Raw genomic sequence first — 60,948 nt, 5'->3', positions numbered from 1 at the left:
CACATCACAACTGATTGGCTCACATGCATTAAGGAAAGAAACACCACAAAGTAACTTTTAAGAAGGCACACCTGTTAATTGAAATGTATTCCAGCTGACTACCTCATGAAGCTGATTGAGAGAATGCAAAGCTGTCATCAAGGCAAAGGGTGGCTATTTGAAGAATCTCAAATATAAAATTTATTTTGATTTGTTAACACTTTTGATTACTACATTATTCTATATGTGTTATTTCACAATTTTGATGTCTTCACTATTATTTTTGTAGATGTAGAAAAGTAGAAAATAGTTAAAATAAAGAAAAACTTTTGACCGGTAGTGTATGTCTACTTCATCATCCGCCCATTTTAAGGGTAAACTACAAGGTAGTGTAAACATTGCTTTAACGATCCAATACGTAATATGGTACACTTGTCATAATTAGGTTTTAATCCAGAGACACTAGAAAAGGGATCAAGATCTTCAATGAGACTGTGCAGGGATCCAGATTGCGGACTTAAGAAAAAACTAGAATCATTGGCATACATTGACACTTTTGTTTTTATCCCCTGGATTTCTAACCCCTTAATGTTCTTGTTGGATCTAATTCTAATAGCTCCATTTCAATGGCCATAATACATAGATATGGAGACAACAGATAGCCTTGTTTCACTCCTCTTAAAAGCTCAATACTTTCTGAGAAGTAACCATTATTTACATCTGTGGTTTCCGTACATACCTTTAACCCATTGTATAAGCAATTCACAAAAATTAAAGTAATCCAGGCATTTATATATAAATTCTAGTCGTACGTCATCAAACGCCTTTTCAAAATCTGCTAAGAAGACCAGGCCTGGTGTCTTCAATGTTTAAGAATGTTACATTTTTTCAAGTAATTGTCGTACATTATCTCCAATATATCGTCCATGTAAAAAACTGAAATCAGACCTTCTTGTTGCGTACCTGAAAGTCTACCATTTGTATAAGAGTAATTAAAACATGCTAATGATGGATCCTTGAGTGCATCAAAAAAGGTCTGATATACCTCTACTGGTGTTTTTCCAGACTGAATAGATTTTATTGCCTCAAAAAAGTTCCTCTTCTGTATGTTGGCCTTCACACAGGTCTTTCTGTAAATAATATTATTATTACTAGGAAAGAAATCTTAACAGTTAACATCATTCAGTTGAAATGGAGGAGACTGAAAACATATGCTTAAAATATTTTGCTTCCTCTTTCAAAATATAATTTGGTGAATCATGGATAACTCCATTTGTAACAAGTTCTGTAAATTATTTTTGGTAGAATTTCTATGTTGAAGAATCAAGAAACATTTTGTGCATTTTTCACAATTTTCCATCCAATTCGCTTTATTTTTGTAATACACTTGATCATTCTTGAATAAGTACTTCCAATTCTTTTTGTTTTTCCTCTAACCTATGTTGTGGCTCTATAGTACAGTTTCCAATACCATCTACCTGCGCTGTTACTTCCTCTCTTTCCTTTATTAGTCTAATCTCTTGACCTAAACTGCTTTAGTTTTAATGATCAGTATTGTATTTAATGGCATCTAGAAGTACATTTGAAAGTGTCCCATACAATAAGGGGATCTATGTTGTACAAAAAAAGTCAATTATGAATTATTTTGTATTAGTTAAGAACAAATTGTCATCCAATAGGCTTTGATAAAATTTCCAATATTCCCATCCACGTGGGAATTCTGTAAGCGTTATATGAAGGCCAATTAGTTTGTGGTCTGATCACATTCTGTTTCCTACTAATACTTTGACTTTTGATGCAAGCAAGAACGAGACTAGGAAGTAATCAAGACTGCAAGCTTGATGAAGCCTCCATCTATATCTCACTAGGTCAGGGTTTTTCAACCTCCATTTATCCACTTGTTTTAATGTATCCATGATCTTTGTGATCTCCTTAAGTGCTTGAGGGTGATAGTTTGTAGAGTGATTTCCTTTAGGATCTATTGAGGTACTTAAAACCGTATTATCATCTCCCACCATAATAATAGATTCATATGTTGCTTGTGAGCTCAATAGATTATTATATACATTTCCAAAAAGTGTGGATCATCATTATTTGGCCCATTTCGATTAATTAGCCAGATCTGTTTTCGGTTCAATAGCCTAAAATAATCCATCTTCCTTGCTATTCTGTTTCCACAGTTTGCACAATCCGATCAACATTTTTTAATTAGTATAATCACAACTTTTGAGTTTCTTTGCACATGACAAAAATATATTTCTCCCTCTGAGTCCTTTTTCCACCCAACCTCATCTATATTTGTAGAAGGAGTTTCCTCTAAATAGATGTTATATTTTTACATGGCTAAAAGAGAAAGAATATATCTTCTTTTTTATAATCTGCAAAGCCATTACAATTATAACTTGCTATACTTATTTCCCCACTTACCATAATGGTACCCACGTTTCAATTATACTTACCACAATCAATGTTTGTAAATTTACCATTAAAAAGCACCATGATGATTAAGTGTCCATATAGCTGTACCATAATAATTTTCGCTTTTAAGCATACTGTATCTTCAACTGTGTAAGCCTCCAATTCTCCTAATATTCCACCCACTAAAACCTCCCCCCATTACTAGGTCTGTTGTCACTAAGACCATCTCCCTGACTATTGACGCACATTTGTGTCCTAAGTCAAACCCTTGGCCGACAATTGGCGTTGGCCAGAGGGAAATATGAGCAGTCCCATGATAACATAAATATCTGAGGCTGCTTAAGACAACTAACCAAATAACATGGAAAACAAAACAAAAATTGTTCCAATAATAGATCATATGAATAGAAATAATAACAGTACAATCTTATAAATGCATGCTCATATTAGAAAGTCCTAGCAAGGCTATAAGCATGTCAGCCCAGTCTGCTCAGTTCATTGGATTCAATTGTTTGAAAATTTTTGGATAAAATGAAGACAAAACAACCTAAATATATCGCAAGACCAGTCCTTTTTTTAATGTCGATTACATGCAAGACATATGTCATGTAGTCCTCATTATATCCTGTTGTATTCCGACCAAAAGAAGGAAAAAATGTTCTAACGGCCGCTAATGGCTGCAAGTAAAAATTCGTTTTAGGCATCACATTATATCCTATTGTATTCCTGTTGTATCGTGCCATGGCTGTGCCAAAGCTGACCTGGGCACCTGGGCACCCCTTCATGGAAAGGCATACCCAAGTTCAACTCACAATCGACTCCAACACAGCCATGGCACGACAGCCAAGAACACCTGCAGTACTGACTATCCAGAGCGAGTAAACCTGTAAAACCAAGCCTCTCTCCATCCATACACATTTAGTTTTTTTATTCCAGGGTCGTTGCTCTATCAGCTCGGTTGTTTTACACCTAGGCCTATATTATTAGGATAAAGAATATAAAAAAGGTAGCATAAATAGCTTATATAGAAATATATAATATACCTTTCTCTCGCTTAGAGAAGTGCTTCCATAATCCAGTTATTGTATTAGTTCTACCGTTAACTTTAATCACTTGATCACAGTGTTAACCAGCCCGCCACACACTATAGACAACAACCCTGTCGACAATACCTAATCCATCTATTTGCCTGTGTGTATCCGAAGAATAATCATTTACATTTTTAAATAGAGAATTATTTTTTAAATGTAAAATGGTAATAACACCAATTATTTTAGGATCATATAGGCCTATTCCAATAGAGAACCTATGCAGGTTTTTAATTATATAATCATTTAACCTAACCCTATAATACATCTATTCATATTTATTACGTTTTATCTTTAAAAGCGAATCGTTCCGATTCACATCGGCGAACAAGGGCCGCACTATATAACAGCTTTTAAGTCATAATATACCCGACCTCTACAATTAGGCCATATCATATTCAACTAAAAAAACAACCTTGGTATTTCTAATGTACAATCTTCAAATTAAATAAAAAAATCATAAAGAAAAAAAGGTCAGCCTTACCCATCTTCGCCTTCCTCTAAATCAAAACCTGATATTACGTCCATATAGTCCAAAGTTCCATATTGCCTAAATAGAAAAAGGTCAAATTCATCATACCCATTCTACATTACCATAAATCAAACCATATTTTAAGTCCACGGCTCCATACTGCATGAATGTACAACATTTATATAAAAATAATAATAATAACCTAGTTCATGCTAAAAAAATATGGGTAAAAAAACAAATGAATCCATAATTGTACTGTGTAATGCGGTGCAAATATGTATCGGGGACTACTTCAACAGGAGGTAGCTACTCAGCAACGTTGTAATCTTCGTGTCCTTGAACATTTGCTCGTTTACATATAATTTATCGAGGACTAGACGAACTAAGGCCTCAACCTCCCCCAGTAGCCCAGGCAATAGATGATCTAGTTTTTTTTAACTGCTCGCCTCATGCTTGTAAGCAATGCTCCATCTTCTGGAGACATGGTTATAAAAACAGTCCCCCTCCAATGTTAAGTTTGACATTTTAGACCACCGCTTCCCTCCGGTTTCGCTCGCAGAACTCGAGGAAAGGTCACGCTGCCACCTATGACGTCTTCACCTTGTCTTAGCAAACCAACTGACTAGCCAGTCTGTGATATGTTATGATAACCACTGTTTGCCTGGATTTAATTAGTTATCGTTTTTCTAGAGCTCCGACCTGAAAATCACTGACGTCATGAATCGACCTTGTTTTTTTCGAGTTCCCAGTTGTCTTGACCTCACTGAAGTCGTGCTGGATTGACCAATGTATTCCAATTCCAATGTATGCCAATGTATTCCAATTTCTTTGACCCATGGTGTTGCATGTTTATCCAGAGAATGCCAGACTTTGCTAACAAAATTTGCCCACAAGGACCACTGCCCCAAATTTCCTGTTCAAGTGAGCACAGCACAACAAGTCCAAAATGTCTTGTATTTTACTGCATAAATTATGTAATATGCCAGGGAGATATGTATAATGTAGCTAAGAAAGTAATACTAAGTGTATGTTGTGTAGTAAGCTGTTAGTAGCCCATGTGCCTCACCCAAATAATTTGGTCGCTATCCCCCTCATAATTCCGCCTACTGTTCTGACATGGTGGTGCACGTGTAGCCTATAGCCTGTTTTAGAGAAATGTCATCATCAAATATTGTAAGAGCTTTCATTGTCTGCTTATATGACCCCTTTATTTAAGTGCAGCTTTACTAACAATGGTTTTAGGAAACAGCTCGAAGATTTAACTATGCTCCGACGAAGGTTCTAACAATGAATTTAAGGCTAAGATGCTTTTGGGTAACTGGGCCCAAGTGCCATACAGATGCCAACACAAGGCCTATAGGATAAAACCCATCAGTGCGCCCTCTTGTGGACTAATAGGCCTACATAACCTGAGTTGACACGTTTTCCTTTTCCCTCACAATATCAACGCAGTTTGTTTTAAAAAGCACCAGTCTAGAGGCAAACGTCAATGTTGAGTCTCGATGCTTTTTTATTACTTGTAAAACATTGGAGACAAACCTGCTAGTCTATCCCCTCTGTGTTGTACAGTAACAATATTGTACATTAAATTAAGGCATCGGAGGATAGCTGAAGACTGCCAGTGCAGTCACTGTTTAACAATGTAATCTCATGTTATCATCAAAAACACAAACATTCTGCCCCTCACATTTCTATGCTTTTGTGAACGGTACAGCCCGTTCACAATTCATAAATAATAATGTTGGGAGGAAACGTTAAAACAAAATCATTGTTAACATTTCAGCCCAGCTATTCATTAATACGTCATTGACATACACACACACACCCCACCCCTCTCTTTAGTCAATCACAGAATCAAAATTATCTGTAGCTTTGGAAATGGCAATCAGGCCTGAACGAGAGAAGTCCAGAAGGCAGACACTGTCACTGTTGACAAGGGTCGCGTTCAGGAGGGTGCCACGTTCTTTATAGCCGACAACGATTCCCTATTCTTCAGGGCAAAGAAGCATGTCTGTTCAATAAATTCCTATCTGAAGGTCCTGTAAAGTTGCACGCCACCTGGGTAGGTGGATGCACGTTACAGGACTGAACGTGACCCAGATGAATAGCAGAGCTCCAGTTTGAAGGCACATGTGGCCTTACCCTCTCCCTTCTCACAACATCCCTACGGGAGAGGGTTTTGCACTGTGGGGGCTGCGTCTCAATAGTGTAAAGTAGTAGGCCTACCAACCTTCCCTACTTAAGAGAGTTGATAAGTAAAAGCAAAGTTGTCAAAGAAGCCCAATCCATCATTGATCCGACTGGACTTTCATTTCAGTAAATGTTCAATTCTTTCAGATAAGTGCAGATGAGGGCAAGGAGACGAGGTGAGGAAGGCTGTTTAGACTACTGAGACACAGCCCAGGTGTAAAGGGAAGAGAGTGAGCGGGGAATTCCACTTCTATTCCTGGATAAGCCTTCCTGTTGGATATTCCAAATGTGGAAATAATCAATTGTAATTATTAAAAGGCAGGGTTAAAGTGTGTAGTGTTGAACGGAGCAAACAGAGGCTTGCGTCCCAAATGCTATGGGCTCTGGGTTCCATAGTGCCATTCCTATGTAGTGTACTACTTTTGACCATAGCCCCATCTATGGTAGCGGTTTTCAAACCTATCCGCAGGGACCCCCAGCCATTCTATGCATTTGATATTTTCCACACCTAGCACACCTGACTCAACTTGTCAACTAACCATCAAGCCCTTGACTATGTCAATCAGGTGAGCTAGTTCAGGGCTACAACAAATTTGTGAGATGTCTGGGGGTCCCCGAAAAGAGGTTTGAGAACCACTGCCCTACGCAGTCTGATCAAAAGGAGTGCAATATGTAGGGAATAGAGTGCCATTTGGGGCCAGCAGGGCTCTCCTCTCTCAGACTACAGACTGGGCAGAGGGACATTTTGTGGCTCACTCTCCCTGTAAATTAGTCTAGGGCACAAGTTGCAGGCTCATGAAGCCATAATCACCGCGCTAAGCAGGACACACAACATGTGTGCAAACAGTCAATAGATGGTTACCTCCATTCATGAAGTGCATGCGCGCACACACACACACACACACACACCATTGTCCTTCCCAGAGAGGCTTCAAAGTTTAGCTTACAAAAATCAGAATCAATATATAAATACGCATATACAGTGCATTCAGAAAGTATTCAGACCCCTTGACTATTCCACATTTTGTTACGTTACAGCCTTAAATCTAAAATGTATTAAGTAAAATGTTTTCCTCATCAATCTACACACAATAACCCATAATGACAAAGCGAAAAAAGATTTTGGGGATTTTTTTGCAAATAAAAAAAAATTAACAGAAATACCTCATTCGGACCCTTTGCTATAAGACTCGAAATTGAGCTCAGGTGCATCCTGTTTCCATTGATCATCCTTGAGATGTTTCTACAACTTGGGAGTCCACCTGTGGTAAGTTAAATTGATTGGAAAGGCACACACCTGTCTATGTAAGGTCCCACAGGTGACAGTGCATGTCAGAGCAAAAACTAAGCCATGAAGTCGAAGGAATTGTCCGTAAAGCTCAGAGACAGGATTATGTCGGTGCACAGATCTGGGGAAGGGTACCAACAAATGTCTGCAGTATTGAAGGTCCCCAAGAACACAGTGGACTCCATCATTCTTAAATGGAAGAATTTGGGAAGCACTAATAGTCTTCCTAGAGCTGGCTGCCCGGCCAAACTGAGCAATCGGGAGAGAAAGGCCTTGGTCAGGGAGGTGACCAAGAACCAGACAAAAGCCACTCATTAAAAGGCACATGACAGCACGCTTGGATTCTCTGGTCTGATGAAAACAAAATTGAACTATTTTGCCTGAATGCCAAGCGACACATCTGGAGGAAACCTGGCATCATCCCTACGCTGAAGCACAGTGGTGGCAGCATCATGCTGTGGTGATGTTTTTCAGCGGCAGGGACTGGGAGACTAGTCAGGATCAAGGGAAAGATGAACGGAGCAAAGTACAGAGATCCCCTTAATGAAAACCTGCTCCAGATCTCTCAGGACCTCAGACTGGGGCAACGGTTCACCTTCCAACAGGACAACGACTCTAAGAACACAGCCAAAACAACACAGGAGTGGCGTCATGACAAGTATCTGAATGTCCTTGAGTGGCCCATCCAGAGCCCGGATTTGATCCCGATCTAACATCTCTGGAGAGACCTGAAAATAACTGTTCAGCAACGCTCCCCATCCAACATGACAGAGCTTGAGAGGATCTCCAGAGAAGAACGGGAGAAACTCCCCAAATACAGGTGTCAATCTTGTAGCGCCATACCCAAGAAGACTCAATGCTGTAAACACTGCCAACGGTGCTTCAACAAAGTACTGAGTAAAGGGTCTGAATAGCTATGTTTTTAATACATTTGCAAAAATGTCAAAAAAAAACTTTTTGCTTTGTCATTATGGGGTATTGTGTGTAGATAGATGAGAGAAAAAAAACAATTGAAACAATTTTAGAATAAGGCTGTAACGTAACAAAAGGTGGAAAAAGTCAAGGTGTCTGAATACTTTCTGAATGCATTATACACACACAGTGTGCATATGTGTCTAACTGTGTGTGCATGTGTATGAACCCGGTGGTCCTTTGCCACTCATTGTTAGTCTCAGTCAAGCACAGATGATGTTTCTTCACCTTTTTCAACATGCCACCCCCCTCTCTCTCTGTCTCTCTCACAGTGTATGTATGTCTCTCTTCTCTTCTACCGGCCGCTCAGGCGGACACGTTGACGTCACGTAGCGCGATAGTACCAGTCGTGGGGGGGTCGGCGGGCCCCAGTTGGTCCCTGGGGGTGGGGCTGGGTGACGAGGCGGTGGGGTGTTGTAGGGAGGGGACAGAGCCTGTGGGAGTGGGTAAGGCGCTGGTCTGGAACAGGATCTGCTGGAGTGTCCGTCGGAGGTTGGGGTGGAGGCGGGCCTGTGTCTGGTAGAACACCTCAGCTGCAAAGCACTTCATCACCCCGGAACAAAGGTCCTCGTACAACGGGACCGTGTACATCCTCGACGTCTGATGAGATAAAAAATACCAGCTAAAGTTTAAATTGTATTGCTGTGCGTTACATTTTTTTTTTAAATTGTCATTTATCTTTGGCACTTACAGGTAGGTAAAAGGTAAAAAGTGACATAAAAACTCTGCCGCCTGGAGGTCGACACGTAAGCTTGAATACATATTTTTATAAAATATTGGCAAGATATTACCAAATGACTCCCATGCACCTGCTAAAAGCTGACACAGATGTGCAAGTGCATAAAAAAATTATAATATTAGACATACAACATACATACAAGCATTACACACAGTGTCATTATATACAGATTAGTCCAGCAAACCCTTATAGAGAATGTTAACAGCTGAGGGGAGACGTCATTTGGCCATGACACGAGTGTCTGGCCTGCTCCACTATACTCCTAACTTTTGCAGAGTGGGAGACGTCCCTATTGATTTAAATAATTCCTGCCCTGCCTTTCTAAAAAGTCTTCGAAAGCCAAGTGAACAAACAGAACACTGACCATTTCGAATCCCACCGTACCTTCTCCGCTATGCGCTAATCTGGTTTCTGAGCTGGTCACGGGTGCACCTCAGCCACGCTCAAGGTACTAAACGATATCATAACCGCCATCGATAAAAGACAGTACTGTGCAGCCGTCTTCATCGACCTGGCCAAGGCTTTCGACTCTGTCAATCACCGTATTCTTATCAACAGCCTTGGTTTCTCTAATGACTGCCTCGCCTGGTTTACTAACTACTCAGATAGAGTTCAGTGTGTGAAATCAGAGGGCCTGTTGTCCGGACCTCTGGCAGTCTATGGGTGTGCCACAGGGTTCAATTCTCGGGCCGACTCTTTTCTCTGTATATATCAATGATGTTGCTCTTGCTGCTGGTGATTCTTTGAGCCACCTCTACGCAGATGACACCATTCTGTATACATCTGGCCCTTCTTTGGACACTGTGTTAACAAACCTCCAAACGAGCTTCAACGCCATTCAACACTCCTTCCGTGGCTCCAACTGCTCTTAAATGCAAATAAAACTAAATACATGCTTTTCAACCGTTCGCTGCCCGCACCCACCCGCCCGAAAAGCATCACTACTTTGGACGGTTCTGACTAAGAATATGTGGGCAACTATAAATACCTAGGTGTCTGGTTAGACTATACTCTCCTTCCAGACTCCAATCTCCAATCCAAAGTTAAATCTAGAATCAGCTTCCTATTTCAAAACAAAGCCTCCTTCACTCATGCTGCCAAACATACCCTCATAAAACTGACTATCCTACCGATCCTTGACTTCGGCGATGTTATTTACAAAACAGCCTCCAACACTCTACTTAGCAAATCGGATGCAGTCTATCACAGTGCCATCCGTTTTGACACCAAAGCCCATATACTACCCACCACTGTGACCTGTATGCTCTCGTTGGCTGGTCCTCGCCACATATTCATTGCCAAACCCACTGGCTCCAGGTAATCTAAGTCTTTGCTCGGTAAAGCTCCGCCTTATCTCATCTCACTGGTCACCATAGCAACACCCACCCGTAGCACGCGCTCCAGCAGGTATACTTCACTGGTCATCCCCAAATTCAACGCCGCCTTTCCTTCCAGTTCTCTGCTGCAAAATGACTGGAACGAATTGCAAAAATCCCTGAAGTTGGAGACTTATACCTCCCTCACTAACTTTAAGTGTCAGCTGTCAGAGCAGCTTACTGATCACTGCAGCTGTACACAGCCCATCTGTAAATTGCCCATCCAACCATCTACCTACAGTTGAAGTCGGAAGTTTACATACACTCAGGTTGGAGTAATTAAAAACTTGTTTTTCAACCACTCCACAAATTTCTTGTTAACAAACTATAGTTTTGGCAAGTCGGTTAGGACAGATTATTTCACTTATAATTTACTGTATCACAATTCCAGTGGGTCAGAAGTTCACATACACTAAGTTGACTGTGCCTTTAAACAGCTTGGAGAATTCCAGAAAAGGATGTCATGGCTTTAGAAGCTTCTGAAACACCTGAAGGTATCACATTCATCTGTACAAACAATAGTATGCAAGTATTAACACCATGGGACCACGCAGCCGTCATACCGCTCAGGAAAGAGACGCGTCCTGTCTCCTAGAGATGAACGTACTTTGGTGCAAAAACTACAAATCAATCCCAGAACAACAGCAAAGGACCTTGTGAAGATGCTGGAGGACACAGGTACAAAATAATCTATATCCACAGTAAAGCAAGTCCTATATCGACATAACCTGAAAGGCCGCTCAGCAAGGAAGAAGCCACTGCTCCAAAACCTCCATAAAAAAGCCAGACTACGGTTTGCAACTGCCCATGGGGAAAAAGATTGTACTTTTTGGAGAAATGTCCTCTGGTCTGATGAAACAAAAATATAACTGTTTGGCCATAATGACCATCATTATGTTTGGAGGAAAAAGGGGGAGGCTTGCAAGCAGAAAAACATCATCCCAACCGTGAAGCACAAGTGTGGCAGTATCATGTTGTGGGGGTGCTTTGCTGCAGGAGGGACTTGTGCACTTCACAAAATAGATGGCATCATGAGGAGGAAAATTATGTGGATATATTAAAGCAACATCTCAAGACATCAGTCAGGAAGTTAAACCTTGGTCGCAAATGGGTCTTCCAAATGGACAATGACTCCAAACATACTTCCAAGGCTATGGCAAAATGGCTTAAGGACAACAAAGTCAAGGTATTGGAGTGGCCATCACAAAGCCCTGACCTTAATTCCATAGAAGATTTGTGGGCAGAAATGAAAAAGCGTGTGCGAGCAAGACGGCCTACAAACCTGACTCAGTTACACCATCTCTGTCAGGAAGAATTGGCCAAAATTCACCCAACTTATTGTGGGATGTTGTGGAAGGGTACCCGAAACGTTTGACCCAAGTTAAACAATTTAAAAGGCAATGCTACCAAATACTAATTGAGTGTATGTAAACTTCTGACCCACTGGGCATGTGATGAAAGAAATAATAGCTGAAATAAAGCACTCTCTCTACTATTATTCTGACATTTCACATTCATAAAATAAAGTGGTGATCCTAACTGACCTAAAACAGGGAATTTTTACTGGAATTAAATGTCAGAAATTGTAAATGTATTTGGCTAAGGTGTATATAAACCTCCGACTTCAACTGTACCTCATCCCCATATGTTTTTCTGCTCTGCTTTGTACACCAGTATTTCTACTTGCACATCCTCATCTGCACATATATCACTCCAGTGTAAATTGCTAAATTGTAATTCCTTCGCCACTATTGGCCTATTTATTGCTTTACCTCCTTACTTAATTTGCACACACTGTATACAGATTTGTTCTATTGTGTTATTGACTGTACGTTTGTTTATCCCATGTCTAACTCTGTGTTGTTGTTTTTGTCGCACTGCTTTGCTTTATCTTGGCCAGGTCGCAGTTGTAAATTTACACTCATACAAAGAAATACTTAAGTGTCCACAGCCTGCATGATAGTGGTAATTTCACTGCTTCTGCTTTGAGTTCCTAAAACTGGAGTGAATGGCCTGGGTCACTCGGCTTGCATTTTTTAAGAAAAGGCTCAACTGAAAATGAAGGGATGTGTGTTGTTGTAATACATTTAAAGTTACATTTTAATAAATAAACGCTACATTTAATCCAAAATTTGTTTCTGAATGGAGAATAGTGTAATCTAAGTCAATCTTCTAGAAAGCATTAGTTTACATCTTCCCTCCATCCCCATCCCTCCCCTTTAATACTCTCATTACATTTATTTCATTTGGCGCGGCAGGTAGCCTAGAGGTTAAGAGGGTTGGACAAGGACCAGTAACCGAAAGGTCGTTGGTTCGAATCCCCGAGATGATTAGGTGAAAAGTCTGTGTAGTCACTATTGTATTAACATGTTGTTACATAGTAAATCAGTAATTGCACAGTAATAGAGTGAGTGGAAAAATAAATACAAACTCGGTCCTGGGGCCTCCCAGGGGTGCATGTTTTGGTTTTTGCCTTAGAACTACACAGCTGATTCAAATAATCAACGTATCATCAAGCTATGATTATTTGAATCAGCTGTGTTGTGCTAGTGCAAAAACTAAAATGTGCACACCTGGTAGGACCCATGATTGAGTTTGGTCCTGCCTTACATGTATTTATTTTTCCACTCACTCTATAAAACCCTGATGTTTATCATTTGTCTTTTTTTAACCTTTATGTAACTAGGCAAGTCAGTTAAGAACAAATTCTTATTTTACAGTTGACGGCCTACCCCGGCCAAACCCTCCCCTAACCCAGACGACGTTGGGCCAATTGTGCGCTGCCCTATGGGACGCCCGATCCCAGCCGGTTGTGATACAGCCCGGGATCAAACCAGGGTCTGTAGTGACATCTCTAGCACTGAGATGCAGTGCCTTAGACTGCTGCACCACTCGGGAGCCCGATTAGATGACTTACAAAAAATCTAGCTGCAGATTCTACCTTATTGAATTAATTACAGATCTTGAATGGATAATGGTCATTGTAGTTAATTACCTTTACTGCGCTAAACTGTGGACACCCCTTCAAATGAGTGGATTTGGCTACTTCAGCCACACCCGTTGCTGACGGGCAAGGGCACAACTGTCACTGGCGCTGCTTAAACATTCTGAAATTGCATTTTTGTCCACCCCACTTTTATCATTGGAATGTGATACAAAACTAAGCAATGGTGTGCTTTAGGACCATGCGGACGGCTCCAATTGGTCGGGAAGGATGTTTGGAGTGTTGAGCCGACTGGACACACCTACTCATTCAAGGGTTTTCCTTATTTTTACTATTTTCTACATTGTAGAATACTAGTGAAGACATCAAAACTATGACATGACACATATGGAATCATGTATTAACCAAAAAAGTGTTAAACAAATCTAAATATATTTTATATTTGAGATTTTTAAAAGTAGCCACCCTTTGCCTTGATGACCGCTTTGCACACTCTTGGCATTCTCTCAACCAGCTTCATGAGGAATGCTTTTCCAACAGTCATGAAGGAGTTGTTGGCTGCTTTTCCTTCACTCTGCGGTCCAACTCATCCCAAACCATCTGAATTGGGTTGGTCATCTGGAGTGATGCAACTCTCCTTCTTGGTCAAATAGCCCTTACACAGCCTGGAGGTGTGACTTGGGTCATTGTCCTGTTGAAAAACAAATAATAGCGGCACTAAGCGCAAACCAGATGGGATGGCGTATCGCTGCAGAATGCTGTGGTAGCCATGCTGGTTAAGTGTGCCTTGAATTCTAAATAAATCACTGAGTGTCACCAGCAAAGCACCCCACACAATCACACCTCCATGCTTCACGGTAGGGACCGCAAATGTGGAGATCATCCATTCACCTACTCTGGGTCTCACAAAGACACGGCAGTTGGAACCAAAAATATCAAATTTGGATATATCAAAAAGGACAGATTTCCACCATTCTAATGTCCATTGCTCGTGTTTCTTGGCCCAATCAAGTCTCTTCTTATTGGTGTCCTTTAGTAGTGGTTTCTTTGCAGCAAAATCAACCATGAAGGCCTGATTCACGCAGTCTCCTCTGCACAGTTGATGTTGAGATGTGTCTGTTACTTGAGCATTTATTTGGGCTGCAGTCTGAAGTGCAGTTAACTCTAATGAACTTATCCTCTGCAGCAGAGTTAACTCTGGGTCTTCCTTTCCAGAGGCGGTCCTCATGAGAGCCAGTTTTTTCATAGCGCTTGATGGTTTTTGCAACTGTTCTTGAAATTTTCCGCATTGACTGACCTTCATGTCTTAAAGTAATGATGGTTTCTCTTTGCTTATTTGAACTGTTCTTGCCAAATATGGACTTGGTCTTTTACCAAATAGGGCTGTCTTCTGTATACCATCCCTACCTTATCACAACACAACTGATTGGCTCAAACACATTAAGGAAATAAATTCCACTATTTAACTTATAACAAGGCACACCTGTTAATTGAAATTCATTCCAGGTGACTACCTCATGAAGCTGGTTGAGAGAATGCCAAGTGTGTACAAAGCCGTCATCAAGGCAAAGGGTGGCTACTTTGAATAATCTAAAATATATTTAGATTTGTTTAACAGTTTTTTGGTTACTACATGATTTCATAGTTTTGATGTCTTATTATTCTACAATGTAGAAAATAGTACAAATAAAGAAAAACCCTTGAATGAGTAGGTGTGTTCAAACTTTCGAATGGTACTGTATATTATTATTATTATTATGTCCCCCCCACTTCTGAAACCAAAGTTGCACCTCTGGTGACAGGTGTATAAAATTGAGGACACAGTCATCACATCTCCATAGATAAATATTGGCAGTAGAGTGGCCTTACTAAAGAGCTAAGTGACTTCAACGTGGCAACGTCATAGGATGCCACCTTTCCAACAAGTCAGTTCATCAAATGTCTGCCCTGCTAGAGCTGCCCCGGTCAACTGTAAGTGTTGTTATTGTGAAGTGGAAACGTCTAGTAGCAAGAACGGCTCAGCCGCGAAGTGGTAGGCCACACAAGCTCACAGAACAGGACCGCCGAGTGAGTAAAAATCGTCTGTCCTCAGTTGCAACACTCACTACCGAGTTCCAAACTGCCTCTGGAAGCAACGTCAACATAACAACTGTTCGACGGGAGCATCATGAAATGGGTTTCCATGGCGGGGCAGCCGCACACAAGCCTAAGATCACCATGTGCAATGCCAAGCGTTGGCTGGAGTGGTGTAAAGCTCGCCGCCAATAGACTCTGGTAACGCGTTCTGGAGTGATAAATCATGCTTCAAAATCTGACAATCCGACAGACGAATCTGGGTTTGGCGGATGAACGCTACCTGCCCGAATGCATAGTGCCAAATCTAAAGATTGGTGGAGGAAAAATAATGTTTTTTATGGGTCTAGCTAAGCCCCTTAGTCCCAGTGAAGGGAAATCTTAACACTACAGCATACAATGCCATTCTAGAAGATTATTTGCGTCCAACTTTTTTTAATTTATTTTTTATTTCACCTTTATTTAACCAGGTAGGCTAGTTGAGAACAAGTTCTCATTTGCAACTGCGACCTGGCCAAGATAAAGCATAGTAATTTGACACATACAACAACAACACAGTTACACATGGAATAAACAAAACATAGTCAATAATACAGTAGAACAAAAGAAAAGAAAAAGTATATATACAGTGAGTGCAAATGAGGTATGTTAAGGCAATAAATAGGCCATTGTGGCGAAGTAATTACAATATAGCAATTAAACACTGCAATGGTAGATGTGCAGAAGATGCAAGTAGAGATACTGGGGTGCAAAGGAGCAAGATAAATAAATAAATACAGTATAGGGATGAGGTAGGTAGATAGATGGGCTGATTACAGATGGGCTATGTACAGGTGCAGTGATCTGTGAGCTGCTCTGACAGCTGGTGCTTAAAGATAGTGAGGGAGATATGAGTCTCCAGCTTCAGAGATTTTTGCAGTTCTTTCCAGTCATTGGCAGCAGAGAACTGGAAGGAAAGACGACCAAAGGAGGAATTGGTTTTGGGGGTGATCAGTGAAATATACCTGCTGGAGCGCGTGCTACGAGTGGGTGCTGCTATGGTGACCAGTGAGCTGAGATAAGGCTGAGCTTTACCTAGCAGAGACTTGTAGATAACCTGTAGCCAGTGGGTTTGGCGACGAGTATGAAGCGAGGGCCAACCAACGAGAGCGTATAGGTCGCAATGGTGGGTAGTGTATGGGGCTTTGGTGACAAAACGGATGGCACTGTGATAGACTGCATCCAGTTTGTTGAGTAGAGTGTTGGAGGCTATTTTATAGATGACATCACCGAAGTCGAGGATCGGTAGGATGGTCAGTTTTACGAGGGTATGTTTGGCAGCATGAGTGAAGGATGCTTTGTTGCAATATAGGAGGCCGATTCTAGATTTAATTTTGGATTGGAGGTGCTTAATGTGAGTCTGGAAGGAGAGTTTACAGTCTAACCAGACACCCGGATATTTGTAGTTGTCCACATATTCTAAGTCAGAGCCATCCAGAGTAGTGATGCTGGACGGCCGAGCAGGTGCGGGCAGTGATCGATTGAAGAGCATGCATTTAGTTTTACTTGCGTTTAAGAGCAGTTGGAGGCCACGGAAGGAGAGTTGTATGGCATTGAAGCTCGTCTGGAGGTTAGGTAACACAGTGTCAAAGAGGGGCCAGAAGTATACAGAATGGTGTCGTCTGCATAGAGGTGGATCAGAAAATCAGCAGCAGCAAGAGCAACATCATTGATGGATACAGAGAAGAGAGTCGGCCCGAGAATTGAACCCTGTGGCACACCGATAGAGACTGCCAGAGGTCCGGACAACAGGCCCTCCGATTTGACACACTGAACTCTATCAGAGAAGTAGTTGGTAAACCAGGCGAGGCAATCATTTGAGAAACCAAGGCTGTCGAGTCTGCCAATAAGAATGTGGTGATTGACAGAGTCGAAAGCCTTGGCCAGGTCGATGAATACGGCTGCACAGTAATGTCTCTTATCGATGGCGGTTATGATGTGGTTTAGGACCTTGAGCGTGGCTGAGGTACACCCATGACCAGCTCTGAAACCAGATTGCATAGCGGAGAGGGTACAGTGGGATTCGAAATGGTCGGTAATCTGTTTGTTAACTTGGCTTTCGAAAGACCTTTAAAAGACAGGGTAGGATAGATATAGGTCTGTAGCAGTTTGGGTCTAGAGTGTCACCCCCTTTGAAGAGGGGGATGACCGCAGCAGCTTTCCAATCTTTGGGAATCTCAGACGATACGAAAGAGAGGTTGAACAGGCTAGTAATAGGGGTTGCAACAATTTCTGCAGATAATTTTAGAAAGAGAGGGTCCAGATTGTTTAGCCCGGCTGATTTGTATGGGTCCAGATTTTGCAGCTCTTTCAGAACATCAGCTATCTGGATTTGGGTGAAGGAGAAATGGTGGGGGCTTTGGCGGGTTGCTGTGGAGGGTGCCGGGCAGTTGATCGGGGTAGGGGTAGCAAGGTGGAAAGCATGTTCAGCCGTAGAGAAATGCTTATTGAAATTCTCAATTATAGTGGATTTATCAGTGGTAACAGTGTTTCCTAGCCTCAGAGCAGTGGGCAGCTGAGAGGAGGTGCTCTTATTCTCCATGGACTTTACAGTGTCCCAGAACTTTTTGAGTTAGTACTACAGGATGCAAATTTCTGTTTGAAAAAGCTAGCCTTAGCTTTTCTAACTGCCTGTGTATATTTGTTCCTAACTTCCCTGAAAAGTTGCATATCACGGGGGCTATTCGATGCTAATGCAGAACACCACAGATGTTTTTGTGCTGGTCAAGGGCAGACAGGTATGAAGTGAACCAAGGACTATATCTATTCCTAGTTCAAATTTTTGGGGCATGCTTATTTAAGATGGTGAGGAAGGCACTTTTAAAGAATAGCCAGGCATCATCTACTGACGGGATGAGGTCAATGTCATTCCAGGATACCCCGGCCAGGTCGATTAGAAAGGCCTGCACGCAGAAGTGTTTTAGGGAGTGTTTGACAGTGATAAGGGGTCGTCGTTTGGTCGCAGACCCATTACGGATGCAGGCAATGAGGCAGCGATCGCTGAGATCTTGATTGAAAACAGCAGAGGTGTATTTGGAGGGCGAGTTAGTTAGGACGACATCTATGAGGGTGCCAGTGTTTACGTATTTGGGGTTGTACCTGGTAGGTTCATTGATAATTTGTGTGAGATTGAGGGCATCAAGTTTAGATTGTAGGATGGCGGGGTGTTAAAACCTGTTGGGGCTAGGGGGCAGTATTTGCACGTCCGGAAAAAAAAACGTACCCGATTTAAACTGGTTACTACTCTTGCCCAGAAACGAGAATATGCATATAATTAGTAGATTTGGATAGAAAACACTCTAACGTTTCTAAAACTGTTTGAATGGTGTCTGTGAGTATAACAGAACTCATATGGCAGGCCTAAACCTGAGAAGGTTCCATACAGGAAGTGCCCTGTCTGACAATTTGTTGTCCTTCTGTTGCATCTCTATCGAAAATACAGCATCTGTGCTGTAACGTGGCACTTTCTAAGGCTCCCATTGGCTCTCTAAAGCCGCCAGAAAGTGGAATGGGGTGTCTGCTGTCTCTGGGCAAAGTACAACAGCTCTGTTTGTGAGTGGTCAGCCTGGGGACAGTGAGACTGAGATGCGCGTTCACGAGAATTCTCCATTTTTTCTCTTTCAGCCTTTGAATGAATACAACGTTGCCCGGTTGGAATATTATCACTATTTTACGAGAAAAATAGCATAAAAATGTATTTTAAACAGCGTTTGACATGCTTCTAAGTACGGTAATGGAATATTTTGACATTTTTTGTCACGAAATGCGCTCGCGCGTCACCCTTCGGAGTGTGACCTCAACGCACGAACAAAACGGAGCTATTTGAAAATAACTATGGATTATTTGGAACCAAAACAACATTTGTTGTTGAAGTAGAAGTCCTGGGAGTGCATTCTGACGAAGAACAGCAAAGGTAATCCAATTTTTCTAATAGTAATTCTGAGTTTAGTGAGTCCCAAACTTGGTGGGTATCAAAATAGCTAGCCGTGATGGCCGAGCTATGTACTCAGAATATTGCAAAATGTGCTTTCGCCGAAAAGCTATTTTAGAATCTGACACCGCGATTGCATAAAGGAGTTCTGTATCTATAATTCTTAAAATATTTGTTGTGTATTTTGTGAACGTTTATCATGAGTAATTTAGTAAAGTCACCGGAAGTTTTCAGTGGGTATGCTAGTTCTGAACATCACATGCTAATGTAAAAAGCTGTTTTTTGCTATAAATATGAACTTGATTGAACAAAACATGCATGTATTGTATAACATAATGTCCTAGGAGTGTCATCTGATGAAGATCAAAGGTTAGTGCTGCATTTAGCTGTGGTTTTGGTTTTTGTGACATATATGCTTGCTTTGAAAATGGCTGTGTGATTATTTTTGGCAGGGTACTCTCCTGACATAATCTAATGTTTTGCTTTTGCTGTAAAGCGTTTTTGAAATCGGACAATGTGGTTAGATTAACGAGTCTTGTCTTTAAAATGGTGTAAAATAGTCATATGTTTGAGAAATTGAAGTTATAGCATTTGAGGTATTTGTATTTCGCGCCACATGATTCCACTGGCTGTTGACTAGGGTGGGACGCTTGAAGTTAAGCATGTCCCAGTTTAGGTCACCTAGTAGCACGAGCTCAGAAGATAGATGGGGGCAATCAATTCACATATGGTATCGAGGGCACAGCTGGGGGCAGAGGGAGGTCTATAGCAAGCGGCATCAGTGAGAGACTTATTTCTGGAAAGGTGCATTTTTAGAAGTAGAAGCTCCAATTGTTTGTGTACAGACTTGGATAGTAATACAGAACTCTGCAGGCTATCTTTGCAGTAGATTGCAACACCGCCCCCTTTGGCAGTTCTATCTTGGCGGAAAATGTTATAGTTAGCGATGGAGATTTCAGGGTTTTTGATGGTTTTCCTGAGCCAGGATTCAGACACGGCTAAGACATCCGGGTTGGGAGAGTGTGCTAAAGCAGAGAGTAAAACAAACTTAGGGAGTAGGCTTCTAATGTTAACATGCATGAAACCAAGGCTTTTACGGTTACAGAAGTCAACAAATGAGAGCACCTGGGGAGTAGGAGTGGAGCTAGGCACTGCAGGACCTGGATTAACCTCCACATCACCAGAGGAACAGAGGAGAAGTAGGATAAGGGTACGGCTAAAGGCTATACGAACTGGCCGTCTAGCAGGTTTCTGGCCACGATAGCATAGATTCAACTCATAGTGTACAGACTAAGGTAAGGTAGGATGTGAGTACATTGGAGGTAAACCTAGGCATTGAGTAATGATGAGAGAGATATAGTCTCTAGAGACGTTTAAACCAGGTGATGTCATCGCATATGTAGGAGGTGGAACAACACGGTTGGTTAAGGCATATTGAGCAGGGCTAGAGGCTCTACAGTGAAATAAGACAGTAATCACTAACCAGGACAGTAATGGACGAGGCATATTGATATTAGAGAGAGGCATGCGTAGCCAAGTGAACATATGGGTCCAGTGAGTGCTTGGGCTGACTGGGAACACGGCGATTCAGACAGTTAGCAGGCCGATGCTAACAAGCTAACAGTTAGTAGGCCGGGGCTAAGCAAGCTTAGCAGTTAGCAGACCGGGGCTGGCAAGCTAGCAGTTAGCAGACCGGGTAAGCAAGCAAGCAGTTGGCAGACCGGGGCTAGCAATTAGCAGACCGGGGCAGGCAAGCTAGCAGTTAGCAGACCGGGGCAAGCAAGCTAGCAGTTAGCAGACCGGGGCAAGCAAGCTAGCAGTTAGCAGACCGGTGCTAGCAAGTTAGCCTTTGGAGGACGTCGCGATGGAGGCAAGTCTGTTTTTTCGTCTTCGTGCAGTGACGTCGATAGACCAGTTGTGGAATTAGTAGGGTTCCAAGTAGCTCTAGGTAGCTAGTAGGCCACGGTTAGCAGAATGGGCCTTCAGCGGACGTCGCGCCTGAGGGGCCTGTTGGAATCTTCAGGCAGATTGTCAGTATTCCAGTCGTAGAGGATCGGCGGGGTTCCGTGCCCCGTACCGGCAGTAGAAGGGATCCGGATCTTGTAGCCCAGGAGTGGGCTTCGGTGGTAGCACAGGAACCCTGGCCGGGCTAGCTTCAGTCTAATTGGTGCTTGCTCCGGGATGGAAACGCTAACCAGGAGTAGTCACCCGGGATTGAGGTTAGCTAGTTGCGAAGATCCAGATGAAAACGTGGTAACAGTTTGGGGAAGTCCTTCACCTGTTTCAGCATGACAATGCCCCCGTGCACAAACCGAGGTCTATACAGAAATGGTTTGTCGAGATTGGTGTAGAAGAACTTGACTGGCCTACAGACAGCCCTGACCTCAACTCCATTCAACACCTTTGGGGTGAATTGGAACGCCGACTGCGAACCAGGCACTATTCGCACAATATCAGTGCCCGACCTCACTAAATGCTCGTGGCTGAATGGAAGCAAGTCCCTGCAGCCATGTTCTAACGTCTAGTTGAAAACCTTCCCAGAAGAGTGGAGGCTGTTATAGCAGCAAAGGAGGACCAACTCCATATTAATGCCCATGATTTTGGAAGGAGATGTTGGATGAGCAGGTGTCCATATACTTTTGGTCATGTAGTGTATGTAGAATATTGGCCTGTTGGAAACTACAACTCCTTACTACTTTACTGACTTTATTGTCCCTATGGGGAAATTTTGCCGCAGTGTCATGTACACATTTAAAGTGGCGTTTAAATACAAAACAAAATTGACAATACAACTTTCATAAGTTACATACCAATAAAAAATTTAATAATTTTAATAAATAAAGAAATACAACTTTAAAAAAAAAAGACTACCCTGCTGGCCTTACGGAGTCGATGGGAACATTAGCCCGAGCTATTTAGAAGGGATATCACACCTGGCACAAATTATTGTCTAGTTCTGTTTTTCCTGCTGAGGGGTGCCCTATACCTGCGCCCAGAGGGTAGTAGTTTAAAGTCCAGGTACAGGGGGTGGCTTGGGTCTAAAATGATTTTATGAGCCTTACGGAGGGCCCTGACCTTAAAGATTTCATCCAGGCTTGTCTGTTTGACTCCAAGTACTTTGCTTGCTGTGGTAATAATCCTTCTCAACATATTTCTCTGGCTGACAGTGGCATTGCCAAACCAACAAGCAATACAAAAAGTTAAAATACTCTCAATAAAAGATTTGTAAAACAGAGTCAATATAGTACAGTCTACATTAAAAGACCCCAGCTTGGCTTTTTGTAGATCAGGTCTGTACATTTACTCCACTGAAGCTTATTGTCCAAAAGGACACCCAGATATTTGTATTCCTCTACAATTTCTATATTCTGACCTCTGATGTTGCAGAGGTCGGTGTTGTACGCTTCCTGAAGTCTATGCACATCTCTTTGCTGTTGTTGGTATTGAGGACCAAGTGTGATTCCTCACACCACTCTACAAAGTCATCTAGGACCGGGCCGTGATGTTCCTCGTCATCATGCAGCAGGCTGATCAAGGCAGTGTCATCAGCGAACTTAACGAGGCGTCTGTCAGTATGGGAACTAGTACAACTATTAGTGTACAAGATGTACAGGAGTGGGGACAAAACACATCCCTGAGGAGAGCCTGTGTTGGTATTGCGTATATCCGACACGTGGGGACCTATTTTGACTCGCTGTGAGCGTTGGCTCAGGAAGTCCAACAGCCACAAAACCAGCCCCCCATCTAAGGAGAGGTCCCAAATGAGTCTTAGTGCCAGAATGTAAGGCTGGATTGTGTTGAAGGCAGAAGAAAAGTCAACAAACAGTACCCTGACATGGGATTTGGCACCGTCTAGATGTCTATAGACCATGTTAAGAAGGGTAAGAATGGCATCATCAACTCCTCTGCTAGGCTGATAGGCAAACTGAAATGGGTCGAGAAGCTTCTGGGTGACACTGAGAATATGACTTTTCACAAGTTTCTCAAGGCATTTCATTACTAAGGATGTCAAGGCAACAGGGCAGTAGTCATTCAGCACAGAGGGATTAGATGCTTTAGGAATTGGTATAACTATTGAGTTTTTCCACAATACTGGCATGTGCTGCTGGTCGAGGGAGGATTGGAAAATGTCTGTAAAAACACCAGCCAATTGTTCAGCACAGTGCTTTAACACATGTCCACTTATTTTGTCTGGGCCTGGGCTTTTGTATGCATTACATCCCCTGAACAACTTTAAAACATCAGACTGTTTAACAACTCTCTCAAACATTTGTAATGATGCTTCCATTTGTTTTACCTCCGACACAAAGTTGTCTATTTCAAATCTTGAGAAGAAAACATTCAGTTCATTAGCCATGTTCTGGCCCTCATATCCCCCAAGGTCAACACCGGTTTTTCCCCTGCCTACGTGGGGGGGCACTAGCCATGGATTTAATCCCTTGCCAGGCCACCCTTGCGTTTCCTGAGGAGAGGGTCCTCTCCACCCTTTGCTTGTATGCCTCCTTGTATGCCTCCACCAGTATCTGCCTTTTGATCTCACATTGTACATCTCTTAAAGCCTGTCTATCAACCTCAGCATAAACTGCCTTCTTCCTATCAAGTAGTGATTTTAGATGTTTTGATACCCAAGGCTTATTGTTAGGGAAGATTTTACAGGTTTTAGTAGGCACAACTGACTCAACACAGAAGTTTACATAGTCTGAAATAACATCTGTGAGTTCATCAAGATCAGAGCTGCTGTCCTCAAATACCTCCCATATAGTACAGTCAAAACACCCCTGGAGACAAGTGATACTGTTGTCATTCCAGATCTGGACAGTTTTAACTGTGGGTTTCTCCCTCTCCAGGAGCCGACAGTAGATTGGCCTGAGGTAGACCACATTGTGGTCTGATGTCCCCAGGGGAGGTCTGTTGGTAGCAGAGAACGCCTTTGGTATTGTCCCATAGCACAAATCAAGAGTCCTATTTTTCCTAGTGTGACATTTCACATACTGGTGGTATGTGCGCTGGACTTTGTGCAAGGTACAGTTGTTAAAATCCCCTAAAATAAATTTGAGTGCGTCGGGGGAGATGGATTCCAGTTTCTGTGATGCCTTTGTTATATTAGCTTTCGGTTGAATGTACACAACGGTAACAAACAATTGGGGGAACTCACGGGGCAGATAGTAGGGTTGCAGTGACACAGAAAGCAGTTCAACGTCGGGGGTACAGAGTCTCTCTCTTACCAGGATCCATTTACATCACTGGTCCCTGACAAGCAGGCAGACGCCCCCCGCCGTGAAGATCCATTTACACCACTGGTCCCTGACAAGCAGGCAGACGCCCCCCGCCGTGAAGATCCATTTACACCACTGGTCCCTGACAAGCAGGCAGACGCCCCCCGCCGTGAAGATCCATTTACACCACTGGTCCCTGACAAGCAGGCAGACGCCCCCGCCGTGAAGATCCATTTACACCACTGGTCCCTGACAAGCAGGCAGACGCCCCTCGCCGTGAAGATCCATTTACACCACTGGTCCCTGACAAGCAGGGAGACGCCCCTCGCCGTGAAAATCCATTTACACCACTGGTCCCTGACAAGCAGGCAGACGCCCCCGCCGTGAAGATCCATTTACACCACTGATCCCTGACAAGCAGGCAGACGCCCCCGCCGTGAAGATCCATTTACACCACTGGTCCCTGACAAGCAGGCAGACGCCCCCGCCGTGAAGATCCATTTACACCACTGGTCCCTGACAAGCAGGCAGACGCCCCCGACATGAAGATCCATTTACACCACTGGTCCCTGACAAGCAGGCAGACGCCCCCACCGTGAAGTTACCCTGAGACTGTCAGATCACGGTCCGCTCTGACCAGAGTGAAGCCGGCCGGCTCCACTTCTCTGTTCGGGACTCTGTCATCCAGCCAAGTCTCAGTAAATGCCAGCAAACAGGCCTCCCGATATTCATGTTGGAAGCGCAGATTCGCTTTCCCCCTCAGTGACTGGGCATTAAATCAGCAAGGTGGTAAGTAAGGGAAGTTTGTTCTTACATTTTTTAAGTCTGTCCGATTCCACCGCGTTTTCCACGTTTGCATTTGGGTTTGTAATCCACTCGCAGACAATCAGGGATTAGATGGGCCATTGGGATATCCATCGCGTTTGTATTTGAGTTGCATTGTAGTAAGAACTCCCTGCTGTATTGGATTCCGCTGCCAGCAGCATCGCTCAGTTTGGAATTTGTTCAGATTTCTCTCTAGAGAAACTGCACATTGAGCTCACAGAAAAAAACTGAATGAAATGGAATTCAAATAATTGAACCGACGTCGGTCAATTTGTAAAAATTGAAATAGGGTGCCATTTGGGACGTTCCCTCTCCGTCTGGTTCAGTCACCACTCACGTGTTTGTGCAGGAAGCCGCGGATGCGGGGCAGGTCCGGGTAGAAGCTGTTCCGCACCACGATCTGCAGCCAGCGGATCCGCACCTCAGCGTTCATCTCATCCAGCTGGGCCGAGTAGCAGCGTGACAACTGACCCATAACATCTGACACACACACACAAACATCCCATCACTCTCTGGGGTAGCTTGATTTACGCAACATTTTACTTGGTACAACGGAACCAATGGAATAGTCCCACAAAAAATGCAGAAATTCACAGCGCTCATGTATTTGAAGCCAGGGCCCATATAAATAAAGCATCTCAGAGTAGGAGTGCTGATCAAGGATCAGGTCCCCCTCTCCAAGTCTTATTATTATCTGAAAGGAAAAGCATATCCTAAATCAGCACTCCTACAGTAACACGCTTGATACATATGGCTCATGGTCTGGTACCTACCGTGTGAGAGGGGCGAGCGATCCAACAGTCTGTCCAGGAAGAGAACGGTCTGGAAGGTGTTCCAAGAGGAGAGGTTAAAGTTTGCGATGGCCTCAGGGTCCGGGGGTTCGCTGGCCCACAGGTCACACAGACTCTGGACGGGACCGGTCAGAACCCCCCCGGCCGAGAGGTCCGGTTCGCACAGAGGGGGGCCACAACCGTTCAGCCACCGCTCAAACTCCAACCCTGAGAGGGAGAAGAAGAGAGAGGAACAGGTATGTACCTTTTCAGTTCTGTGGGTTCACACAAAAACAGAGAATAATTTGACAATGCTATCCAGCACTTGAACAAGTTGGGTGGATGTAAATGTCCTTTTCCCATGAACTGGTAATGTGAGTGACAGACTCACCCTCTCTCTGTGCCACACAGCTCTCCTTCAGCTCCGGGAAGAAGCCCAAGAAGAAATCGAGCAGGTCCTGGGCCACAACACTGCTGAACTTAAACTGCTCTATGTAGGCCTGAGAGAACATGACACACTTTCAAGTGATGTGGTGTGTCTGTGTCTGTGTGTGTGTGTGTGTGTGTGTGTGTGTGTGTGTGTGTGTGTGTGTGTGTGTGTGTGTGTGTGTATCTGTGTGTTCATGCTCTTACCCTCAGGAAGCTGTCGAAGCGCTTGACATTGCCACAGAGTTGAGAGAGGTACGAGACGAAGCAAAAGCCTTTCTCATAAGTGAACAAGTTCATCAGACTACTGGGATTAATACCTAAGGGAAGAAAAGAAACAGATGAGGGAGAGAGAATGAAAGACAAGAAAACAGAGTAGTCCTCATTTTAAAAAATAACATTTTATTTGTGAAGCACAATTACAGACTATTTGTGTGTGTGCGTGCGTTTATCCATCTTTCACCCGTACCTGGCTCAAATTTGACCTGCAGCTTGCTGACAGGGTTGTTGTCTCCTAGGAGACGCATCTGTCTGTGCAGGGCGTCTAGACGGAACACCGTCTCCAGACAGGTGAAGGCCTCACCTTGGGAAACACAGGGACGAGGGATTAGCTGTTGGCATGTGTGTGTGTGTGTGTGTGTGTGTGTGTAGTGATACACCTCTGTACTTAGGTGTGTATGCTATATATACACACCATATGCACCACGTGGTGCGGCAGGTAGCCTAGTGGTTAGAGCATTGGGCCAGTAACCGAAAGGTTGCTGGATCAAATCCCCGAGATGACAAGGTAAACATTGATTGTTCTGCGCCTGAACAAGGCAGTTTACCCACTGTTCCCCGGTAGGCCATCATTGTAAATAAGAATTTGTTCTTAAGTTATATATATATATTTTTATATTAATATAACATATATATATATAAAACTTATATATATGTATATATATATATATATATATATATATAACTTATATATATATATATATATGCCTTTGTGCCTAGGTGTGTGTGTGAGCGTGCGTATGTATACACACCGTAGGCCTCGGTAGTGATGCGTCTCTGTGCGTAGGTGGCCAGTCCCTCGCTCAGCCACATCTCTTCCCAGGTGGCGTTGGTGACCGCGTTGCCGAACCAGCCATGGGCAATCTCGTGGATGACGTCGATCAGCAGGAACTCCCGGCTCTCCAGGATGGAGGAGATGATGAAGGTGAGGCAGGGGTTCTCCATGGCCACGATGGGGAACGACGGAGGCAGGAACACTATGTCGTACCTGTGTGTGACCAGGGTGGCGGAATGATACGAGGGTTGTCATGTGGTCAATTCAGGGCTGCTTACCAAATTACACACTCTTCCTTATAGGGTGCAATACTTTTGATGTCAAACGAAGTGCACTATACAAGGAATAGGGTGAAAGTAGTGCACTATATAGGGAATACGGTGCCATTTGGGACGCAGACAGGGAAGTGCATTAAAATTCAATTTATGAATTGTACAACTCTCATTAGGACAAAACAGAACTTTTTGACATGAAATGTACCTCCTCAATTGACTGAGTGGGACAGTTTTCTGGTTTGTTCTCTTTTATAGCATGTTTTGTATGGTTTCAGTTCCATCTTCCCTCTCCCTAGCATGACTTAAAAGCCCTGTAAAGTTAACAATTCATGTAAACTTGTAGATATGGAGAATTTGTATCGGTAACTGCGAACACTGTACAATTTCAATCTGAAGACTGTCTACCCATGTGAATTTGGCACTTAAGTGTATTTTGGGGATTGTGTGTGTTCTGTCTGTACTCTATATTATTAATTGGTATGGCTAGCTAACCAAATCAACTCGACCAAATACTACAGAGGCCGTGGATAAACATAAACACTCCAACTCACCCAGGCCTTGAGACAGAGTATCTGAAGTGTGTGTATGCATAAGTATGTCACAAAAACTTGACCTGTACCCTCATGCATTGTTCTATATTTGATGTTGAGATTCTTGTGTGAGGCAAAAATAAATATATTGCTCTAACCTTCCCCACACATAGGGTCCGAAGAGGTCCTCGGCCACATTCAGCCAACGCTCCACGCTACCCCCTAGCTTGCTCACAGCACAGGTCAGTATACACGGCTCTGCCCAAACCCGGCTCCTGCCAGAGGAAGATAACAGGGATGTATTCATTAGTGCAAACCATAGCAAAAACCTTTGCAACAAAAACGTTTCTTATTGTACAAGTTCAGGTAGGTCCTTCCCAGTTTCGGACCATTTGCTTCCATTTGGTTCCTAGTGAGGTGAAACATTTCCCCTATAGATAGATAATAAAAATTACATGCTAGTTGGGTGATTCCACACCAGCCCACTCTGGAAATGTGATGTACTTGTAGAGTTTATCTTTTTAAACAATATGTCTAAAAATTAACAAAATCAAAACGGGTAGTTGAGATGTTCCTATTTTTAAAAAGTTGAATACATTTATGTGAAACATTTCAGGATCTAGACATACTCCATATTTTAGAGCACACTATAAGGAGTATATTGACTCCAAGATGTTGTCTGTATCATGTATGGTTCACAGATCATAGGGTCTTACAGGAGGCATGTATCGGTCTAAAATGCCACTTACATCATGATTTAAAAAAAAAAAATGGTTTGTGATACAGATGTAAAAAGCATATTGAACATCCTTCCTCCCAATTAAGTTTTTATGTGAGAATTGCCAGAACAATCTGAGATACCAAAAATATTTCCCGCCCACGCTGGCGTGGAATCGGCCCCTTGCATGTGAAAATCTCATGTGATGCTGCTGATTAGGTCACTATGGCAACTATGTGAAGGTCTGGACATTGACACATGATAATATGTAGAAGCATAGCACCAGTACAGGGGCGTCAAACTCAAGTCCTGGAGTGCCACAGTGTCAGCTGGATGTTGTTCTTTCCTTTATATTGGTGTCCGATTTAGACCTCAGGAACAATGGTGTGTGGACTTCCTCGCTAATCAATGACTTAGTTTATCAATTAAAGGTAAGGGAGGAACGACAACCAACAGTAACTGCAGGCCTCAAGGTCTGGAGTTAGACACATTCATGACAAAGGTTGCATCGCAATAATATCTCTAATACATTATCTTTCTCCTGAAGTCTACACTCCTCATTCACTACTTCTCACAAATCTTAAAGCTTTGGATTGGTGGAGGCATTGGCTAGTTGGAGTGTCCACTATATATGCCAGTCATTTCTTTTCAAATCAGTGAAGGGATGGGAAATACTGTTGCTTTAATATTCATGTACTGGATCTAGGTCAGGTCACTCCCACTGACCTGGGGCCGATGTCGACGTGCTGCAGGTCTCCTGCCACCAGTGCCACCAGGTAGGCTGGGACGGGGTACTCCATGGAGAACTGGAACACCCTGTCCTGCTTGGAGTAGGCACTACGGGAGGCACTCATCAACACCGTCACACCTTCCGGCACCTGCACACACACACACACACAAACAGGCTCACAGACATGTACGTACACACACAGACATGTATGTACACACACAGACATGTATGTACACACGCTCGCACAGAAACATATTATGAAACTCATTTTGACAAAGGGAGATTATGTTAAAGCAGGAGTTTCACAGGAAAAGGGGTGCTAACGAGACTACAGAAGGGAAAGTGAGATGTAGATTGTGAAAAGCAGAGTGAGATTAAAGAAACAGTGGTGTAATTCTATAAAAGCCATTTTATTTAGACAAAACAGATTAAAATGGAGAGAAACCAAGACAGAGGGTGAGAGCAAATAAACCAGATTAAGATTACAACAAAGTGAGATTAACGGGGTGGAAGGGAGATTATAACAAGAGATTAGCATTGAGAATTATATTAAAACGCCAAGTGAGATTTACAGTATTTTTTTTCTTTATTGAACTTTTACTTATTTAGGGAAACCCATTGAGACCAGTGTCTCATTTACAATGGCGCCCTGAGGACAACAATACAACAAATACAAAAATTAAATCAGCAAAAATGTAATGAACTACAAATTACAGAATCAACACTACAGTTTGAAACACCACAAATACAATTATTTACATTCAATCAAAAACAGTGAGGTGAATGAGAATGAAAAACGTAGAGAGAGACAGGCAGACAGAGACAGATCAATGCAAAGCTGATATCACAGAGCCAGGGTTTTCTTCCCAGTGATATAGTGGTAAAAAAAAGGCGATTGACCACCCCAGTGGCCCACCAACAAATTCTTAGATTTGATAGGTCGTCTCTGAATATATTGATCATTTTGACCAAGGTGCACACCGACAGCAAGACTCAATCTCACCGGAGAAAGCATCAGAGCGAGTGAAACAGTGCCCCTCCGTCTTAGTATGTGTAGCCCATGTATCTGATGTCGTCAGATGCATTGGCTACAGATACTAAGACAGAAGGGTGCCGTTTGCCTCGCTCGAGGCTTTCTCTGGTGAAATAGATTCAGCCTCTTGCGAATTCAAGGAAAATTATGAAACGCAGAGAGACACAAATAAGAAATTATTTTATACTTATATTTTTATTCTTAAGTTTTGGAGAAACCTGGTTTCCCTTGGCATTCATTAATGCACACCACTTTGTTGGCTGAATTTCATTACACTTATGGTATTTGTAATACAGTTGAAGTCGGAAGTTTACATACACTTAGGTTGGAGTCATTAAAACTCGTTTTTCAACCACTCCACAAATTTCTTTTTAACAAACTGTAGTTTTGGCAAGTCGGTTAGGACATCTACTTTGTGCATGACAAGTAATTTTCCAACAATTGTTTACAGACAGATTATTTGACTTATAATTCACTGTATGGCAATTCCAGTGGGTAAGAAGTTTACATACACTAAGTTGACTGTGCCTTTAAACAGCTTGGAAAATTCCAGAAAATTATGTCATGGCTTTAGAAGCTTCTGTTAGGCTAATTGACATAATTTGAGTCAATTGGAGGTGTACCTGTTGATGTGTTTCAAGGCCTACCTTCAAACTCAGTGCCTCTTTGTTTGACATCATGGGAAAATCAAAAGAAATCAGCCAAGACCTCAGAAAAAAAAAAAAACTTGTAGACCTCCACAAATCTGGTTCATCCAATTTCCAAATGCCAGGTACCACGTTCATCTGTACAAACAATAGTACGCAAGTATAAACACCATGGGACCACGCAGCCATCATACCGCTCAGGAAGGAGACGCGTTCTGTCTCCTAGAGATGAACATACTTTGGTGCGAACAGTGCAAATCAATCCCAGAACAACAGCATAGGACCTTGTGAAGATGCTGGAGGAAACAGGTACAAAGTATCTATATCCACAGTAAAACGAGTCCTATATCGACATAACCTGAAAGGCCACTCAGCAAGGAAGAAGCCACTGCTCCAAAACCGCCACAAAAAAGCCAGACTATGGTTTGCAACTGCACATGGGGACAAAGATCGTACTTTTTGGAGAAACGTCCTCTGGTGTGATGAAACAAAAATATAACTGTTTGGCCATAATGACCATCGTTATGTTTGGAGGAAAAAGGGGGAGGCTTGCAAGCCGAAGAACACCATCCCAACCGTGAAGCACGGGGGTGGCAGTATCATGTTGTGGGGGTGCTTTGCTGCATAGATGGCATCATGAGGAGGGAAATTATGTGGATATATTGAAGCAACATCTCAAGACATAAAGTTTGGTCGCAAATGGGTCTTCGAAATGGACAATGACCCCAAGCATACTTCCAAAGTTGTGGCAAAATGGCTTTAGGACAACAAAGTCAAGGTATTGGAGTGGCCATCCCAAAGCCCTGACCTCAATCCTATAGAACATTTGTGGGCAGAATTGAAAAAGCGTGTGCGAGCAAGGAGGCCTATAAACCTGACTCAGTTACACCAGCTCTGTCAGGAGGAATGGGCCAAAATTTACCCAACTAATTGTGGGAAGCTTGTGGAAGGATACCCGAAACATTTGACCCAAGTTAAACAATTTAAAGGCAATGCTACCAAATACTAATTCAGTGTATGTAAACTTCTGACCCACTGGGAATGTGATGAAAGAAATTATAGCTGAAATAAATATTTCTCTACTATTATTCAGACATTTCACATTCTTAAAATAAAAGTAGTGATCCTATCTGACCTAAGAAAGGGAATTTTTTACTAGGATTAAATGTCAGGAATTGTGAAAAACTGAGTTTAAATGTATTTGGCTAAGATGTATGTAAACTTCCGACTTCAACTGTAGATGTCCCTTTCCATTCAAATGGCAGGTGCACAGTGCACTGTTCGAATGCTGGACTTATTTTGGAGTAGATGAACATGAGCAGGTAATCTACTTAACCTACTTTTTGAACTGATTTGTTTGACAATCTGATGAAAGCATCATGACTGGTTGTCTTCATAACTAATTAAAAGGAAATACATTTTTACAGTTAAATTACAGGTTTTTAGTATAAAGCCCATAAAAATTGTGCGCACACATAAGAGGTCCCATTAAAAGAATAATTTGCACTTTGGATAGTTCTTTCAAGTGAATTTACTGCTGTGTGCTAATACCCTTATATTGAATCCTGACCTTGAATGCAAACACTATAAGAAGACTTGATTTAGAATTGATTTATGATTTATTTGAACAGGGGAATGTACCAAACCTAAACTGAAGCATTTAATGTGTTGAACCATTATAATTATATTGAAAAAAAATCCGCCATGCATCGATTAAGGTTCAACATTTTATGGCCCCTCTAAACTGAGTCAGTGCCCCACTTTGGCCACCCCATTCAAAATGTTCTGGACACGCCACTGCACTACACCACTGTTTCTTCCATAGGCACAAAACAAGAGAACACATTTAAATGACACAAGGTATTACTTGAACAAACAAAATACTTTTTTGTTTTCTTTTTTCCCACTTTTATGCCTATTGTACGTAACGCCTTGGTTAATTCCCGGTATGACCAACCCTTTCTAGTAGTTCAGGTCTCAGGGACAGGGAGGGTGAATGACGTCATGACACCGTGGGCAAGCAAACACACCCTAGCTTTCTCACATCTATTAGAGAAACGGACATCAGTGTGCTGCTAACAGCATAGCTTCCTCGATTGTCCCTGTCCCCATTCCGGGCTCAAACCAGTGGTCCTACGCTTGCAAACACACATTACCGTGACAACTTTGAGCTATCGAATTCGATAGCTCCATCGGGGACATTTGAAGCTAGCTGTGGAGTGAGCTTATGGTATGTTCTTAACTATGTTACGTTACCCAATAAATTTGAGCTTCTGGTTGTAGACGTGTCCATAAACTTGAATACACATGTATTTGTTGCTGGGATTTACCACCGCCACTGCTGCCATGGAGGATGCTATTGGTGCTATATCTGAGTGTTTAACCCCTTTTCTGTCCCCCAAGTTTTTTAGCGGATTTGAATCGGGATTTGCTATCCCCGGGCCAGATCAATTTAAGGGTATATGCATAGAATTTTATCTGACTCAATTGATCTCGAAACCCACATGGTTAAATGTGAGAAAAAAAACTTAACTCTTCATTGATTGATTTAATTCCTACTAATAACCCCCATAAATATTTGTCTAGTGGAGTATTCTCATATAATCTCAGTGATCATTGTCCCATAGTATGGTATTAGATACGAAACAGCAACATACTAATCCTCATTTAATTAAGAAGAGACATTTTAAAAAGATTCTACATGTTCTACTCTGATTTAGCCACTGTCTACTGTATTCCTGACCTTGAGTTGGGTCTAGAAAATGTATCCTCCATATTTATTCCTCTGGAAGATAAACATGCCCCTTTTAAACAATTCAGAGTCAAAGATAGATTGAACCTTTGGTTTTCTTTGGAATTTTCTGTGCTCATTCAGAAGAGAAATCAGGCCTGGGCCAAAGCAAAGAAAACTGACTAGTGAACTGGCAATCTTTCAGACAATTCAGAAAAAGATGTACCATCTCAATTAACAAAGCTAAATCAAGCTTATTTTTAAGCTCACTCTCTGACTCTGCTGGTGATCCTACATTTTGGAAAACAGTAAATGCACTGAAGAGTACAAATTCCTCTTCTTACCTGCCTAAGCAAGTTCTGTCTGACTCTGGCATCATAACTGAGAAGAAAGAGATAAAATTATGATTTTAAAAGCATAACTTATCTCGGCAGGCTTTCTATTTGAGAGAAACGGTGGTGTAGTTGACTCTAGGTCAGTCAATCGACTGCTCTACCCTCTGCCAGCCTCTACTAGATGGTTCAATGGTTAACCTGTCAACTTCTAGTAAATCTTTGTTTTCATTTCAACAATTTACTATCTATGATGTGCTAGATGCCTTGCTTAAGATTGATGTAAAAAAATAGTAATAAATCAGCTGAAGCTGATAAGCTTGATGCAGTTTTGCTGCAACTCTCTGCCCCCAATTGATGAATCATTAACCAATGTTTTTACCTGACGATTATATCTGGTACTATCCCCAAGGTTTGGAAGGTGGCCTATGTACTCCCCCTTCACAAAAAGGTGCTGACATCTGTGACCTAATAATTATCGGCCTATTTCTAAACTTTCTTACCCAGCTAAAATATTAGAATCTTTGATTAATTCTCAGCTAAGATCTTTCTTATCTTTGAAATGTATTGTAAATGTACATCAGTTGGGTTTTAGACCAGATCTCTGTTGCATCCCTAGTTTTAAATGTGGTTTTAGTTTTAACTGTATGGATAAAAGAAACATTGTGCTGCCCTCGATACTGTTGATCCCTCACCGCTAATTCAGAGGCTTTCCTTAAATGGCCTAGAACAGACTGCATGTAACTGGTTTAAAAATGACTTGACAGATAGAACTCAATGTATATCTACTTACGGCGTTAAATCAGGTTTCCTGGATATTACGAAAGGTGTCCCACAGGGGTCAATTCTGGGTCCTGTACTTTTTACATTAACAATATCAACGTGTCTGTAAAAAACAATGTACCTGCACTTGTATGCCGATTCCATTCCTTTACTTTAGCTTTGTGCATTGTTGTGAAATAGTTAGATATTACTTGTTAGATATTACTGCACTGTTGGAGCTAGAAACGTAAGTACTTTGCTTCACCCGCAATAACATCTGCTAAACACATGTATGTGACCAATATAATTTGATGCCGATGATAGTGTTGTGTATGCTATTGCTCCCACAGTTTACCAGGCTCTATCTGAACTATAGTCTGCCTTCAGAAATTAGTACTGAATACAGGTAAAACTAAGTATATGTTCTCTACAGAGCATACAAATAATTCTGATGATTGAAGCATATGTACTTTGGATGGTGTCCATATTGATCATGTTCGTGCTTACAAATATCTGGGCATCTGGATAGATGAAAAGCTGTCTTTTAAAATGCATATTGGTGAGTTAGTTAAGAAGCTGAGAATAATAATGTGCTTCTTCTATAGAAATAGGTCCTGCCTCTCGCTAAATAATAGAAAGCAGATTATTCAGTCGACGTTTCTATTGGTCCTAGACTATGGCGACGTCATCTATATGAATGCAGCTGCCACTTCATTAAAGCCGTTAAATGCAGTTTATCGTAGTGCACTGTGCTTTATTACAGGTGACAGTTTTAGTACTCATCACTGCATTCTCTACCAGAAAGTTGGTTGGCCCTCTTTGATGTCACGTAGATAGATACATTGCTATGTTTTCATGTATAAAGCCCTTTTACAAAAAGTCCCACTGTACCTAGCATCATTACTAAACTTTAGACATAAGGAGTTACCACACCTGGTCTCAGGGAAGGCCAACTCTGGATATTCTTTTGGTCTCTACCGAGGTAGGTAAATCAGCTTTTAGTTTTCGTGCACCTTACTTGTGGAACAATCTTTAAAAAAAAAATTCATTTGATATTCTGTGAACTGATTGCCCCCCATCTATCTTCAGAGCTCGTGCTACTAGGCGACCTAAACTGGGACATGCTTAACACCCCAGCCATTCTACAATCCAAGCTTGATGCCCTCAATCTCACACAAATTATTAATGAACCCACCAGGTACAACCCCAAAGCCGCAAACTCTGGCACCCTCATAGATATCATCCTAACCAATGTGCCCTCTAATTACACCTCTGCTGTTTTCAACCAAGATCTCAGCGATCACTGCCTCATTGCCTGCACCCGTAATGGTTCAGCGGTCAAACGACCTCCACTCATCACTGTCAAACGCTCCCTGAAACATTTCAACGAGCAAGCCTTTCTAATCGACCTGGCCCTGGTATCCTGGAAGGATATTGACCTCATCCCGTCAGTAGAGGATGCCTGGTTATATTTTAAAAATGCCTTCCTCTCCATCTTAAATAAGCATGCCCCTTTCAAGAAATTTAGAACCAGGAACAGATATAGCCCTTGGTTCTCCCCAGACCTGACTGCCCTTAACCAACACAAAAATATCCTGTGGCGTTCTGCATTAGCATCGAACTGCCCCCGCGATATGCAACTTTTTAGGGAAGTTAGAAACCAATACACACAGGCAGTTAGAAACGCCAAGGCTAGCTTTTTCAAACAAAAATTTGCTTCGTGCAACTCCAACTCTAAAAAGTTCTGGGACATTGTAAAGTCCATGGAGAATAAGAACACCTCCTCCCAACTGCCCACTGCACTGAGGATAGGAAACTCTGTCACCACCGATAAGCCCACTATAATTGAGAATTTCAATAAGCATTTTTCTACGGCTGGCCATGCTTTCCACCTAACTACCCCTACTGCATTCAACAGCACTGCACCCCCCACAGCTACTCGCCCAAACCTCCCCCATTTCTCCTTCTCCCAAATCCATTCAGCTGATGTTCTGAAAGAGCTGCAAAATCTGGACCCCTACAAATCAGCTGGGCTTGACAATCTGGACCCTTTCTTTCTAAAATTATCTGCCGAAATTATTGCAACCCCTATTACTAGCCTGTTCAACCTCTCTTTCGTGTCGTCTGAGATTCCCTTAGATTGGAAAGCAGCTGCTGTCATCCCCCTCTTCAAAGGAGGTGACACTCTTGACCCAAATTGCTACAGACCTATATCCATCCTACCCTGCCTTTCTAAGGTCTTCGAAAGCCAAGTCAACAAACAGATTACCGACTATTTCGAATCCCACCGCACCCTCTCCGCTATGCAATCTGGTTTCAGAGCTGGTCATGGGTGCACCTCAGCCACGCTCAAGGTCCTAAACGACATCGTAACCGCCATCGATAAGAAACAATACTGTGCTGCCGTATTCATTGACCTGGCCAAAGCTTTTGACTCTGTTAATCACCACATCCTCATCGGCAGACTTAGTAGCCTTGGTTTCTCAAACGATTGCGTCGCCTGGTTCACCAACTACTTCTCTGACAGAGTTCAGTGTGTCAAATCGGAGGGCCTACTGTCTGGACCTCTGGCAGTCTCTATGGGGGTACCACAGGGTTCAATTCTTGGGCCAACTCTTTTCTCTGTATACATAAATGATGTCGCTCTTGCTGCTGGTGAATCTCTGATCCACCTCTATGCAGACGACACCATTCTGTATACTTCTGGCCCTTCTTTGGACACTGTGTTAACAACCCTCCAGACGAGCTTCAATGCCATTCAACTCTCCTTCCGTGGCCTCCAACTGCTCCTAAACACAAGTAAAACTAAATGCATGCTCTTCAACCGATCGCTGCCTGCACCTGCCCGCCCATCCAGCATAACTTCTCTGGACGGTTCTAACTTAGAATTTGTGGACAACTACAAATACCTAGGTGTCTGGTTAGACTGTAAACTTTCCTTCCAGACTCACATCAATCATCTCCAATCCAAAGTGAAATCTAGAATTGGCTTCCTATTTCGCAACAAAGCATCCTTCACTCATGCTGCCAAACATACCCTCGTAAAACTGACCATCCTACCAATCCTCGACTTCGGCGATGTCATTTACAAAATAGCCTCCAATACCCTACTCAACAAGCTGGATGCAGTCTATCACAGTGCCATCCGTTTTGTCACCAAAGCCCCATATACAACCCACCACTGCGATCTGTATGCTCTCGTTGGCTGGCCTTCACTTCATAATCGTCGCCAAACACATTGGCTCCAGGTCATCTACAAGACCCTGCTAGGTAAAGTCCCCCCTTATCTCCGCTCACTGGTCACCATAGCAGCACCCACCTGTAGCACGCGCTCCAGCAGGTATATCTCTCTGGTCACCCCTAAAGCCAACTCCTCCTTTGGTCGTCTCTCCTTCCAGTTCTCTGCTGCCAACGACTGGAACGAACTACAAAAATCTCTGAAATTGGAAACACTTATCTCCCTCACTAGCTTTAAGCACCAGCTGTCAGAGCAGCTCACAGATCACTGCACCTGTACATAGCCCATCTATAATTTAGCCCAAACTACTACCTCTTCCCCTACTGTATTTATTTATTTTATTTATTTTGCTCATTTGCACCATATTATTTATATTTGAACTTTGAACTTTCTTCAAACTACAAATCTACCATTCCAGTGTTTTTCTTGCTATACTTTATTTACTTTGCCACCATGGCATTTTTTTGCTTTTACCTCCCTTATCTCACATCATTTGCTCACATTGTATATAGTCTTATTTTTATTTTTTTTCTACTGTATTATTGACTGTATGTTGTTTACTCCATGTGTAACTCTGTGTTGTTGTATGTTGTCGAACTGCTTTGCTTTATCTTGGCCAGGTCGCAATTGTAAATGAGAACTTGTTCTCAACTTGCCTACCTGGTTAAATAAAGGTGAAATAAAAAAATAAAAATGAAATTCTGGTGCTTCTAGGGCAATTCAGAAAGCTAATTGAGGACCTTATGATGAATGTGTTTTATGACTGTTTTTTTCTTTCTGCTTGCATTATGTATTTATATTTTGATGTGTGTATTTTCAGTAATTTCTGTAATTCAGGGCTCATCGGTAAAAGAGACCTTGGTTTCAGCTCCTGGTAAAATAAAGGTTAAATAAACAATATCTACATCAACATAACCCAGGTTTGAGAGGTGACTTGCCCTGACAGTAGCGGTGTAGGTGCTCTTGACAGCCGATGTGTATTACATTAACATTTTAAACACACAGGTTTATGTTATGTTAATATCAAAACAATAGGGTCAGGTTTCTCTGGAAACCGGCACTAGAGGTGTGACAGTTGGCACTCACTCTGACAGTAGCGGTGTAGGTGCTCTTGACAGCGGGGGTGTCGAAGCAGGGGAAGAAGGATCGGTTGCAGACAGAGTGGCCCTGAGTGAAGACTAGCGGGCGAGTCTGGCCACACGTCAGCTCTGCGTCCAGCCACCAGATCTAGAGGGACCAGGAACCAATCAGAAACATAAATTTGTTAAACTTAAAGTGATCGTACACTCTCAAGCTTTGTCTATTTCCAGCTATATACTGAAAATATAGACACCGAATTAAATCAGGAAATTAGACTACAAGCCTATCTTCCCATTTCATTTGGCATATAGCTCAATGCAACAGATGCCGTGCAACATGGACATGTATCAACATTAGACCACTTCTGATGTCTGAAAATGCGTGACAGACTTTGATTTTAGAGTGAACTGTCCCTTTAAAGAGGCATTGCAGACGACATTAAGAAAATTGTAAATTATGGGTTCTAGGCTGACTACATTGCAGAAGCATGCAAGATCTCACAATCCTTGATAGGTGTTTAACATGATAGACATGGTGCACAACCATTCTGGCGGCGAAGGCAAGGGTGGGCAGTTTCCCCACACTCATTCACAACAAACAAACAAACCTCCTGCACGTTGAGTTCAATAACTACAGACCAATGTATGGTGCGATGTTGGAGGAACCATTGAATATGAGTGGCCAACAGAGTAATATGAGAATAATGCGATTGCTGAATTGATGTAGTGATTCGAAACTAAGTGTTTTGATAACTTTCAAATGTAGTAACAGGTCCCTGTAGAATAAACAACCCTTTACATAAAACCATAGAAGCAGTGTTCTGCTAATATAACAATGTGCACCTTTCATATTTCATTGTCATTCCCAGCCGATAGAGATACTGTGCCTATCGACATTTTGTCTCATGATAATGGGGCTACCTTGTCAAACATGTCAGAGTGGTCATACAGTACCTTCCTGTGTGGTGTACCATATACAACAGGAGTTCCCTGATCCTAGTGCACAATACACAAGGTTTCTCCCTCCCCATAATGACTGATATCAACCAATTCAATCATTTAAAAAAAAGACAATGCAAGTAAAAGTTGTGTCTAGTAAAATGTTTATGGTGAGTGCCAGGTTTCTCTCCGTTCAGACACATCAGGATCAAGCCCGTCTGGACTTCATCACATCATCTTAGAAGTCTCCATGTACTGGCTCCATACATGTTTCTGTGAACACATACACACATAGGTCACTGTTATATTACCAATGGCAGTTAGGGATAGGTGATATCTGACACACAAACAGGTACTATGTTGAAGTTTGAACAGGTCAGACTAAACCTACCTAATTCTGTTCTCCCCATTGAGGTGAGGTCTTTGCCAGAGCCCTATTGATGGGCATAGCAGCAAAGATCAGCTCCTAGTCCCTCATCAAAGATACTGGTCGGTCACACACAAACACACACAGAGCACTGATTACATTATAAATGGTGGTTATGAGTAGCCTGGGGGAACCAACCTGACGGCTGCATTCACCTTTCTATTTCACTTCAGATATTATTAAATGTGAAGTGAGATAGAATGGTGAACACAGCAATCAGGCTGGTTCCACCAGGCTAGGTTGTGCCCTGGACATCATATGCATGTATGTCAGTTTACATAAATTACGTTTGACAATTGTTTTATCAAATGTATCAAAGTAATTTAGTGGGTTACCTTGTGTATTTGTACAAATAATGAGCCTATAAAAGCTGTTGCCGCTGAAAGGTGAAGGGTGCTGTTGCAAACATGTGGCTGACTTCATAAGAACGCTCACAGCGAGGGCATGTCAGCATGATGCTGATAAGGGCCCACTTGCTTGTCTTCAGCTGTAACTGGAAATCTCTCGAACCACTGCAGCAGGCAATCTCATGAGGTGGTGTTGACTGCAAGGGCCTGTAACAGGGTGATATAATAGACAGCCAAGTGATGAATTGTTTTTTGTTCTAAAGAAAGGATAACGCCTTTTGCTAATGCACTCCACGACCAAAATGACTCTACTGGTTGTTTCTGCTTGGCTGGGGAATTAGCTTACTAGTTTATCAAGCTAAGAATTCTCACATAACACACATTACCTGTTGTTGTTTATGAAGCCGTCTGTGCCACCAGGGCAGTATCTCCTGTCACTATTAGAGGCCTCATGATGGCATGCCCTTTTCATAAGAGTCAAGGGAGACTGCAACAAGGGAGACGGCAACAACATAGGAGGTGTCACAAGGGTACTTGTGTCGCATGACACACTTTTATTCTGAGGTCTTGCCTGACAAGCTGTGAAAATAGCAAGTGAACAGTGGATGAAATCATTTTTTGGAGGTCCCTAAACCATTCCAATCACATTGCTGGACATGTTATGATAGCCAACTTTGCTCCTTTTGGTAGGTCCCAGCATCCGTTCATGGCCAGGGGATCAGTTTGGCACCCAACTGTGCACTTGGTCTAAGAGAAAAACAGGGTCAAAGATTATCGTCCCTCAATTATAAACATGATTACGTTATTTCTTAAGCTGCGGTTGGAAGCTAATTCTATGCTTTACAGATGTAGACAGACTGGCTCCAGATTGGATTAGATTGACACCGGTGACGGTGCTAGTGATGATAGTGATAATGATTGGTCTAGCTACCGGTATACTCACTTTTCAGTCTCAAACGGCTGTGATCCTTTGATTTGAACGGTCTGGTGGCGATGAAACAATGGCATCCCATCCAATGAGGAGGTTCATTTATCTGGCCCAGGTTACCCCGGTGGCAGGAGTTTGACCCGGGTGAAAAGTGATTGCATTCATTTCAGAACCGGGCTGCCTCCCGGGCACTATAATAAATGTCTGACTCATATCGATGCCACATAGGCCGTTTCAAAAGGGATTAGTTGCTTTTTAGGGGCAGTTGCTCTTAACTTTTTTGGGATGGTGGTTAGCGTTCTTGTCTGGAATTGGGCCAGTTAATGTAGCCATGGCATGACTAAACCAGTGTTGTGTTTGTACAGACAACAGAGCAATAAATGGAAGAAGGGAGTCGGGCAGGAAAAAGGAGAGGGATGTGAGAGAAAAGATCGACATTTTGAACAAAAACTAACAAACAAGACAAAAGCAAATGGATTAGGCTGCAGTCACATACAGAAATCTGATAAATAACCCAATGTCAAAACACAGTATTAAAGTGTCCAAATCAATAACCAATATGCAGAATTAGTTTGTGATAAAACTAACAGCTCAAAAACCAGACGGAATCTGGGAATAATGGGTACATCACTTTTCAGCTGTGCTAACATAATTCAAAAGGGTTTTCTAATGATCAATTAGCCTTATAAAATGATAAACTTGGATTAGCTAACACAATGTGCCATTGGAACACAGGAGTGATGGTTGTTGATAATCAGCCTATGTAGATATTCCATTTAGTGTAGATTGATGAGGGAAAAAAATAAACAATTGAATCTATTTTAGAATAAGACTGTAACCTAACAAAATGTGGGGAAAAAATCCAGGGGTCTGAATACTTTCCAAAGGCACTGTAGGTGTTTTTATGCTGTTGTTCAAAAGTGAAATAGGTGTATTCATGCTGTTGTTCAAACGCACTTATCGGTTTTATATAAGTAGTTCGAAAACTTCATATTTCTGTCATGCTGCTTTGTTGATAACTCCAACCACCTTGTGTCCCGGGAATTCAGCCAATCAGCGGCCGCCACTGGCATCTTTTTAATTGTATTTTTAAATCATCACTGTATGTGTTAATTTCCTGAAAATAACTCCAAATATATATGTTTTATAATTTATTTCCCTGAGCCTCCTTTTGCCATTGAAATGCTCAGTCTAAACGTGTGGGCGTGTTGATGCATATTTAAATATATTCATATACACACAGCCCTGATTGACGGATAGGATCATAGACACAAGAGAGCCTAATTTTTACATCACTGGTTAGAAGAGAATTTGTTGAAGACAGATGGAGATTCTGGGAGGCTGCTGAAATGGGGCAGAAACAAATCAGTTGCTATGTTACTTTACTTCAACGAATTACGACCCGGCATAGGATATCAACACTGACTAGTGTTGGCTGTTATTTAGGTGATAGTTTGAACCTGAAATCGGTGTATTGTCGTGCGGCTATCGGCTTTTATACAGAGAGTGCCCAAAATTTTCTGTGCCATTTTGAGCTTAAAAATTATAACGGCGTTCTAAGTCCTGCCAAGGACAGATGCGTACAAAATCAACAGTATCAAACCAAATATACAGTTGAAGTCTGAAGTTTACATACACTTAGGTTGGAGTCATTAAAACTCGTTTTTCAACCAGTCCACAAATTTCTTGTTAACAAACTATAGTTTTGGCAAGTCGGTTAGGACATCTACTTTGTGCATGACACAAGTAATTTTTCCAACAATTGTTTACAGACAGATTATTTCACTTATAATTGACTGTATCACAATTCTAGTGGGTCAGAAGTTTACATACACTAAGTTGACTGTGCTTTTAGACCTCCACAAGTCTGGTTCATCCTTGGGAGCAATTTCCAAACGCCTGAAGGTACCACACTGATCTGTACAAACTATAGTACGCAAGTATAAACACCATGGGACCACACAGCCATCATACCGCTCAGTAAGGAGACGCATTCTGTCTCCTAGAGATGAACGTACTTTGGTGCGGAAAGTGCAAATCAATCCCAGAACAGCAAAGGACCTTGTGAAGATGCTGGAGGAAACAGGTACAAAAGTATCTATATCTACAGTAAAACGAGTCCTATATCGACATAACCTGAAAGGCCGCTCAGCAAGGAAGAAGCCACTGCTCCAAAACCGCCATAAAAAAAGCCAGACTACAGTTTGCAACTGCACATGGGGACAAAGATCATACTTTTTGGAGAAACATCCTCTGGTCTGATGAAACAAAAATATAACTGTTTGGTCATAATGACCATCGTTATGTTTGGAGGAAAAAGGGGGAGGCTTGCAAGCCGAAGAACACCATCCCAACTGTGAAGCACGAGGGTGGCAGCATCATGTTGTGGGGGTGCTTTGCTGCAGGAGGGACTGGTGCATTTCACAAAATAGATGGCATCATGAGGGAAATTATGTGGGTATATTGAAGAACATCTCAAGACATCAGTCAGGATGTTAAAGCTTGGTCGCAAATGGGTCTTCCAAATGGACAATGACCCCAAGCATACTTCCAAAGTTGTGGCAAAATGGCTTAAGGACAACAAAGTCAAGGTATTGGAGTGGCCATCACAAAGCCCAGACCACAATCCCATATAAAATTTGTGGGCAGAACTGAAAAAGTGTGTGCGAGCAAGGAGGCCTACAAACATGACTCAGTTACACCAGCTCTGTTTAGAGGAATGGGCCAAAATTCACCCAATTTATTGTGAGAAGCTTGTGGAAGGCTACTCTAAACGTTTGACCCAAGTTAAAAAATTTAAAAGGCAATTCTACCAAATAGTAATTGAGTGTATGTAAACTTCTGACCCACTGGGAATGTGATGAAAGAAATAAAAGTTGAAATAAATCACTCTTTACTATTATTCAGACATTTCAAATTCTTAAAATAAAGTGCTGATCCTATCTGACCTAAGAAATTGAAAATTTACTAGGATTAAATGAGTTTACATTTATTTGGCTAAGATGTATGTAAACTTCCGACTTCAACTGTATGAATCTGTTTAAAGCAATCAATTCAATATACTCGTGATGACTAAAAACGTATATAAAGAAGCAAAAAATTGTGTAATTCCACAACATTTTATGTGGTAAAAATGTGAGCTTGTATAATGTAGTAACTGTCCACATTGGGCAAATTGGTGTAATATAAAATAAAGAATGTACCACAAGCAGACATTCACTTTTTTTTACTGAAAGATGATCCCAAGCGATTACCCACGATGTTAACTAACAATTGAATTCAATAATTAATTGTTTGAGACGACAGTACAACCATCAAGATTAGGGATGCACGATATATCGGTAAGCATATCAGAATCGGCCGATATTAGCTGAAAATGCCAACATCGGCATGGGCCCAATGTCTAGTAGAGGTCGACCGATTATGATTTTTCACCGCCGATACCGATTATTGGAGGACCAAAAAGGCCGATACCGATTAATCGGCCGTTTTTTTTATTTCTTTATTTGTAATAATGACAATTACAACAATACTTAATGAACACTTATTTTAACTTAATATAATACATCAATAAAAATCTATTTAGCCTCAAATAAATAATGAAACATGTTCAATTTGGTTTAAATAATGCAAAAACAAATTGTTGGAGAAGCAAGTAAAAGTGCAATATGTGCCATGTAAATAAGCTAACATTTAAGTTCCTTGCTCAGAACATGAGAACATATGAAAGCTGGTGGTTCCTTTTAACATGAGTCTTCAATATTCCCAGGTAAGATGTTTTAGGTTGTAGTTATTATAGGAATTATAGGACTATTTCTCTCTATATGACTTGTATTCCCTGTGGCTCAGTTGGTAGAGCATGGTGTGTGCAACGCCAGGGTTGTGGGTTCGATTCCCACGGGGGGCCAGTACAAAAAAAAAATGCATGAAATGAAATGTATGCATTCACTACTGTAAGTCGCTCTGGATAAGAGCGTCTGCTAAATGACTAAAATGTAAATTTAAAATGTATTTCATATACCTTTGACTATTGGATGTTCTTAAAGGCACTTTATTATTGCCAGTGTAACAGTATAGCTTCCGTCCCTCTCCTCGCTCCTACCTGGGCTTGAACCAGGAACACATCGACAACAGCCACCCTCGATGCAGCTTTACCCATGTAGAGCAAGGGAAACAACTACTCCAAGTCTCAGAGTGAGTGACCTTTGAAACGCTATTAGCGAGCACCCGGCTAACTAGCTAACCATTTCACATCGGTTACACCAGCCTAATCTCAGGAATAGATAGGCTTGAAGTCATAAACAGCGCAATGCATTGCGATGGGCTGCTGGCAAAACGCACGAAAGTGCTATTTTGAATGAACGCTTACGAGCCTGCTGGTGCCTACCACCGCTCAGTCAGACGGCTCTATCAAATCATAGACTTAATTATAACATAATAACACACAGAAACACGAGCCTTAGGTCATTAATATGGTAGAATCCGGAAACTATCATCTCGAAAACAAAACATTCCTGTTACATTGCACAATCTTCAATGTTATGTCATAATTACGTAAAATTCTGGCAAATTAGTTCGCAACGAGCCAGGCGGCCCAAACTGTTGCATATACCCTGACTGCGTGCAATGAATGCAAAATGACACAATTTCATCTGGTTAATATTGCCTGCTAACCTGGATTTCTTTTAGCTAAATATGCAGGTTTAAAAATATATACTTCTGAGTATTGATTTTAAGAAAGCCATTGATGTTTATGGTTGGGTACAGTCGTGCAACGGTTGTGCTTTTTTTGCAAATGCGCTTTTGTTAAATCATCCCCGTTTGGCGAAGTCGGCTGTCTTTGTTAGGAAGAAATAGTCTTCACAGTTCGCAACGAGCCAGGCGGCCCAAACTGCTGCATATACCCTGACTCTGTTTGCAGAGACACACTTTCCCTAGTTAAAAGAAATTCATGTTAGCAGGCAATATTAACTAAATATGCAGGTTTCAAAATATATACTTGTGTATTGATTTTAATTAAGGCATTGATGTTTATGGTTGGAGCAACATGTACCTAAGCGATTATATGCAACGCAGGACAGGCTAGATAAACTAGTAATATCATCAACCATGTGTAGTTAACTAGTGATTATGATTGATTGATTGATTGTTTTTTATAAGATAAGTTTAATGCTAGCTAGCAACTTACCTTGGCTTCTTACTGCATTCGCGTAACCTCGTGGAGTGCAATGTAAAGCAGGTGGTTAGAGCGTTGGACTAGTTAACCGTAAGGTTGCAAGATTGAATCCCTGAGCTGACAAGGTAAAAATCTGTCGTTCTGCCCCTGAACAAGGCAGTTAACCCACCGTTCCTAGGCCGTCATTGAAAATAAGAATGTGTTCTTAACTGACTTGCCTAGTTAAATAAAGGTCTAAAAAATAAAAAATAAAATAAATTTAAAAAATCGGACAAATCGGCGTCCAAAAATATCGATTTCCGATTGTTATGAAAACTTGAAATCAGCCATAATTAATCGGCCATTCCGATTAATCGGTCGACCTCTAATGTCTAGTTTAACGCCGATGTGCAAAACCGATGTCAAAGCTGACGTGCATACCTATATAACGTAGGTAGATGACGTAATGACGCCACGAAAAATAAAGCTCCACACGTGTAACACAGCATTCCAAACCTAGCCCACAATTTCTGCTGTGTGGATCGAGCAGTAAACAAGTCGAGCAGTTATTTGAAAGAGTAAGAAAATTTCAGCGAGACAACTCAAAGTTGAAATCCATTATCGCCAAGATAATAGAATTCATTGCCCTTGACAATCAACCATTCTCTGACGTGAATGATGTTGGCTTTCGCCGACTGGTCGAGCACCTCGAGCCCCGGTACACACTACCAAGTAGGCGCTATTTTTCAGATGTTGCCCTACCGGAGTTACACAGTACTGTTGAAACGCACATCCGTGAGCTTCTTGCTATGGGCGTCACTGCTATTAGCGTCACTGCTATTAGCTTCACGACTGACATTTGGACCAGTGATGTCAGCCCCATGAGCATGCTGACAACTGGCTCGAGAAATAAGCTCATCAACTGCATCTGTATCAGACATAATACCCTCTGTCATGGCATTGAAACACCTGCTCAACAAAACCCCACTGTCTATGTCAGAAATTAACTTGGAAAAGTACTCTACTAGAGGCTGTGAACAAGCAATTCGGTGGCATTCTCTCTGAGCTTCTACTGTGTCGCCACCATACTTGATGCTAGGTACAAGGACCGCTACTTCGATGCAGACAAGAAACATGGTTTACGTGAAATGTTAGACACAGCTGGACAAGATGGAAACGGACACAGTGACAGTGCGCATGAGAAAGAAAGGCCACAGACAGACAAAGCTGAAACTTCACTGCTTGATATGTATGATGAAATCCTGGTTGAGAATGAACCGACTGAACAACGAAACAGCACAGCAAGTAAGTAAAATAAATAGGTTTTGATTATGTTTTACTGGCAATGGGGACATACATAAATTCCAACAAAATAACTTTTTGGTCAGTGTGTGTGTGTGTATGTTTCAACTATTTAATTGTACTCGAATGCTTAAAAGGCCGCTAAAATTGTAAACATCGGTCATCGGTATCAGATTTTTTGGCAAGGAAGATATTGGATATATCGGTATCGGCCAAAAATGTCATATCGGTGCATCCCTAATCAGGATTAATTGTCAGATCCAACAGCAGATCTCTTAGTTTCGTGGGTCCTGGAACTAGTATCTCTGTTTTGTCGGAGTTTAAAAGTAAACTCGGACAAAACAGAGATGCTAGTTCTAGGTCCCAAGAAACAAAGAGATCTGCTGTTGGATCTGACAATTAATCTTGATGGTTGAACAGTCATCTAAAAAAAACTGAAGGCCCTCGGTCTTACTCTGGACAATGATCTCTCCATTGACGAAACTATCAATATTTCATGGACAGCTTTTTTCAAATTTTGTAACATTGCAAAAATCCGAAACTTTTTGTCCAAAAATTATGCAGAAAAGCTAATCCATGCTTTTTTCACTTCTAGATTAGACTACTGCAATGCTCTACTCTTCGGCTACCCGGATAAAGCACTAAATAAAATTCAGTTAGTACTAAACACGGCTGCTAGACTCCTGAACAGAAGCAAAACATTTCTACGCAAACAGCTGGAGGCAGGGCTTTCTCCTATATAGCTCCATTTTTATGGAATGGTCTGCCTATCCATGTGAGAGACGCAGACTCGATCTCGACCATTAAGTCTTTCCTGAAGACTCATCTCTTCAGGTGGTCCTATGATTGAGTGTAGTCTGGCCAAGGGGTGCAATGTGAACGGCAAGGCACTGGAGCGACGAACTCCCCTTGCTGTCTCTACCTGGCCTGCTGAGTCACTCACTGGCTTTCTAGTGCTCTTCCATGCCGTCCCTAGGAGGGGTGCGTCACTTGAGTGGCTTGAGTCACAGACATGATCTTCCTGTCCGGTTTTGCCTCCCCTTGGGCTCGTGCAGTGGAGAAGATCTTCGTGGGCTTTACTCAGCCTTGTCTCAGGGTAGTAAGTTTGTGGTCTGTTGATATCCCTCTAGTGGTGTGGGGGCTTGTGCTTTGGCAAAGTGGATGGGGTTATATCCTGCCTGGTTGGCCCTGTCCGGGGGTATCGTCGGACGGGACCAGTTTCCCCCGACCCACCCCTGGTCTCAGTCTCCAGTATCTATGCTGCAATAGTCTATTTGCCAGAGGGCTAGGGTCAGTGTGTTATATCTGGTGTAATTCTCCTGTCTTATCTGGTGTCCTGTGTGAATTTAAGTATGCTCTCTTTAATTCTCTCTCTCCCCTCCCGGAGGACCTGAGCCCTAGGACTACCTGGCCTGATGACTCCTGGCTGTCCCCAGTCCACCTGGGTGTGCTGCTGCTCAGTTTCAACTGTTCTGCCTGCAGCTAGGGAACCCTGACCATGACCTGTTCACCGGACGTGCTAGGCTGGGTTTCTGTATAGCACTTTAACCTCTGCTGATGTAAAAAGGGCTTTATAAACAAATGATTACATTTGATGGATTGTGTTAGTCAAAGTATGATACTATATTTGGGCTTGAAGTGGGAAATCCGATGTCGGGACCTGGAATTTTTTTATGTTTCAATGTCGTGACATTTTACTTGAAAATGTACATAATCCATTGGATATTTTTGTTAATTTTCACTTATTGTTTAGCTAGTCTAGTCTGTATAAAATTATGACCATTTTATAATGGTTTAATTGCATGATATGATTGCATTAGTCGCCCCAAGATGAATGGTTTTGACCACTAAAGTCATGCCTCACTGCTATAATTAGTGCAGCTAAACCAAAGTGTGAAATGATAGGCCTCTCTTCTATAATGAACAGGGACCCGCAAAAAAATATTAAAAAGGGACTTCTTTATTTATTTTGTTTTGCTGTTACATTTGGGTTTCGTGAACGATGTGCTCTGGGTGTTTTCACGTCATTTGCAATGTGTATCATGAGAAAAGTTATTGTATGCCTATCATTTCACTTCCCCTGTGAGAACCCTGAACACGGGCTGACTGTTTGCTGTACTGCAGAAAAGCCTGCCAGCAGCCTACCTACTCAAGGTTGCGCCTTGTCCATTACAATGTAGAAAGACACATGCATCTTATTGAAGATGCCAATACTTTGGAGATAACAATAAATGGCAAAGCTAAATATACTGGTTTGGTTTCCATCTATGGCAAAGTTTTCCCAAAATGCTTATGACAAATCCAGCTCCAGAACCAGCCTAGCCAGATGGCTAATCTTTTGAATCGTAAAAAAACAAAAAACAACAATAGCTAGATAAGTTTAGGAAGATAGCTGTCAGTTCCCTATTTGTTGATGTTTCTCCACTCCACGTGGAAATCACCATGAAGTTCTTTCCCCACCCCAATTCGTGAATATGTATAAGTAGCCTACTTATTCTTTGGAAGTCGAACCTAAACAAGCATTTCCGTTCTAGGGCAAAAATGACGTTGAAATAGGGGCGGCATTGCCCTCTGGTGGGCGCCTTCAAAATATGACAATGAAGCACAGTAAATTAAGCTTACTCATTAAATTGTTTAAAAAATATATACAATTACATATATTGCTTACTTAGTGAGCCTTACTACTTTAACAATGGAGAGTTTAAAAATGCCCCTAAGTTAAATTTAACCGTGCGCTCTAGACTGTGCAGTAGCCTGAACCTTTAAAGTGACCTTACCGCAGGACCGTCTGTCGTTGTGTAGCGAACGGTGATCTGGAAAGCCCGATGCGGCCGTATCACATAGGCTGGGAGGCTGATATTCAGCGAAGATCCATAGTCTGTGAATGGGTCTACCCGGTAGGTGAGCGACGGGGAAATGTCCTGGGCACCGGTGGAGCCAGGCACCTTGCAGTCTATGGAATGAATTAGCAAGGATGGGTGAGTGTCCAAAACCAAAGTCTGCACTCCTGGTTGGAGAGCCACAAGTTCCAGGACTTGCCACCCAGTGATCTCCTTTACGGCAAAGTTGAGGCGGAGGTCGAGATGGAAGTGGCGAAGCTTGAAGCAGTGGAAGTTGGACGCAGAGGCGATGTCGACAAGGCGACACTGACCCAGACCTTGGCCGCCCTCACACGACTTGCTAGGCACTGTGAGCACTTTGCGGCAGCAACACAGTGTCGGACGCTGGAATTGGGCCATTATAACCTCCAGGGAGGAATAAATGACCGCGCAAAAAGGAACAACAACCGTAGTTGAAGCGTATAAAATGTGCAAATTAGCTAGATATGTCAGCTCCAGAGTAGCTGCCACATAGCTAATGAGCTAGCTGCCGACATGTTACTTTGTAGAAAAGGGCCTTTGGTTGGGCAACTACTTCCAGAGTGACATTACGAACAAAAAACATTAGAAAAAAAGTGTTTCAGAAAAGGACATCAAAACAAAAACAATATGTAAAATCCATCGGGACCGAAGTTGAACGAGTTCTGCATTTCCAAGTCTTAGACTTACGCAAAGAGAGAAGATTCTGGGCGACTGTTAGACAGACTTGTGAGAAACAATGTTGCGCGAATAAATAATAAGAAAAGGGTGAACATACAGAAGAGGGGAAAAGTTTAAATGAAAGGAGCTTGGGCTATGTGACTCCCGTAGAAAACAGGAAGTAAAAAAAAAAACTGGGAGGAAATATTTGAGACAGGAAAGTTTTAAAGCTGTAGAATGTAGGGGGGCGCTACAGAGACGAGTGGACTCAGCAAGGTAGCCTATACATAGCCTATAGCAACATGTAGCCTAATTAGCCTTAGCATCAGCTCTAACTCGACGTTAACAAAACGCATATATTTCTGTAGCCTTCTTCCACGGAGCGAATAGTCATTGAATGTAAAACAAATTGGCGTTGCACAAGTGACATGCATTATGCTGGAAACTGCGTGAAACTGATACATATTTCACACTCATGGCAGAGAAAGGTAGACGGCCATAGTGTAAATGTGATACTTTGTATCAATGGGTATCCGTTTGCATAGCCGGAAACCACCATCCCCTGAGAGTAGTTACAATGTATAACCTTTATTCGTAATTGTTTCCTCGTTGCCCTGGATATGTTGTTGGTGTCCTTGGCTTGCGCTCAGCGGTTTGTAGGGGGCAAGCGGGGGGAGGGGTGTTCCCGACCCGGAATTCTACAGGAGGACGATGGAGGGGATGCCGCCGTGCGCATGACGACAAACGTGCAGTTGCTCCATGTGAACCAGATGATGCCCCAGTTTGTCCACAATCCACATTCAAGCCCATGTTTGCACTAGCAGTTCTGGTGGTGGTGGTGGTGGTGGTGGGGGGGGGGGGGGGGGCAGTGCCCCATGACAATTTTGGACCCCCTTGTGGCCCCCCCTAAATGTGGAGTATGAAATCATTTTTACATAACAAATTTTTGCTATCTTTCTTTTTTTTACATCCTTTATTAGACAGTGGCAACAGGGAACATGGTCTTTTGCCTGCAATGCAGTGAAGAAAACGATATGACAACAATAACATGAAATTTAACTGGCCCCTCTAACAGTACAACTGGCCCCAGCTTGGCTCCCCCCCCAGTTGAAATGTTCTAGAACCACCACTGCATGTTTGAACATTTTCAAGGCAAACAACATATGGTGGTTGTTGTATCACATTGCAACTGTAGCTGTGATGAAATGTGAGACCCCTTTCGGGCGTCCCAGCTAATTACAATAGCTAAAATGTCACATGGACCCTATTGATAAATTACACTGAACAAAAATATAAACGCAACATGTAAAGTGTTGGTCCCATTTTTCATGAGCTGAAAAAAAAGATCCCAGACATTTTCCATATGCACAAAATGCGTATTCTACTTTTAAACTCGGACAAAACAGAGATGCTAGTTCTAGGTCCCAAGAAACAAAGAGATCTTCTGTTGAATCTGACAATTAATCATGATGGTTGTACAGTCGTCTCAAATAAAACTGTGAAGGACCTCAGCGTTAATCTGGACTCTGATCTCTTTTGACGAACATATCAAGACTGTTTCAAGGACAGAATTTTTTCCATCTAGATAACATTGCAAAAATCAGAAACCTTTTGTCCAAAAATTATGCTGAAAAATTCATCCATGCTTTTGTCACTTCTATGTTAGACTACTGCAATGCTCTACTTTCCGGCTACCTGGATAAAGCACAAAATAAAGTTCAGTTAGTGCTAAACATGGCTGCTAGAATCTTGACTAGAACCCCCAAAAATGTATCATATTACTCCAGTGCTAGCCACTACACTGGCTTCCTTTTAAGGCTAGGGCTGATTTCATTGTTTTTCTGCAAACCTACAAAGGCCTCCTTACTGTCCCTAGAATTTCTAAGCAAACAGCTGGAGGCAGGGCTTTCTCCTATAGAGCTCAATTTTTATGGAATGGCCTGCCTATCCATGTGAGAGACGCAGACTCGGTCTCAACCTTTAAGTTTTTACTGAAGACTCATCTCTTCAGTAGGTCCTATGATTGAGTGTAGTCTGGCCCAGGAGTGTGAAGGTGAACGGAAAGGCACTGGAGCAACGAACTGCCCTTGCTGTCTCTGCCTGGCCTGCTGAGTCACTCACTGGCTTTCTAGTGCTCTTCCATGCCGTCCCTAGGAGGGGTGCGTCACTTGAGTGGCTTGAGTCACAGACATGATCTTCCTGTCCGGTTTTGCCCCCCCTTGGGGTCATGCTGTGGGGGAGATCTTCGTGGGCTATACTCGGCCTTGTCTCAGGATAGTAAGTTGGTGGTTGAAGACATGCCTCTAGTGGTGTGGGGGCTGTGCTTTGGCAAAGTGGGTGGGGTTATATCCTGCCTATTTGGCCCTGTTCGGAGGTATCGTCGGACGGGGCCACAGTGTCTCCCGACCCCTCCTGTCTCAGCCTCCAGTATTTATGCTGCAATAGTTTATGTGTCGGGTGGCTAGGGTCAGTCTGTTATATATGGAGAATTTCTCCTGTCTTATCCGGTGTCCTGTGTGAATTTCAGTTTTTGCTCTCTCTCTGAGACCTAGGACCATGCCTCAGGACTACTTGGCGTGATGACTCCTTGCTGTCCATCTGGTCGTGCTGCTGCTCCATTTTAAACTGTTCTGCCTGCGGCTATGGAACCCTGACCTGTTCACTGGACGTGCTACCTTGTCCCAGACCTGCTGTTTTCAACTCTCTAGAGACAGCAGGAGCGGTAAAGATACTCTGAATGATCGGCTATGAAAAGCCAACTGACGTTTACTCCTGAGGCACAACCACTGTGATTATTATTATTTGACCCTGCTGGTCATCTATGAACATTTGAACATCTTGGCCATGTTCTCCACCCGGCACAGCCGGAAAAGGACTGGCCACCCCTCATAGCCTGGTTCCTCTCTAGGTTTCTTCCTAGGTTCTGGCCTTTCTAGGGAGTTTTTCCTAGCCACCATGCTTCTACACCTGCATTGCTTGCTGTTTGGGGTTTTAGGCTGGGTGTCTATACAGCACTTTGTGACATCCGCTGATGTAAGAAGGGCTTTATAAATACATTTGATTGATATTTATCTCAAGTTTTGTGCACAAATTCTTTTGCATCCCTGTTTGTGAGCATTTCTCATTTGCCAAGATCTATCCACCTGACAGGTGTGGCATCTCAAGAGCTGATTAAACAGCATGATCATATCGCAGGTGTACCTTGTGCTTGGGACAATAAAAGGCCACTTAAGCAGTTTTGTCATAGTTGGCAGTACGTCCAACTGGCCTCAACACCGCAGATCATGTGTAACCACGCCAGCCCAGGACCTCCCAAGTAGGTGGGCATACCTATACCCTATACCCATCCATGGCTGCACCCCTGCACGGTCATGTGAAATCCATAGATTAGGGCCTAATGAATTTATTTCAATTGACTGATGTCCTCATAAGAACTCAGTACAATCGTTGAAATTGTTGCATGTTGCGTTTATATTTTTGTTCAGTATACATCAAACATGGATACAGGCACAACTGTCTTCACCGGCATAATGAATGAGGCACCAAATATTCTGGACATTCCTCGCAAAATATTTCTTCCAGCACCTGGGCTTTTGTTGCATTGCATGCACTATCACAACAGCTGTTCATCACTTGATTTAGGAAAATTCCTTGATGGATCAAATGATGATGTGTGAAAATATGGCGTAACTAATCAGCTTGACACCAAATGCACATCCAACAAGTATTATGCATAATTATTGAAGAACCACATTAATGACAGTATCAATTTATCTTTTAAGCATCAAGGTAAGGTGAGTGGGGCCAAGCTTCCTGCCATTCAGGACCTCTATACCAGGCGGTGTCAGAGGAAAGCCCAAAAAAATTGCCAAAGACTCCAGCCACCCTAGTCATAGACTGTTCTCTCTGCTACCGCACGGCAAGCAGTACCGGAGCGCCAAGCCTAGGTCCAAAAGGCTTCTTAACAGCTTCTACCCCCAAGCCATGAGACTCCTGAACAGCTAATCAAGTGGCTACCTGGACTATTTGCATTGTCCCCCACCCCCCATTTTTACGCTGCTGCTACTTTCTGTTTATTATTCATGCATAGTCACTTTACCTCTACCTACATGTACATATTACCTCAATTACCTCGACTAACCAGTGCCCCTACACATTGACTCTGTACCGGTACCCCCTGTAGATAGCCTCGCTACTGTTATTTAATTGTTGCTCCTTAATTATTTGTTATTTTTCTTATTTTTAATTTGATTTATTTTTTACTTCAGTTCATTTTAGTAAATACTTTAAAACATTTTTACTTAACTGCATTGTTGGTTGAGGACTTGTAAGCATTTCACTGTAAGATGATTTCACTGTAACAAATACGATTTGATTTGATTTGACTCTTTCGGTTAGAAGCATTCAATTTTGCAATCACATTTATTATTTTGGATTTGTGTGCCCATTAATGTTTTTTCACCCTGTAACATAAGGAGACACAATGTTATCTAGTTACACTGCATTTCTGAGATCTCTAAACAAAAAAACTGTCCGTCAGCTAGATCCAGGATTCTTACAGGGTTCAAGTTCAATGTCTTATTTAACTGATTAATGCTTGATATATGATATAATGACATCTTACACTGACGTAAATGCAAGGACAGAAAAGTAATGTTTTATGTCACATGATTTTGGAGATATCCATTAAGACACCAACCATCATAATGGGTTAAACAGGTTTTAACTCAACTCGGGAATTTGATTGAATATAGCTATTGATTGTGTGTGTGCATTTGTGTTGTCAGTATTAATGTGTGTGCATGTTATGTGTGTGTGTGAGCAAATGTCTGTGTATTGGAGTGTCTGTGTGAGTGTGCATCACCACCCTCTGTAGCGTTATACGATCGAGGACGGGGAAGTTGCCATACCAAGTAGTGATGCAGCCAGTCAAGATGCTAACAGTGGTGCAGCTGTAGAACGTTTTGAGGAGAAAGAGGCGCTGTCACGCCTTCATGACTGTGCGTGTGGACCATTTTAAGCCCTTAGAGAAACTTGAAGCTCTCGCCCTGCTCCACTGCAGCCCTGTCGATGTGGATGGGGCATACTCGTTTCCTGGAGTCCACGATCAGCTCCTGGCTCTTACTGACGTTGAGGGAGAGGTTTTTGTCCTGGCACAACACTACCAGGTCACTGTCTGTAAACAGCGGCATAGGCAGAAATTGCTGTGTGGCTGGGCATAAGTAAAAGTGACTGGGCCAACATTATCCAGCAAAAATACCCTGACATATTTACGTGAACATTTTTGCAATCAAATAGCATAATTTAACACATAACACAGGATACATTTTACATTTACATTTACGTCAGACGCTCTTATCCAGACCAAGAAACACCACAAATTTCCCTTGAGAAGCAAGCCCGTTAGTAGCAGTAGTGTAGGCCTAGTGATATTTCTTTAGGCACTGGTGTGTTTTTTGTGTGTTTTTATTTGCAACAGGCCTACAAAACAGGCCGACTGTCCGACTCCAACAGTAAACAAACATAATGAAATAGGCTACAATATCATAGATGACTTTCATGTTTGGGGAAGCAGCTCAGCCCCAGCTAGATTATAGATTTTTTGCCTTTTATAAACACATTTCATGCTATTCTCAAACCAAATGTTATTAGTCACATGCGCCGAATACAACAGGTGTAGACCTTGCAGTGAAATGCTTACTTACGAGCCCCTAACCAACAATGCAGTTAAAAAAAACATGAATAAGAATTAGAAATAAAAGTAACAAGTAATTAAAGAGCAGCAGTAAAATAACAATAGCAAGACTATATACAGGGGGTACCGGTACAGAGTCAATGTGCGGGGGCACCGGTTAGTTTAGGTAATATGTACATGTAGGTAGAGTTATTAAAGTGACTTTGCATCGATGATAACAACAGAGAGTAGCAGCGGTGTAAAAGATGGGGGCAATGCAAGTAGTCTGGGTAGAAATTTGATTAGATGTTAAGGAGTCTTATGGCTTGGGGGTTGTTGGTCAATTTCTTCAACAGATGATCAGGTCTATATAACTATCAAACATACATTAGTAAAGGAAAGGAAACACAGACTCTTTGTTTAAGTATTAAAATTCTCCGTTAGTAATATAATTGTAGGCAGAAGTTAGTACAGAATACAGTATATGTGTCACGAGCGGATAGAACTGTTTTAGGGTGAGTCAAGCGCAGGAGACTGAGGTCCGTTGGAACAAACTTGATTTAATAAATCCAAGGTCAAAATCCATATACGGCTGGGAGCACAACAGTCAAAAAGACTAAAAGAAACTTCGTTCAAAAAGGGCAGACGGGGCGCAGCCCGGCAACCCTACTGCCTATACAATAAGTCGTAACCCAAACAATATAACACCACACGTAACAAAGAACAATCCCGCACGAATCCTAACTAAACACAGACAGACTAAATACCCCCCCACTAATGACAAACACGAAACAGGTGCAATCAAAAAACAGACATAACTAACAGACACTGAAACACAGATCGGTGGCAGCTAGTAGGCCGGCGACGACGAACGCCGAGCACCGCCCGACCGAGGAGAGGCGCCACCTTCTGTGGACGTTGTGACAATATGATAGCTCTCCCCAGGTTCTGCAAAATGTCTAAGACATCCTGTAACTCATAAAGCCTCTCCCAGTCCTCCTTGCATGAGTTTCCCTGGCAACAAATATTTTAATAAATCTAACCTCCCCCTGACAGCAGCAACCATCTTGTCAGCAATTAAAAGCTCAGAACTGGGTTTGACCAAAACTTGACCTTTCATCACAAGTATAGGTTCATAATAAGGTGAACGAGTCCAAGCATCTTCTGACAGGTGACTGTTTTCATCAGGCCTGCGGCAGCCTTGTGTTCTCAGAAAACCAGTCATATTCTCAGAACCTCAGATAGCCAGGTGGGGCCCAGACAGGAGGAGTATGTATGAATGTAGGCGGTTTCCGCCATTTAATAGTGTCTGAAGGGCACAACACTCAAAACAGGTGTTAATACACACACAGAGGTCTCCTAGAAGTGTATGACTAGGGTGGCTGGAGTCTTTGACAACTTTTAGGGCCTTCCTCTGACACTGCCTGGTATAGAGGTCCTGGATGGCAGAAAGCTTGGCCCTGTGATGTACTGGGCCATACGCACTACCCTCTGTAGTGCCTTACGGTCGGAGGCCGAGCAGGTACCATACCAGGGTGTGATGCAACCAGTCAGGAGGCTCTCGATGGTGCAGCTGTAGAACTTTTTGAGGATCTGAGGACCCATGCCAAACCTTTTCAGTCTCTTGAGGGGGAATAGGCTTTGTCGTGCCCTCTTCATGACTGTCTTGGTGTGTTTGGACCATGATAGTTTGTTGGTGATGTGGACACCAAGGAACTTGAAGCTCTCAACCTGCTCCACTACAGCCTCGTCGATGAGAATGGGGGCCTGCTCTGTCCTCCTTTTCCTGTAGTCAACAATCAGGAAGTTCTGTCGGTCTGTATCACCACCTGGTATGGAAACTGCACCGCCCACAACCGCAGGGCTCTCCAGAGGGTGGTGCGGTGTGTCGTCCGGAACAGCTGATGCTCTCATGCATGCTTCAGTGTTGCTTGCCTTGAAGCGAGCATAGAAGTCATTTAGCTCGTCTGGTAGGCTTGTGTCACTGGGCAGCTCGCGGCTGTGCTTCACTTTTAGTCTGTAATAGTTTGCGAGCCCTGCTACATCCGACGAGTGTCGGAGCCGGTGCAGTACGATTCAATCTTAATCCTGTATTGACGCTTTGCCTGTTTGATGGTTCGTCGGAGGGCATAGCGGGCTTTCTTATAAGGGTTAGAGTCCCGCCGGGTTAGAGTCCCGCTCCTTGAAAGCGGCAGCTCTACCCTTTAGCTCAGTGCGGATGTTGCCTGTAATCCATGGCTTCTGGTTCGGGTATGTACGTACGGTCACTGTGGGGACGACATCATCAATGCACTTATTGATGAAGCCAGTGACTGATGTGGTGTACTCCTCAATGCCATCGGAAGAATCCTGGGTCATATTCCAGTCTGTGCTAGCAAAACAGTTCTGAAGCTTAGCACTTCTTTATTGACCGAGTCACTGGTGCTTCCTGCTTTAATTTTTGCTTGTAAGTGGGAATCAGGAGGATATAATTATGGTCGGATTTGCCAAATGGAGGCCGAGGGAGAGCTTTGTGTCTCTGTGTGTGGAGTAAAAGTGGTCCAGAGTCTTTTTCCCTTTGGTTGCACATTAACATGCTGGTATAAACGAGGTAAAACAGATTTAAGTTTCCCTGCATTAAAGTCCCCGACCATGAGGAGTGCCGCCTCTGGATGAGTGTTTTCCTGTTTGCTTATGGCTTTATACAGCTCATTGAGTGTGGTCTTAGTGCCAGCATCGGTATATGGTCGTAAATAGACAGCTGCGAAAAATATAGATGAAAACTCTCTTGGTAAATAGTGTGG

At 42.5% G+C, this 60,948-nt stretch overlaps 1 protein-coding gene across 1 annotated transcript; it reads right to left on the bottom strand.

The window, feature by feature from the left end:
* Nucleotides 1-8,636: 8,636 nt before the first annotated feature.
* On the bottom strand, nt 8,637-53,205 carry rnpepl1 (arginyl aminopeptidase like 1). The gene is made up of 11 exons (XM_029714348.1): nt 51,751-53,205; nt 39,883-40,023; nt 30,050-30,201; nt 28,764-28,880; nt 27,778-28,013; nt 27,216-27,329; nt 26,954-27,066; nt 26,712-26,820; nt 26,324-26,548; nt 25,888-26,030; nt 8,637-9,007 (listed from the first exon to the last, which is right to left on the bottom strand). Exons 1-11 carry the CDS (start codon nt 52,210-52,212, stop codon nt 8,714-8,716), a joined length of 2,106 nt encoding a protein of 701 aa, XP_029570208.1. The 5' UTR covers nt 52,213-53,205; the 3' UTR covers nt 8,637-8,713.
* Nucleotides 53,206-60,948: the final 7,743 nt, after the last annotated feature.

Source organism: Salmo trutta, chromosome 26, assembly GCF_901001165.1.
Source record: "Salmo trutta chromosome 26, fSalTru1.1, whole genome shotgun sequence".
NCBI classification, from domain to species: Eukaryota; Metazoa; Chordata; class Actinopteri; order Salmoniformes; family Salmonidae; genus Salmo; species Salmo trutta.
This window is presented reverse-complemented; position numbering and strand designations above follow the sequence as displayed.

Bases quoted from the DNA above. Each gene is read 5' to 3' on its own strand.
- rnpepl1 (XM_029714348.1), bottom strand. From the start codon at position 52,212: ATGGCCCAATTCCAGCGTCCGACACTGTGTTGCTGCCGCAAAGTGCTC. The intron at 26,549-26,711 runs GTGAGTCTGTCA...TCTCCCTCTCAG, and splicing joins CTGTGTGGCACAGAGAGAGG to GGTTGGAGTTTGAGCGGTGG. The intron at 9,008-25,887 runs GTGAGTGGTGAC...TTATCTCATCAG, and splicing joins GCGGCTTCCTGCACAAACAC to ACGTCGAGGATGTACACGGT.